The sequence below is a fragment of the Humulus lupulus genome, chromosome 3 (assembly GCF_963169125.1).
Source record: "Humulus lupulus chromosome 3, drHumLupu1.1, whole genome shotgun sequence".
NCBI lineage: Eukaryota > Viridiplantae > Streptophyta > Magnoliopsida > Rosales > Cannabaceae > Humulus > Humulus lupulus.
This window is the reverse complement of record NC_084795.1, coordinates 119,859,703-119,931,791: the sequence shown is the minus strand read 5'-3', so window position 1 is coordinate 119,931,791 and position 72,089 is coordinate 119,859,703. Positions and strand designations below refer to the sequence as shown.

The 72,089-nt window shown below is 37.3% G+C and overlaps 2 protein-coding genes and 1 non-coding gene across 3 annotated transcripts; 2 read left to right on the top strand and 1 right to left on the bottom strand.

Moving 5' to 3' along the window:
* The first annotated feature begins 17,056 nt into the window (after positions 1 to 17,056).
* LOC133824984 (uncharacterized) lies at positions 17,057 to 18,445 on the top strand. The gene is made up of 2 exons (XM_062257991.1): positions 17,057 to 17,638; positions 18,374 to 18,445. The coding sequence occupies exons 1-2, from the start codon at positions 17,057 to 17,059 to the stop codon at positions 18,443 to 18,445; spliced, it is 654 nt and encodes a 217-aa protein (XP_062113975.1).
* Positions 18,446 to 40,401: 21,956 nt separating this feature from the next.
* On the top strand, positions 40,402 to 43,409 carry LOC133824983 (uncharacterized). Its single transcript, XM_062257990.1, has 5 exons — positions 40,402 to 40,515; positions 40,663 to 40,755; positions 40,861 to 40,936; positions 41,085 to 41,232; positions 43,325 to 43,409. Exons 1-5 carry the CDS (start codon positions 40,402 to 40,404, stop codon positions 43,407 to 43,409), a joined length of 516 nt encoding a protein of 171 aa, XP_062113974.1.
* Positions 43,410 to 43,909: 500 nt separating this feature from the next.
* Positions 43,910 to 44,016, bottom strand: LOC133827672 (small nucleolar RNA R71). Its single transcript, XR_009890323.1, has one exon. It is a non-coding gene; the product is annotated as a small nucleolar RNA R71 (small nucleolar RNA).
* Positions 44,017 to 72,089: the final 28,073 nt, after the last annotated feature.

Sequence of the window (72,089 nt, the reverse complement as noted above, 5' to 3'; positions counted from 1 at the left end):
ACTAATTCGGTAAAATTAAGCATTTTAACACAAAACGCCCTAAAATTTCTATTTCCTCTTCCGTTTATTATTTTTGAGCAAATTTTAATTTTTATGAATGTATTTTATGCCCAAAATATATTTGTCATATTTTTTCATTTTATTTTATGAGATTTTTACGCAATTAGGGTTTTTGTGACGGTCCAAGACTGAAAGTCTTATCTTGACTTTTAATCACAAAATTCATAATTTGGCTAGCAATAACTCATGGAAATAAATTCCAAACAGATATAATATTATTTAAAATAATATTCTTAACTCGAGGAAAAATCCTGATTCGAGTAGTTTAAAGGTAGCCGAAACGCAGGGCGTTACAGGGCAATGGCTCATGGGTGCTCTATGGTGCAGGTAAGGGCAAGGGAAAGGTTGACCAACCACGAGTTGGAGAACTTTAGAGCGGCATATACACATTCGGCCTGCTCGACCGCCACAGTCGAGATATTTCGTGGGACTTAGAGTACAAGAGTCCTATTTTGTTGCCTAGGCTGACTATTTTGTAATTATATTTTAATAAACCTTTTTTGGATCCTTTGTAAATTTTTAAAGTTTATACCTTTTGGCTACCTAACCTTCATTTTTCTTTAATTAAACTTTTGAGTCCAAATGACTTGCTTAACAAGTTAAGCACTATTTTAAACACACAGTGTAACGATCCTGTATTAGTAGGGTATTACAGTGCCTAAACTATAAATAAAAGTTATTAGAGTTGAAAAGCTTGATCACAATTTTCAAATCTCTCTCTCTCTCTCTCTAACCTCTTTCTCTGTCTAACTCTCAAAGACCATAAGTTTTCTCCAAGAAACTCATCAAGCACTGCTAGACTTGCATGAGTTTCAAAGCTTATTAAATTCCAAATCTCATTCTTCTTTTGAGAAGCTTCAAGCAACAAAGGGAAGACTTGGAATAGAGATTTTGGACAACAATATACTTATTGTGTATAAGCCTTACATGTTCCCCAAGTTTGATGATTCAAGTTGCTCAAAATAAAAAGTATATCTATCTAACCATAATTTTGTATTTGTGTTACTCTATTGCATTTTCATTGTTATTATTGATGATTAAATGTTTCTAAGTTCATTTTATCATCATTTAATCACTTACTTCCTTATTATTAAGATTGGCATTCATACTATGAATATGTTTATTTAATTATCAAGATTTGCATTCATACTTCGAATAAGGTTCTTGATTAGCATCTAGGGTTTCTAATATTGAATTATTCCCAGTACTCATTATTGATTTAGAAAGTATAAAGACATAAATTTCAAACAATCAAAATCTCTAATTTCTAATTAGTTTCTTATTGAATTTTTTATAATCTACAAGGAGGAAAATGTGTTCATCTTCTACAACCACTACACCAAAATACCCCTTATGTGTCAGTCAAATGCGTCAATCAATATAGTTTACTGAAACCATTGACCGAGAATTAACATTTATGGAAGTTTAGCACTGCCATAAATGTAAGGGTATTTGCGTCAATTTCAATACTGCCACCTTCAAATCCTTGCTTCAAGATTTGGTTTGTGTTGAACACAAAATCAGGGGAGATCGAAGAAAACTCTATTGACCCAAGATTCGGCCAACTGACACGGAGTCAGAATATGCTTGAATTGAATGAATGTGTAGAGAAGAACGTAATGACAAAAAGTAATAACAACACGATATTTTTATAATGGTTCGGCCCCAGTATCTGGTAATAACCTACGTCCACTTAGATTGTTATTGATATGAGAACCAAAGGAGTGATCAAAGAACAAGGGTTCAATGAGTTTCACTAACCTCTCAAGAACAATACAATATCACTAGGAGAATTACTATCGTCTCAAATGATTCAAAAGCCAAAAGTCCCTTCCTTGAGCTATCTTTCGCTATTTATAGGCTCAAGGGGGATTACATAAGATCGTTACAGATATTCTTTCCTGAATAATCGGATACTCAGGAGATTGTGTGAGTTAAATTCGGGATTTACAAAGATCTTCTCATTAATGTTGCTTTGTATGCGGAACTATCGACCAGACTGGTCGCAGGTAAGACTAGGCTGCTTACTGCTTCTAATGCGTCTTCTGGTCGATACTCTAGCAGAACTTTTCCAGGTGTCAGCCACGTGTCCAGGAACCACTTGCCACGTCATCAATGCTAATTTTTTGGATAAAATTTGCCCCCCAAGTTTATTTATCACGAGCAATAAATAAACTTTTGGACGAACGACTCTTCGGTAACCCCGCCTTACATGTCAGAACCCTTCGTGTGTTCTTGGAAAAAGTAACCTACTTCCGTCTAATCACGTCTTTTCAGTTCCCCAGAAATAATTCAACGACCATTTCCCTTCCCCATACTTCAAAAAAGGGAAAATGATGATTACACCTTTTTAGTGACACAGACAAACTTATATAATACCTTCGAAATCTTCCTTTTCTTTTTACGCACGCCATTGTCTTCAAAAGAAACCCTAAAAGCCAGAGCTTTAATCGTCCCCAGAGACCATTTCTTCTGTACTTCCAAGGCTCAGACCGAGAGTTCCTTGATCTCTGAAGGCCCTTTTTCCATCTCCACGATCATTTTCTTGGTAAGCCTTCGAATCCTTATGCTTCAAATTTTCGTGGTGCATGCTTCTGTATGTTGACTGTATGAGTTTATCTGTTTCTGGTTCGAGATGCTTGTGAGTAGAATATTTTGTAGGCAAAAAAGGGTTACGAGTTAGTTTAATAGTCAGGATCATACTTTTAGGACGTAAGATTGAAGTAAAAATTCGACCTTTAGGCTAGTTGGAAAATAGGTATTTCCCGCCCTAAGGGGAGTTGAAAAAGCTTTTTTGAAAAACTTTTTACTTTCACCCTTTGATCCATCTTTCAAACTGTTCGTATAGAACACTTAGCTTTTTGTTAGAATGCTGTTGTATTAAAGCTTGGCTTTCATACTCGACCAGCGTTATTCTAAAAAGCTTTTAAAAATTCTTTATCCTCACCTCCCCATTCTTCTGTTTGCAGACATTGATGCCAGATTTGTGGGGAGGTGAACGGCCCATCGACGACGACCTTCTCACCCAGCTGCTCGAGGGTGAAGAACAACCGGCCGACCGAGTTCACGAGATTCCCTTCTCACGATCTTCTACTAGACCCCGTCCTTCTCCTCCTCAAATGGCCCGTTCCAAATCCGTAGGCAAGAAAAGACCTGAGTCTGAAAACAGTCCAAACCTTTCTCCCCAGCCTGATTCGCAGGCTAGGGCTCCCTCGACCAGTGGTCAAGAAAATCCTATTCCTGACCCTAATATCCAAACCAGGGCCCGCCCTCACCATCAGAATCTGCCTGATGTCGAGTGGTATACTTCTCCGACCAGCTCAGTGACCATGCGGATGGTTGCTAACTACTTCAGGAAATACCCTCTTACAGAGGTTTCCATTATAATTCCTACCGCAGACCAAAGGGCTAACCTCCCTGGGGGCATATACAGCGCCTGGTCTCGGTATCACTTAGAGGCGGGGGCTTTCCTCCCTTTACATCCTTTTTACGAGGGGGTGGCCAATTATTTCGGTGTCGCCCCCTTCCAAATTACTCCAAACGGATATAGAATGCTGGCCGCACTCTATATCCTGTACAAACTCAAGAAATGGCCAGAACCTACCCCTCACGAGGTCAACTATCTCTTTGACCTTAAATCCAACCCGCAACAATATGGAACGAGTTTCTTCCACTTCTGTCACCAGGAGACCAACCGGACGTTCCTGAGTGACACCACGCATATATCAAACGTGGGGCAGTACAGTAAGGAGTACTTCCTTACACCGGACATAACCAGCAACAACCTGGCCTTCGCTCGAGGAGGTAATTTCTTGTCTTTGACTGGTCGATACCTTTAATCAAAGAGTTTCCTTTCATTTTTCTCAAATTGCACTTTGTCTTTCAGGCCCATGGTTACGTCCGACCCCAACACTAGACATGGTGTTGAGGTCCAACAGACTGGCCAGGATGACAGACGCAGAAAAGAGCATCAAGTCCCTGGTCACCGATGAAAACTTGAGGCTGTCTGGCCTCCTGGCTCCTCGCCATGAAACAAGAGGGTCCGTGGTAGACGATGCCACTGCCGAGGGGGTTCCCGAGCAGCAACCTCCCGCGTCCCTTCCCTGAAGGAGGCCAACGGGGGTTACAATCAGGGAGCCCACGGGCAATCCTTCCGCAGAAAGGCCTTCTGCTTCCCAAGGCAAGGGGAAACAAAAGGCTAAAGAGCCAGTTGTGGACCTGGGGGAATCCTCTGATGAAAATGGTAAAGTTATTTTGCTTTTAAGTAGCTTGCCAATTCCCTATCATTTGTTTGACGGGGATGGCAACTTTGCATATACTCCAAATTTAGGGCCAGAGTTCTTCATGCCAGATAATGAGTGTTTGACTAATAGAGTCAATAGTATACCGACTAGTAGTTGTAGCTCGGGTACTAACTTTGTGACCTTCTTCTTCGTTTTGATCGATAGTCTTCATCTGCTTTTATCTTTACCCATTGCATGTTTTTTCTTGTGTGCAGATATGGCCACTCCCAATGTCTTCTATCTATACAATGCTAAGGAGGAAGAAGAAGTTCCTCAGCTCCGAAGGAAGTTGTCGCGGAGACAAACTGGCGAAACAAGCCAGAGACCGGCCAAGAAAGGTCGAACAGAGGACCCTCCCAGGGACGTGCCAGCTGGGCAAACTACTATTCATCCTCCGGCTCCTGCCGAGAAAGAGACTCCTCCTGCTCCAAAGATCCCTCCTCCAGCTCCAAAGAACCCTCCTCTGGCTGCACCCAGCAGGGAGCAAGATAGGCGGGAAGAGACCCTTGGGGCCAAACTCTCGAGCCGTGTCGTACAAGTAGCAAAAGACCGCATCGCGTACATCGGGAAAAATGACCGTGTCAAGGATGCAATGGTTGAGGCAGAAAACATGACGGTCGACCTGATCCTGAACAGGACCCTAAACGAGATAGCCAGCATAAGTACTTCTTTAATCCTTTTGGCCTTAGTCTTTGCCACGGGTTCTAACTCTTATCCTTTGTCTTTAGGCTTTGCTGTCCGCCACCACTGCTCGCACCCGCACCCAAGCCACCATCGAGCAGGCTAGGGCTAAGGCCATTGAGGGGTACCAAGTGAAGGCAACCGAGGAGCTTTCGGCTGCAGAGGCCAGGCACGCCAAGGAGTTGGAGGCGATGGTCCAACAGAGGGACGCTGCGGTGACAAAGTTGTCGGAGGCTGAAGCTGTAAAGGAAGCTGCGATAAAGTCGAGGCAGGATTATCAAGATGCCAGCCGCATTCACCTTTGCGAAATCAGAAGGTTGGAAGAGGTGCTCAAGCCTAAGGACGAGGCCATCGCCACTCTTGAGGGCAAAGTAAAGCAGCTAGAGCTCGACAACTCCAAAAATCTGGAAAGGTATAAGAGGACGACGCTCCGATGTTTCTACAACTTCTGGAAACATAATCAGGGAGTCGACTTCAGCTATCTTTCAGAGGATATCAGGGCTGCCGAGCTGGCTCGCTGTGCTGCCCAACTGGCCGAAGAGGAGGCAAGAGCGAGGATCCCTGCTTCCCCAAGCCTGGCTGGTGCTGAAGAAGAAGGGGCTGTTGAGGATGCTGTCAACCAGAATACTGCTAATGACCCTCCGGCCCCAAATGCCTCTTGAGCCTTTCCATTATTTTTTCTTTCTTTTTGATTACACGACCCACGGGTCGTGATGTAAAGACAATATTTTTATTTTAAACTTTGCTGCACGGGCAGTAAATCTTTTTCTTTTACTTGAAAAATTACATCCAAGCAGTGATGCTTGCGGTGTAAAAGGTTGCATGATGCTATAATATTTTCATTTATTATAACATTTGTCCGTATGACCGAACTTAGCATAGTACTTTGGCATGATTTAACAAAATATAAATTTTGAAAAATACTCTAAGTACCTTAGCATGCTTTCACTTATTTTGTTCATGTGTTTACATACCTCATGGTATGCTTTGCTATCGATGTGCCTTATATGCCCCCCAAGTGATCGAGGAGCTTTAGGTCCTTGGTCACTTGCCTTGACCATGACCTATTCGAACATTCCTGTTCGTGCCTAAAATAATACTTGTAATACAACAAAACAACACACGTAATGAACAAATACTTGTAAATATAAATTCACAAAGGTTGGCAAGAATGACTGGCTGCGCACAGTCCCTTATAATCTCGTATTAAAAATGGACTAAACATGTGTTTACGAGTGATTCTGAAATATAATCTTACATATACGAGCGATTAGCCATATAGCGTGGCTAACCCTCTTTGCTAAACTTGTAAAAAGAAAAATTAATACAAGCCAGTCCTTTAAAAAGGACTGTTCACTGATAATACTTGCGCAGGTGTTCTCCATTCCAATAGCGTGGAACGAGATCTCCGTTTAAGCGTGCAAGTTTGTAGGTTCCCGGATGAAGGACTTCTTCAATTTGGTAAGGCCCTTCCCAATTAGGTCCGAGCACTCTAGCAGCAGGGTCGCGGGTATTTAAGAAAACTCGTCGTAGCACCAGGTCTCCGATGTTGAATTTTCTTTCTTTAACTTTGGAGTTAAAGTACCGGGCGACTTTTTGTTGGTATGCAGCAACTCGGAGTTGGGCCTTCTCCCGTATTTTGTCAATCGAGTCTAGGGATTCCATCATCAGTTGGCTGTTCTGGTCCTGGTCCTGGTCGTATGTTAGACGTCGATGTGAGGGGGGATCTAATTCGACAGGCAACATCGCCTCATATCCGTAGGCCAAGGAAAATGGGGTATGTCCTGTCGCTGTTCGGTGAGACGTTCTATATGACCAGAGGACTTCAGGCAATTGTTCTGGCCACACTCCCTTAGCTTCTTCGAGCCTCTTCTTCAGGATGTCTTTAAGATTTTTATTCACGGCTTCGACCTGCCCATTCGCCTGGGGGTGTGCAACTGAAGAAAAGCTTTTAATGACTCCATGTCTTTCGCAGAAATCGGTGAATAAGTCGCTGTCGAATTGAGTCCCGTTGTCTGAAACTATCTTTCTAGGCAAACCATATCGACATACAATGTTTTTGATAACAAAGTCAAGGACTTTCTTGGTCGTGATGGTAGCGAGCGGTTCAGCTTCGGCCCATTTGGTGAAGTAATCGACTGTTACGACTGCATACTTTACTCCGCCTTTCCCTGTAGGTAGGGATCCAATCAAATCTATTCCCCATACTGCAAAAGGCCGCGGACTTTGCATCTGTTTTAATTCATTTGGAGCTGCTCGTGGAATCTTGGAGAATCTTTGACATTTATCGCATCTTCGTACAAACTCCATCGAATCCTCGTTCATAGTTGGCCAGAAGTAGCCTTGCCTTAGAATCTTCTTTTCCAAACTCTGCCCCCCAGCGTGATCCCCACAGAAGCTTTCATGCACCTCTTTCCTGAGTTCCTTAGTTTTTTCTGGTGTAACGCACCTAAGTAGTGGCATTGAATATCCTCTTCGGTACATAACACCTCCGACCAGTATGTACCTAGCGGCTCGCCTTTGTAGAGTTCTGGCTTTGTTTCTATCTATTGGTAGCGTACCATTTGTCAGATACTCCAAATAAGGTGCCATCCATGTATCTTCCATCCGTATCTCCATACTGGATTCGATTCTTTGAATGCTTGGCTCACTCAGTCTCTCTACTGGCACGATGTTCAAAGTGTCAGCATCCTTCGCGCTCGCGAGTTTGGCTAAGGCATCTGCGTTCGAATTCTGATCTCGCGGGATTTGTTGGAGGGTGTACTTCGTGAACTGGGCTAGCAGATCTTTTGATTTATTTAAGTAGGCCACCATTTTCAAGCCTCGCGCTTGATATTCTCCCAGGATCTGGTTCACCACCAGTTGTGAATCACTGTAGATATCAAGCGTCTTTATGCTCATATCCTTTGCCATTCTCAAACCAGCGAGGAGTGCTTCGTATTCCGCTTCATTATTTGACGCGGTAAAGTCGAACCTGATGGCGCAGTGAAATCGATGCCCTTCCGGTGTTATCAATATCACTCCCGCTCTAGCGTGGGATTCGTTGGATGAACCATCCGTGAATAGCTTCCACGAAGGAGCTTTGTCTTGAGGCTCGGGCGCTTCAGGCTGTTCGCACTGCTCGCTGTCTGGGAGTTTGGTGAACTTCGCAATAAGGTCGGCCAAGACTTGTCCCTTAATTGCTGCTCGCGGTGAATAAGTTATATCGAACTGCCCCAGTTCGACTGCCCATTTTAATAATCGTCCAGCCGCTTCTGGTTTTTGGAGGACTTGCCGAAGGGGCTGGTCAGTTAGAATTGTAATAGGATGGGCTTGAAAATAGGGGCGTAGCTTCCTAGAGGCCAGGATCAAGCAGTATGCTAACCTCTCAATTTGTGGATATCTTAATTCTGCCCCGATCAGTCTCTTGCTGACATAGTAGACTGCTTTTTGTACGCCTTCCTCCTCTTGCACAAGTACCGCGCTAGCAGCAACTTCAGTAATCGCCAGGTAAATAAACAAAGTTTCTCCTTCAATTGGCTTTGATAAGATGGGAGGCTGTGCCATGTGGGCTTTCAAGGCCTGGAATGCTTGCTCGCAGTCTCCTGTCCATTCAAACTTCTTATTTCCTCTAAGTAGATTGAAAAAAGGGACACACTTGTCTGTTGATTTTGAAATGAATCTACTTAGGGCTACGATTCTTCTGGTTAAACTTTGTACATCTTTGATCCTTTCTGGCAACTTCATGTCGATCAGGGCTTTTATCTTGTCGGAGTTGGCCTCGATTCCTCTTGAATTCACAATAAACCCCGAAAGCTTCCCTAATCCAACTCCGAAGGAACATTTGAGGGGATTTAACTTCATTTGGTACTTGTTCAACACACTAAAGCACTCTTGTAAATCCCTCACATGCCCTTCTTCTTTCTTAGACTTTACCAACATGTCATCCACATATACTTCCATGTTTACACCGATTTTCTCCTTAAACATGTGGTTGACTAGTCGTTGGTAAGTCGCACCTGCATTTTTCAGTCCAAAGGGCATTACTTTGTAACAGTACAAGCCCGTATCGGTCCAAAAGATGGTGTGATCCTCGCCAGGGGGATGCATGATAATCTGGTTGTAGCCTGAATATGCATCCATGAACGAGAGGATCTCGTGCCCTGCAGTTGTATCGACCAGCTGGTCGATTCTTGGGAGTGGGAAGCAGTCTTTTGGGCAGGCTTTATTGAGGTCCGTAAAATCCACGCAGGTCCGCCATTTGCCATTAGGCTTGGGAACCAACTCAACTCCAAACTTGTGAACATCAAGGGAAAGAGTTAAATAGGTAAGAACAAGTCATCGAGTGAACAGTTTGAACACTAACATAGTCGTGAGTTCTATCCATGAATGGTTAGTGTTGGTTGCTACTGAGTGAGGGTTAAGCCTAGGGATTTTAATGAAGTTCAGTTGTGCAACAAGCATCTCTAAATGTAGCAAAGATACTGTAAGAACTTCACCTATGTGAACTTAGAGGTGGTGCCGACTCTCATGGGAGTTGGAGTTTCTCCCTGGAAAGTTCATAGTGCTAAGCGCAAGGATATGAAAAGTGCTAAGCGTGCATAGTGGGAAAATAAATGGTCAAATGGAGGTGTGTGAGGTGTTACCAGTCTTATCACTAAGGAGTACTTGGTTCAATGTTTAAGATGCCAATGACTTCGATAAGGCTTTGTAATACTTTCACTAAGGTAAAGTTCAAATTGAAAGACACTTTATTTTATACGCCAATACTGTATGAGCTAAGACAAGATGATTATATTTAGCCAAGTGGGGGAATGTGGTGTTTACACGATAAGGTGCAAAACACTTAATGGTTTTCACTTAAGTTGAAGTGAAAATTTGAGATTGTGTAGTAAGCATCTAACAGTGACTTTTATGGGTCTAAAGTGATACAATAATGTATCCAAACATTCCCAAAAATTTTGGAGGCATTTGGAGACATTTCGGGGTCATGCTCGGGGCGTTAATACAGAGGCATCTGTGTGTGTCACCTGTGACAGGCGGTGCATCGCCTAAAAGAGCCTAGGAGGAAAAACACCACTTAGCAAGCAATGCATCGCCTGGGCAGTCGATACGAGACCGTATAGATTCGTGACTTAGCTCCTAATGGTGTGTTTAAAAGCTTTAATCCTATTGGTTAGACTTAATGACGGTGCCTACACTATAAATAAGAGTTATTAGAGTTGGAAAGCTTGATCACACTTGTCAAATCTCTCTCTAGCTCTTAAAGACCATAAGTTTTCTCCAAGAAACTCATCAAGCATTGCCTGACTTGCATGAGTTTCAAGGCTTGTTAAATCCTAAATCTCATCCTACTTTTGAGAAGCTTCAAGTAACAAAGGGAATGCTTGGAATAAAGATTTTAGACAACAATATACTTATTGTGTATAAACCTTAGATGTTCCTCAAGTTTGAAGATTCAAGTTGCTCAAAATAAAAGGTCGTATCTATCTAAACCATAACTTTGTATTTGTGTTACTCTATTGCGTTTTCATTGTTAATATTGATAATTAAATGTTTCTAAGTTCATCATATCATCATTTAATCACTTAGTTCCTTATTATCAAGATTGCCATTCATACCGTGAATATGTTTATTTGATTATCAATGTTTGCATTCATATTTTTAATAAGATTCTTGATTAGCATTTAGCGTTTCTAATATTTAATTATTCTCATTATTCATTGTTAATTTAGAAAGTATAACACCATAAATTCCCAACACCCTTAACCAGGGATGTCCCTTAATATTTTTGTTCAGTTGGGACAGACGTCCAACTTGAGTTGCAAAACAACCAACTGTGTACTCATATTTTGTTATTGTCTCAATTCAAATTATCATACAGTGAAGCGAATTGTGCTTCCATGAAATTAGTTTTACTGTATTATGCTCCCCTATTATTCATTTTATGTTGCCATTCCCAGAAATTACATTTCATCAAACAAGAAATACGTCAGCTATCTTTGAAATCGCACTAAAGTAGGGTGTTCAAGCTAATTGGACGACCCAAATAAGAAACAACTAGCTCGTTACATGAGATTCCACCACGGCACGCGACACGACCCATTAAGGGAGACTTGGTTGTGGAGAGTGAGGGCAGATGCAGAGGCAGTTCTGGGCACTAAATATGCCCCCTCCCCACTGCCTCGTCCCAAATCCAGTCATATGTCTAATTCAATATTATATTAACTCAAACTATAATCATACAGCCACACTAGAAAATATTAGTGATAGATGCAATTTCGGGATTCGCTTAAGTGACGACATTATTAGGAATTGAATCACGCCTTATGGTAATAAAGTGATGCTTTTGTATATGGTAATAAAGTGATGCTTTTGTATTATTATTATTATTGTTATTATTATTAAAGTGAGCATGAAATTGGATCCGTGAATAGAGATACACACCTGGTAGGGAATTGGCTGGTAGGGAATTGGCGGGGAGTGTTCCCCCAATTTCCGTCCCTATTTATAATTTTAATATCCGTCCCTGTCTCATCTTTGTTTATTCTCTGTCGGGGACGGGATGGGGAATCCCTTAGTGGGGCGGGAAATTCCTACGGGGAACCCATTTATTTAAAAATTAAATTTTAAAATAAAAATTGTAAATTATATGTAAATTAAAATATTGCACAATATTTATTATTTAAAATATTAAACACTATCCTAAATAGAATTTAAAAAATTAAAAAAGTTACTACTATACTATAAAAACATATAAAGAAATATATAAAATATTACAAAAATATATAAAATTTAAACGGGACCCCGTTGGGGCGGGGAGTACTATTCCCGTCCCCGCCCCATTTAACATTTGGGAATTAAAAATTATCCCTGTCCCCACCCCATTTCCCATTTAGACGAGAATTCCTCACCCCATTAGGGGCTGGTCTCCACAGGGCCGTACCCATGGGAATGTGCATCTCTACCAGTGAAGGATACTCTGATCCTTCTCTCACGAAGCTAAGGCACAACATCATTGTACCATTTACCGCACTGAGTATATAATTTCATTTAATAAATAAATAACATCTACTTATTTTTTTCCTTTTTATTTTTTTGTAAAGGGTTAATACATAATATTTAATCGATAATATGTTACTTTTATTCTTTAATTATGTTTATTTTTTTGATAAATTAAATCATTGTACATGTAAAAGTTCGAAATTTCAAACAAACAAAATGTAAAAATTTGATGATATTAACATTAGTTTCCCTACTTCTACCTTTGCCAAGTCAAGTTAAATATATTTAATAGTTGTTATATTATTTTATAATATAATATTCAAAATTAAATAAATGTTACAAAGAGTATCATATGTTGTAACACACAAATGAAGAGTTACAACATTTGGATAGTGCAAATGTGTAACATATTTGAGAGTTATAATTTCAGTAACAAATTTGTAATTCCCAAATATTGTCCATTATTGTGTAGATTTGTTGTTACACAATTTTGATTTGAATTTCTCAAAGCCATAAGAGATATGACTCTAGAGATGTAGTTTTAATTCCCATAATGTGAATAGAAGTTACAAAATTAAGTGGGAATGAAGTTGGAACGTCTTGGAAACGTTTGGAAAAATTGGTAGTTGAAAACATGTGGTGGCCGCTGCTAGTGCTTGTCCCAGGCTGCAGCCTATGGGACAGAAGCTAGTGGCCGCGGCCAGAGTGTCTGACAACATTTTTCAAATTTCGGTTTTATCCAATTTTGAACGTTTCCTACAACCAAGTAACTCCCAAATCTCTATTTTAATTCCATAAAACATCCAATTAAACATCGGTAATAACCATGGGGGTTGGTGGAATTTGAAATTCAAAGGGTGTCTCTAAACTCTATAAATAGGAGCCTATTGCTCACTTGTAAGACATAATTTTTCTATCCACTAGAGCACTTGGCTAGAAAACACCTAGAAGTTTGATAATTCCACAGAGCTATTTCCAAATTGTGAGAGTTCTCTTAATGCTTGATATATGGGGGAATAAACTTTTGGACAAATGTTTTAAATATTGTTCAAGTTGGTGATCTCCAATGCTCTTCACTTTGGTTGTGTGAGTGAAAGTTCTTTGTTCATTATTCTTGTTCCTTTTCTTTTATACTATTGCTTTCATCTTCTTCTCATATTCTCTATTTACTCTTTTACTTGTATATTTTGTTTTAGAGTTGTACTCTATTCTATATCTTTTTTTCTACCACTCCTAGTTTATTTGTATCATTTTGTCATAGAGTTGTATTTTCCATTACTATATTCTTCTGCCATTTTCTATATTTACATGTATCTTTTGTCATAGAGTTGTAACATTATTTAATCAATTTTTGTTTATTAGGTTTTTACTATGTCCATTGAGGTAATTTACTTTTTTATAACAATAGTATTATCAAAATATTATTATATACAATTTTGGAATATGAAAAATTTACTAAAAATGTTTTAATTATTTTTATTAATTGTGGTAACTTTTATTATACAATATCGTTCATTATTATTATGGACCTTGAAAATTTTGTATATGCTCCTCTTACATGAAATATTTATGACAGATTTTAATTTAATGTTAATTTATTTATGTATAAGTTATTTCAGTCTTAATGTTGGCTCAAAATACTTCATTATATAAATGATTGATAATTAATTTTATCATTATACCAGATATTTTTCATAGTAAAAAATAATATGGTGCCACTAGGAGGTTGTATATACTAACGTGGGTTGCCATGGAACCGGACACTTTTTGCCAAGGCACATATATGTGGCCAAATTGTATACGCGACTAGATCCCTCATTTACATGCATAAAGGGACTCATGGGAGCTGATTTTTGTGTTTAAAAAATAAGGTCCCATGAATAATAATATTTTATTCCAAGTAATTTTCACATTCTCAGCAACCCCAACTTCACCCATGTTGCCAAACTAACGAAAAAATTAAACCGAATACAAGATGAAATCTGTGCAAATGATAGGATAGTTTTATTATTATTATTTTTTATAATTTTAGTTCTTTTTATGTGTAGTTGTATTTTTTCAAGTTGCTATATGTTTTATGGATATTTGAGAAATATTTCAAAACTTATTTGAAATATTTTCTTCAATAAAGAGAAATATAATAGAAAATATTTATTTAAATTGATTAGAGAAAGTTAAGAACAATTTAAACTTAATTTGTTGGAAAAATCTGAGATATTTTGAATCTGATACAATTTCAGTATTTTGACTATATATCCCTAATAACATATTTGATTCATGTGTTTTTGGTGGCGTTAGAAAGCTTATTCAAATCCCTACAAATCATGTTTCACAATAAATGTCAAATTCAGACGTTTATTTGGTGATATTTGACCTACAAGATTACACATCCTAGAGATACAGGATTTGAAATTCAAATGAACATATTTTGGAGCATCATTAAGTGACAAGTGGAAACATCTAGAAAATTATTTTCACAATCTCAACACTATAAAAAGAATGCTTTTTATTATTTTAGGAACTTCTTGACTTCTTTTCTATTATATTCCATTCTCTTCCTGTTTATATGAGGTCTAATATGTTGTTTATAGTTTCATTTGTGATTATGAACTAAATATATTTTCTAGAGTATTGGTGGAACTATTTTAGATTATTGAATTAAACTTTTGATATTATTCCCATGAAGTTTCTTTAATTTGTTCATGCATTCTTTTGTTTAATGCTTGATCACCATTGAATTGAATTGAGATTTATGATTTTATTCTTAATAGAGGTAATCTTAAATTGGACCTAGACTTCCATGACATAAGAAAAGTGTGAGATTGAGAGATTCCATGATATCTATGAGTTTTATTAAAAGAACCATATTGCTTAATGAATTCTTGTTTAATTAATACTGAATAGAGATATCATGTTGATTAATTAAGAGTAAAATTACTTACACTAGAGAAAGGTAGATGATTTAAATTAGGGTTCTTGAAATTACAAATTATGAGAATAGATTGGGATAATTGATCAACTAAGATTCGTAATTTGAAATGGGAAAATCAATATTCTAGGTTTGTATTCTCTAATTTTCAATTTGTATATTTTTCTTATTTTATTCTTTTATTTATTTTGTTAAGTATTCTTATTTTTTGATTTCTCTAATTAAAATTAAGGACTTAAAAGTTTAGTAATTAGCAAAATTAATAAATCTATCCATGTGGGTTCGATATCGTTTTCAATTAAAACTATACTATAATAACGTCGTACGCTTGCGGTAATAAAATTTGTATCAAGTTTTTGGCGCCATTGCTAGGGATTGATTTTTTTTTTTAATTTTTGCTAATATTATTTATACAAGTCTTTGTTTTATATAAATTTAATTTTTATTTGTTCCTAACTTCATTGTTGCTCTTGAATTGTGCACACTTCATGCGAAAAGTTAGAAGCCTTACTCCAATTGAACCTTTTGATCCTGAAATTGAAGGTACACTAAGAAAGATAAGGGCAAGACGAAGGTTATTTGCCATGGAGAATAACAATCCGACAAAAATGCTGGTGGAGCTAACGTCCAAGTAAATCCACCACCACCACAACCACAACCACAACCACAAAGGGCAGTTCGTGATTTCTGTATGCTCGTTGTTAATGAGAACCTCACTGGAATTGTCAATCCCATCATTGTTGCAAATAATTTTGAGTTGAAGCTGACATTGGCAAATTTGGTGCAACAGAATCAATTTGGGGGTATGGCCTCTAAAGATCGTAATATTCACCAAGCAATTTTCTTGGAGGTTTGTGCTACTGTGAATATGAATTGTGTTTCTGATGATGTCATTAGACTGCGTCTCTTTACTTTCTCTCTAAGGGATAGAGCAAGGAGTTGGTTACAATCTCTACCACTAGACTCCATTACTACATGGGATGAAATGGCAAGAAATTTTTTAGTAAAGTTTTTCCCTCAATCAAAATCTGCTCAATGAAGAAGTAATATAGGTCAGTTGAGACAACTTGACTCTGAACCATTCTACGAGTCTTGGGAGAGGTTCAAGGATTTACTACGTTGCTGTCCCTAACATGGTTGTGAAAATTGGATGCAAGTTCAGATATTATACAATGGGTTAAATTGTCCAACCAGAACTATAATAGATGTTGCTGCTAAAGCTACACTATTGGGAAAGACTGCTGATGAAGCATTCAATTGGATGGAAGAGATGACTATTAATAGTTTTCAATGGCCCAATGAGCGTTCAATGCCTCAAAAGGTAGCTGGGTAGTATTAAGTAGATCCTATGACATCTATAACATCTCAGATTGCTGTCTTATCTGATCAAGTGGATGCCTTATCATAGTCTAGGGTTGGTTTGAATCAAGAGCAAGCACAATATGTGTCTAATGAAAATTACAACTATTGTGGTAACAATATGCCCAATTATTATCATCCGGGATTGAGGAATCATGAGAACTTCTCTTATGCCAACAATAAGAATGTCCTGCAACCATCTCCTAGTTTTAATGTCAGCCACATATTGGGTACTTTTATGATGGAGACCATCAAGAGATTTAATAAGAATGAAGCGAGGTTGGATAATATTAAAATTCATATGTCTAACATAGGGGCTACAATGAAGTCCATAGAGGTCTAAGTGGGACAACTATCAACTGTTATTGGTTCTCAGCATAAAGGAAACTTTCCTAGTGACACAGAAGTGAACCCCAAGGAGCAATGTAAAGTCATTTATCTGAGAAGTGGTAAGGAGATTGAAGGGGGTGTGACTGAGGAAGAAAAGATTCTTCCAATGGTGGATAATAAGAAAAAAAGTGAGCCACTAGTACGAGAAATTGAGAAAGAGGAGAAAGTAGCCAAGAAAATTATTAATGAGAAACCAACAACGAAGAAAGATAACCTTCCTATGTATCAACCTCCATTACCATATCCTCAAAGATTCCTAAAGAAGAAACTTGATGAGAAATTTGAAAAGTTTTTAGAGATATTCAAGAAGATGAACATCAATAGTCCATTTGTTGATGCTCTTGAGCAAATTCCTAATCATATTTAGTTTATGAAGGAAGTTTTTTCAAAGAAAAAAAAGTTTGAGGATTACGAGACTGTGAAGCTTACAAAGAAATGCAATGCCATACTTCAGAAAAAGTTGCCTCAAAAGCTAAAGGATCCAGGCAAATTTACTATTCTTTGCAAGATTGGGGGACTATCATTTGATAAAGCTCTGTGTGACCTTGGTGCTAGTATTAATTTGATGTCGTTATTAGTTTTTAAGAAGTTGGGTCTTGGGGAGGTAAAGCCTACAACCATTACTTTACAATTTGTTGATCGTTCTTTTACATATCCACGTGGAGTTATAGAAGTTGTCGTACTTAAAGTGGATAAGTTTGTATTTCTTGTTGATTTTGTGGTATTGGATATGGAGGAGGACCATGAGATTCCATTGATTCTTGGTCACTATTTCTTAGCAATTGGTGGAGCACTTATTGATGTACAAGCATGCCATTTAACCTTGCGAGTTAATGAAGAAAAGGTTCGATTTGATATTTACAAAGGTGCAAATTGGCTAGTAACTCTGAATACTTGCAAGATGATTGAATCATTATCTCCTTTAGTGTATGAAGATAAAAAAAAAGGAGATGTGTGTATATCCTTTACAACATGGTAGCGAGAAAATTTCCCCAGAAGAGCATTTACCAACTATTATGGCTCATTCCAATGTTTACAAAGAGAAGACTAAAAAAGTGTGTGATAATAAGATGTCATGGAAATAATTTGTACCAGGACAACAAGTCTTGCTTGTTCACTCAAGTTTTAAGTCTTTATCGAAAAATCTCAAATCAAGGTGGATGCCCATTTACCATTACAAAAGTTTTTCCTTGTGGTCTCGTTAATTTAAAAGGAGAGAAGGGGTCTATCTTTCAAGTTCATAAGCATAAACTCAAACATTATCATGAAGACGGTGAAGACCATTTGACATCAACTTTTCTTGGAAAACCAAGTTAAAGAAGAAAAACAATGTCGAGCTAATGATATTAAACAAATCACTTCTTAGCAGGCAACCCATGTTTCTCATCTAGTTTATATTTAGTTTAATTTTTTATTTTATTTATTATCAGTTTTAAGGTTGAAGTGCATGGACATAAAGTAAATTTATCACAATACTTGTCATCTTTTCTTCTGCCACATCTTATCAGGGAAGTCCTCTATACTTTATTTATTTTTCTTTTGCGTTACCTTGAGCACAATGTTCAGATTATGTTTGGGGGAAGAAATTTGATTTTTTATTGCTTTGTTCATTGTAGATATCTTAGTTTGTTTATTAACTTTTGTTTCAGTTTTGTTAAGTTTATGTTTATTTTTATATTTTGTTTAGGTTAATGTGAACCAAGATGATAATGATTTAGCCGATGAGAATAATCGAATGTTGTGTTGTATAATTCAATGAAAATAATGTTGTTGCTTTAGTCAGTGCGCATGGTTTAAATTTTTCTTTATTTTGCTTAGATTCACTACACATAATTGAGCACTTAATAATGATTTTTAAGTTTTTGTTGTTTGGAGAAAATTTATGCTTGTTGAAAATATTTTGAAAAAATAAAAAATTATCTTAGAAATTTTTTGATTACTACTTGAGATAAAATCCTAGACAATGCATGCGTAGGGAGATGATTTAGGCAATTTTTGGAACGATTGAGCCTTTCAAGTGTAGCACACCAATTTTTTTTTATTAATTTGTGTACTTTATTTTATTATTAATTGTTAAGTGTTAGGAATTTACTTTTAATTGTTTGGTAGAAATTATGTGAATTGGAGTTGTTAATTGTTTTATTTAATTATTTTAATTTGTGACCTTGGTTCAGGGCAACCTTTCTATCACCGAATATGCTTAGAAATTCGATAGGTTGGCGAGGTTTCCCCGAGATAGTACCAATCGAGGCCATGTAACTCCAAAGGTTTATGATAGGACTTAAGCCCATGATTGCTAGAGATGTCAAGATGACCAGTGCTGAAGTGGTTAATTACCCTGAGGTTTTGGATAAAGATCTCGATGCAGAATACTTGGAGGAACGCATATGGAAGGATAACACTGCAAGGAGGGAAAGCCAACAAAAACAAGGGTTTCCATGAGTGAAACAAGAGGAAGGCCCATGACGGTCAGATCAGTGGCAATGACAAGAGGTCTAGAACCCCGACCCCAAATGGAAATAACCATTACAACCATAACCACCACAACAACCATAATAGGCACAACAATGGTCATAACTGTGGAAACCACCTGAACCACAAAGTTGAGTACCCCAGCTGTCCTAAATGCTCACGTCGACATTTGGGGGAATGTCAGGTAGGCACAAACAAGTGTTACAAGTGCGGTTAGACAAGCCATCTGAAGAAAGATTGCCCACAATGGAGAGCAGGAGTCGGGCAAGGCAACAATGGCAATCTATTTCCAACAAGAGTCTTTGCTTTGACTCAAAAGGAAGCAGCCAATAGTACTACTGTCGTCACAGGTCAACTTCCTATTTCTGGTATGATTTGTAGAGTTTTCATTGATTCTAGAGCGACTCACTCTTATGTTGCTATGAATGTAATTGATAAACTAGGAATGCCTTATAAACTATTTGAGCATAGTTTTAGTACCATGTTACCATCAGGAGACATATTGTCATCAACTAGGTGGTTACAATCAACATCCATAGTAGTTGAGGGTAGAGAGTGCCCAAAAAACCTCAAAGAGTTAGACATACAAGATTATGATGTCATACTTGGCATGGATTGGTTAGCTATATATGGAGCAAAGATAGACTGTCAGAGAAAGACAATAGGGTTCAGACCTGAGGAAGGAGAACTCTTTTCTTTTAAGGAAGAAGTGACATAATTTCACACACCTATCATATCTGCATTAAAAGCTCGGAACATGATGCAACATGGGTGTTCAACATTTTTGGCAAATATTGTGGATAAGACTAGAGAGATCGAGCTAAAACCTATGAATGTTCACATTGTTTGCGAGTTCTGGAAGTGTTTCCCAAGGACTTACCAGGTTTACCCACAAACAGAGAAATCGAATTTGTGATCGAACTTGCAACAAAAACAACACCAATATCCATAGCACCCTACCGAAGGGCACTTGTAGAGTTGAAGGAACTCAAAACTTGGCTACATGAACTGTTGGATAAGGGATTCATACGACCTAGCCATTCACCATGGGGGGGCACCAGTTCTATTTGCGAAGAAGAAGGACAGAAGTATGAGAATGTACATCGATTACTGAGAACTCAATAAGGTCATGATTAAGAACAAATATCCCGTGCCTAGGATAGATGACCTCTTTGATCAACTGGAAGGGGCAGCAATGTTCTCAAAGATTGATCTACGATCCCGGTACCATCAACTAAAGGTGAAGGAAGGAGATATTCCTAAAACAACATCCAGAACCCGTTATAGGCACTATGAGTTCTTGGTGATGTCCTTTGATCTCACTAACGCCCCAGCAACATTTATGGACATGATGAATAGGGTGTTGAAAGACTACTTGGATAAATTTGTAGTGGTGTTTATAGACGATATCCTTATCTACTTAAAGACTAAAGAGGAGCACATGAGGTTGACACTCAATAGACTATGAAAGCACTAACTTTATGCTATATTCTATAAGTGTGAATTTTGGCTGGAACAATTGACTTTCCTAGAGCATATAGTGTCCAAGAATGGAATAACAGTGGATCCAGCAAAGATCAATGCCATTAGAGACTGGCCCCAACCCAAGAATGCCTCAGAGGATCGAAGCTTCTTAGGGTTAGCGGGTTACTACCAGAGTTTGTTGAGGGTTTCTCTAAGATTGCCACACACATTACCAAGTTGACTCGCAAACAGCAAAAGTTCACATGGAATGAGAAGTGTGAAGCAAGATTTCAGACTGTGAAGGGTAAGTTGATCTCTGCACCAATCCTTTGTGTTCCCACAGAGTGCGGAAAGTTAGTGGTGTATTGTGATGCATCTGAGAACAACTTAGGGTGTGTGTTAATGCAAAATGGGAAAGTGGTAGCATATGCCTCAAGACAGCTCAAGGGATAAGAGCAGAGTGTTGGAAAACCATTTAGAGCACGCAGAGAAAATTTTGCGTGGTGGGCCCATTGTTGTTTATGAACAACCGAACAACAATAATCAAAATTTTTCATTAATCATATAAACAATTTATATGATCAAGAAAACAATCCAGAAACATATTATACAATACTATTAATCATGCAACAAATATGTATATAAATATACAATATATAAACACAAAAATCAAGAACATAAACTTTTACCTCTTGAAGCCTATCAAGTGTCCTTGAGCCTTTTTGTATTATTAACGATCTTCCTATCCAAAGCTTTGAGCACTCAAACCATGATCTTCTGGAGTGTTCTCTACACCTCAAGATGTGTGTGGGCACATAGAGAACACAGGTTTGTATTTTAGGAATTACAAGTATTTCTCAACACATGAGAACTTGGATTATGGTCTAAGAATGGCTAGAATAAAGAAGAAGAAAGAGAGAGTTTTTGTCTAACAAAAAACTCTAAGAACGATTATGAATTGTCTTTGTATTTTTGTGTGTTTCTATTTATATTTGTGTATGTTTCTCTTCTTCTTCTATGTCATATATATAGAGATTTATATTACCTTATGTTGTACCCTGAAATCAACATGAGTTCAATTACTCAGCTCGGGTACATCTGGCAGATGAATATGTGGAAAAATAGCCAAGTAGAATATCTGGCTAACAGTGATGTGAATAGCTCGAGTTTGGGGGATGGACAACATGATACATAGGTTATTATCATATCGCCTCTCAGGATAACAATTGAGTTCGAGACTTATAATAACCAGATCAAACTTTGGGCGCTCTACGCTTACTACGAGCTAGGGTTCAAATAGTCGTTGAACACGAGCTCGAGGGAGATATTTAGCTCGTGGAAACTTGGACAGAATGCATACTGAAGGATCCCAAGAGATACAAAGGCCCCTTATACACTCATTAATGCCCATGTTGTATCACATATCTATCATTTATTATCCAAGACAGTAGGAGTATATTATATTTTGTTATCAAATCATATCCCAATGTAAATGGGAATAATCTGTATTAAATAGATACCTTATTTATTCACGGGGTTACCCAAACCTGTCTATGAAATTTCCCTATAAATACTAGGAATAATGGACAGAGAAGGGGACGACCAATTTTTGTATTACTAAAACTTTGCAGAAATTGAGAAAGAAAAGTAATAATATTGACTCGTGGACTAGGTGGATTTTAACCACTCCACCACGTAAAAGTTGTGTGTGTTCGAGAGAGCATTTATTATTTCATTATGATTTATAATTTAGCACTAATCTATCTATTTAATCGCGTCAACAGTTTGGTGCTTTCATTGAGAGGAAATTATTGCTTCACAAGTTTCATTCAATATTCATCATGGTGCTCACTCGATCGATGCATGATAATGAAATGGAACAACCTGGTGGGCAGGAGGCCCATCATACCGCTGTTACCAATGAAAGGGGCCTAGATGTTCAACAATGTCCTGGGAAATAATCGGTCGGTCAGGACGACGCTGGGAGTTTAGCATCACTCCCACCAAATCCTAATCCAGGATACTTGACTGCCGTTGAGATGGAAAACACCCAGTTAAGGAGCTATCTCGCTAGGGAAAACAGGCAGATCGAAGAGGTCTTGGCTTGGTTACCCCCTCTTGCAACCGACGTTAATGTCAGAAAGAGGCAATGTTGGTCTCATATGCCCCATAGGAATAACCAGTCTAAACTGACTTATTCTATCAGAACTACCATGTATTGACCCAAATTTCCTAATATGGCTTAGGACCTTGATTAGGAGGCTGGGAGGGCCATAATTGATTTATTATGCCATTAAATGATTATATGCATGATTATGTGAGTTATATCATAATATGACTAGATATGCATGTTTAGCTTTATTAAATATGCATGTGTGCCCATTTCTGTTTAATTGGGAAATTTTCGTATTTTGGCCATTTTGGGCATATTTGGCATAAATGTGATATGTGTGTGGTGCTTCATTATTATTTACTCATGCATGGGTTACTCAGCATGAGACGATCCTAGGAAGCAAGCTAGTGGGAAAGTCACAACGGGATTTATACATGACTCGGAGTGAGTCAAGGCGTATTTAGCACATTACCAGGATATTGGGTAATGGGAATAAATATTTGATGATAAATTGGGAGTTAGTGAGATCAGGAGGAAATTCTGGGAGTTTTGACTATTTAATCCTCAGGGGTGTTTTCGGGACCCCGAGCATTAGGATTTTCTTGAGGTTACTTAAGCTTGAGGCAACCTATTAAGAAATAAAAGAACGTTCAAAACGTTCTCTCTCCCTCAAAGTTCCATTTTCGACACCCGATCACATTTTCAAAGGAAACTTGAGATTTAGGACTCGGATTCAAGCGAGGATCGAGGCATAGCGATTCTAGGGAAGATTAGAAGCCTATTAGCTAGAGGATTTAGTTAGGAAACAACTCAATCAGAGGTAATTCAAGTTTTAAGTTCTAAGTTTTTAAAGTTTTTAAGATTGAATTGGATTTTGTGTTTTGATGAGTTTTTGAATGAGTTGAAGCTTGGGTTATATTGGTATTGGATAATTAGGATGTTTAGGAACTTTGATTTTGGGATTTGGATATGTTTGGATAGGTTTTTGGAAGGTTTTTAAATGGAGAAAATGAGGTTTTTGGTTGGGTTCGTGGTTGGGCCGCCACCTTGTTCTTGGGCGCCACGGCCCAGGCTTGAAGAATGAGGAGGCTGGCTGATTTGCAGGTAGGGCCACGACGTTGTATTGGAGCGTCGTGGCGCAAGGTGCAGTCAGAGAAGAGGTTGGCTTTTGTTTGGAGGTGGGCTGCGACATAGGGTATGGAGGGCCGTGACGCTTAAGGGAAATTTTTCCCAGATTTGGTTTTTAGTCATGGGAACTTAACTCTAGGGGCCTGGGATCAATCCTACTACTCAGTTGAGTGGGATTTGACGTCCCAGAGGCTTGCGTTGTGCTTGGAGGTATTTATTTACTCATTTTGATGAGGTTTTGTATTATGGTTGTGACTAGGTTATCGCCAGGGGCTTGGAAACGAGATCGTGCTTGTGGCTTGTTTATTGGTAACTTGTGCTTGAACCAAAGGTAAGAAAACTGCACCCAATATGTGATGCATGTGATGCATATGATACATATGATTAGGGCATGGCATGAATGTATAATATGAGATTGATTAGAGGTTGAGTCTCTGTAAATGTGCATGATCATCATTATGCTAGTGCTTGTTAAGTAAGCATGCTGAATGCCCTACATTTGGATATTTGACATACGATATATGCCTAGTTGCATTGCTTACTTGTGTATGGCACTGACCCATGAGTCAGAAATCGGCACGAGTCGTGTGGTATTGGCTTAAGAGTCAAGAACGGAATTGATGTGTTCAACACAAGCGGAAATGATTAGATCTAATCGACATAAGCATTGAATGAATCACATGAACATTAATGCTTGATAGACCTCAAGTTCGATGAAAATTAAAAGCGCTTGTCTAGTCTAAAGGCTAGTTACTTAGAGCCAGGGCCAAAAGGCTCAGGTGACTGCAACATCACATGGCTATGGGTGCTGAGCCCAAGTTCGTGACTCACTCATCAGTCATTTATTTGATTAGGGTGTGGAGCCTAATGTGTGACTCTTTAGTCACCTATCTGATTAGGGTGCGGAGTCCAAAGTGTGTCTCATTCATCTAATTTGGGCTATAAGCCCCAATATGATTAATAAAATCATAAAGTGATATTCACTCATTTGATTAGGGTACGAAGCCCCAGTGCGTGACTTAATTGTCACTTATTTGAGTCACTGATTTTCGATGGACACATTGGCCATCTATTTTCATTATGACTTGATAGTCATCCATACAAATGGCAGGGCCCATAAGTCATCCATACAAAGGGTAGGGCCCACAATAAATTATTTGGATTTATTTGCATGCATGAATATGGCTATTATTGCTACGCATGCCTATTATGATTTGGTAACATTTTATTACATGTTCATGAGCATATTGAGTTTTCTTGCTGAGCTTCGGCTCACAGGTGCTATGTGGTGCATGTAAAGGCAAAAGAAAGCTGGACCATCCTTGAGTTGGAGAGCTTAGGTGACGATGTGTACATATGCAATTGCTCGACTGCCACGACCGAGGGTTTAAAGAGGAACTAGGGTTAAACCCTATTTTTCCGCTTAGGTCGGCTGGTTGTAAATATTTTGTTGTAATTATCCTTTAAAATCTATTTTTGGGATCCCAATGTATACAATAAATGTTTTAGTGAAACATTGTATCTTAACCAAAATTTTTAACCTAAATTGTTAATCACACTTAATTACACAATTATGGCCAAATGACTCATCTAGTGAGTTTAGCACTGTTTTAAAATGGACATCGTAACTGTCCCAGGGTAGTAGGGCGTTACATGCTACTCCGAGTTCTGTGCCTACAGAGCGAAACCACCAGAGTGCTCAGCCCACTGGTCATTACAAGGGTCATCATCAGCATGTCAGTCGGTCGGTCAGGACTGTGACCCCCAACTCTGTTCCTTCTTCACAGATTCCCAGAAATGCCCACAACAACCTGTGGGGAGGGGCTGGGACAAGCTCATGAAGGCAAAGTGCTCCAAAAAAATCTTCCTGTGCCATGGTCAGAGCCCCAGGCACAAAGAACTAGGGACGTTGGAATGGAGCTGAGGCGAGCTAATTTAGTTCGTCCTGATGGAATGAGGATAGCCTTGCCAATAAGGAATCCTTCGTCACCGGTAAGACATCCAAAACCACCTCACCCACAACGAGATGCTTCAACTCGTGGGATCAGTAGGAGAAATCCTCCACCGTTTGTAAATACTTACGCCCCACGGACGTGTGCTGAGAACCCAGGTCCTCGATCTCAACTGGAAGCCGTAAGTTTTGCAAATGGAAGTTACTGGACGGAGATCCGGTGTGAAGGCAGGTCTGAGAGTAACCTAAAAAATCACTTGAGTTCAGCACAAAGTCCTCAATATGATTCACAACCCAACCTGCGTTATCATTTGAACTCATAAAGAAGGTATCCAGCTAGGAATGAGGATGTTAGCTATACTAGGCATGAGGGAGGTCTGTCCATTGTACGCGACAATGGGAATGTCCCGCCTAACCAAGCTCGAACTTGGAGGGACAACTACCCATAAACGTGTATAATAGGATGGGAGTTGTTGAACAACCCCCAAATAACCTAGGACCAAAGACCAAACCCTTAAAAAACTAGCTTAGATGGAAGAGCAAATGAAAAGACTCTTATCTGGAAAAGGAAAGGACGATTGCGACTCAGATGAGGAGCTCGAACCTTTTGCTCTAAATATCGCAGCGACTACATATCCTATTGGCTTTAGGATGCCTTACATGCCAACATTTGATGGAAACGCAGATCCGTCCGATCACCTCTGGATGTTTAACACAATGATGATGGCCCACAATGTCAGGCTCGATCTAAGATGTATCTTGTTCCCTGCAACTCTGGTCGGACCTGCCAGACAGTGGTTTAAACAATATAAGAAGCATTCGATAAGCTTGTGGATGAAATTTTCTTTCGAGTTTAAAATAGCATTCTGAGCTTCACATGAAGCTCGTTTGAAGTCGATCATTGGCCAATGTATAGCAGCAACTTGGTGAAACACTAAAAGCATACCTGAGCAGGTTTTCCAATGTTGATACGCGAGCTAGGATGTTGATGATAGCTTCAAGCTCATGGAAATGAGAATGGGAATCTTGGTGGGAAATGACCTATGGCAAGAACTCCAACGAAAAAGGAGTTAAAAGTGTACACAAATTTCTGGCCTAGGAGTGGATAAACCTGGAGAAGGCACAAGATTTTGTTGCAAGAACCAGCTAGGCCATTGTCCAACCCATTGGAGCAGTGACGGATGTTGCAGCTATGACTCAACCCGTTACTGAGAATAACCAAGGGGGAAATAACGAGAGGAAGAGGAATGGTGAGGACGACTAGAACAGGATAAAGAAGAACAAGTCTGCGGAGAAATTCAAGCCCATTTACACGAACTACACTGACATAATATACACTCGAGAGCATATCTTCCTGGCTAATTCTAATCGCCTCCCATGGAAGAAGCCAGAACCTTCAAGGCACCAGAGGGAAAAGAGATATCCTTCAAAGTTTTTCCCATTCCACAATGACATCGATCATAACATTGATGATTGCCAATAGCTGAAGGATGAAATTGAGACTCTCATTCGAGCTGGACCATTAGCCCAGTACGCCCAAAATTGGGTAGTTTGCATTCAACTTGCCAGGCAGAATTCTTAGCCAGTTCCAGCAGCTCCGATGGGTCAACCTAGTGCTCAGACGAATCAGGTTGACCCTCCCCTGATAGTTGGAAGAGATATAACCACTATTTTCAGATGACCTCATTTGGAGAGCACGAGCAGTGGGGCCCAAAAGAGGTATATCATTGAGTTGAAAACTCATAACGGTGTGGAGTTTGTCCCAGAGCAGCGGTTATCAAAACAACAGCGGTTGGAAAAACAACCAATCATTTTCATGGAAGAGGATGCAAGCTACGTCCAATTCCTACACAATGACCCGCTAGTGGTAACCATGCAGCTCGCTAACCAAAGGGTACAGAGAGTACTGGTGGATAAAGGAAGTTCAGTAAATTTACTTTTCAGGTCCACCCTAGAAAAGATGAGATTGTCCGTAATCGATTTGAAGGCGACCTCAATGACTCAGTACGGGTTTTCGGGTGAAGGAGCGACGACCATAGGGACAATAGGACTAGTGGTTACATTGGGAGAAGAGTCACGAACTGTCTCTAAAATACTAAAGTTTGTGGTAATCGATTGTCCGGATGCATATAACGCGATTTTGGGCTGACCTGTCATGATGGCATTTGAAGCCATCACTTCAATCCAACACCTGTCAATGAAATTCCCCTCAACCTCAGGGATATGCACAGTAAGAGGAGACCAGCTCACTGCTAGAGAATGCTATATAATTTCTATGAAGGGAAAATCACAACCCTGGGAGTGGGCAATGGTCATAAGTGAGGGAGGTGAGGACTCCTAGGGAATGGAAGTCACCCGTGGGACGGAAGAACCTCAAGAAGAAAATGGCGAGGTTGCTCAACATGATGACATTGATCCGCGAGTAGGCGAAGGACGGTCTGAGCTTAAAGCCATAGAAGAACTCGAGAAAATAAACATCGACCCGAAAGAACCCTCAAGTGTTGTAAAAATTGGGAAAAATCTTGAAGTTGAAAGGAAGGAGCTGGTCGAGTGTCAGCAGAAGAACCTGGATGTTTTTTCCTAGTCGCACGAGGATATGGTGGGAATTAATTCAAGTATAATAAAAACTTGGATAAGAGTGTGCCTACAAAGTCCAAAAAACGGAGGCTTTTGGGGACAGTATGAGCTGAAGCGTTAGAAGAAGAAGTAGATTGCCTACTAAAATGCGGGTTTATAAGGGAAGAAAAATACCCGATCTGGGTTGCTAACCCTGTGCTGGTCCTGAAGCCAAATAGGAAGTGGAGAACTTGTATTGATTTCTCCGACCTCAACAAGGCTTGTCCCAAGGTCTATTTACCTTTACCAAGAATTGATCAGTTGGTAGATTCCACGACTGGTCACGAGTTCATGTCTTTCATGGACGCGTATTCTGGATATAACCAGATCGCGATGAACCCTGTAGACCAAGAGCATACCAGTTTCTTGACCGAGCATAACGTATATTGCTACAAAGTTATGCCATTCAGGCTAAAAAATGCTGAGGCTACATACCAACGGTTGGTCAACAAGATGTTTGCTAACCAAATTGGGAGTAACATGGAGGTGTATGTTGATGATATGCTCATCAAATCAAAGATTGCCAATAACCATGTATCCAACCTGGAAGAATGTTTTGGCATATTGAGAAAGTACGACATGAAGCTGAATCCCCAGAAGTGCACTTTCGGAGTTGCATCAGGAAAGTTTCTGGGGTTTATAGTCAACACAAGGGGGATAGAAGCGAATCCAGAAAATAATTAATTTACTACTAGAAATGCCTTCGCCCAAGTCGCGTAAAGAAGTACAAATCCTGACTGGAAAGGTGGCAGCTCTAAACCACTTAATTTCAAAATCCACTGACAAGTGTCTACCATTCTACAACTTGCTTAGGGGAAACTCGAAATTTGAGTGGACCGGAGAATGTAAACAAGCACTTCATGATCTAAAAATGCATCTAGTTGAACCCCCCATACTATGAAAACCGACGTCTGGAGAGTATCTGTTTATTTACCTGGCCGTAACAGAGAATGTAGTCAGTGCCGTGTTAGTTAGAGAATAAAACTGGGCACAAAAACTCGTATATTACGTAAGCAAGAGGCTTCTCAGAGCTGAATCCCGGTACCCACTGATAGAGAAGCTTGCATTCTGTCTCATTTTGGCTTCAAGGAAGCTTAGGCCATACTTCCAGTCCCATTCTATTCACGTCTTAACCGACCAACCTTTAAGGCAGGTGTTGGAAAAGCCCGAAATGTCGGGACGTCTATTAAAATGGGCCATTGAACTTAGCCAGTTCGAGATATTATACATGCCAGGGATGGCAATCAAGAGTCAAGCCCTTGTTGACTTTGTGGCTGAGTGCACTGGTTTTCAAGATGAGCTGATAAGGGAGCCAGTGCAGGAATTATGGAAAATTTTTGTTAATGGATTGTAAAACGAGAACGGATCAGGAGCTGGGATAATCTTAATCTCACCTGAAGGACATTGGTTCCATACATCTCTCAGGTTCAGGTTTGAAGCATCCAACAATGAAGTGGAGTATGAGGCCTTATTGGCAGGGCAAAGGGTGGCGAAAGAGCTGAAGGCGAAAGCCATATAATGCTATAGTGATTCCCAGCTCGTGGTAAATTAGATATTGGGGGAATACCAAGATCGAGGCATCAAGATGGCGGCCTACCAGGCTAAGGTAAAAGGCGAGTTGTCTGAGTTCAAGTTTAGCTCCATTGATCAGATACCCCGCGAGTAGAATTCCAACACTGATGCTCTGGCTCGACTCGCTACCACCAAAGAGGCTAAAACATTGAATGTAGTTCTGGTGGAGTTCTTGGAAAGCCCGAGTGTAACGGGAGAAATGGTGCAGGTCGGAATGATTGACATAAGATCGACCTGGATGACTCCTATAATGGAATACTTCACGTCTAGAAAGCTACCTGATGACAGGAAAGACGCATGAAAATTGCTTTATAAAGCTCCATGATAAGTGTTGAGGGAATCCTATATCGACGAGGTCATTTGTTGCCCCTCCTGCGATGTCTTTTGCCCGAGGAAGCAAATACTATTTTACAAGAAATACACGAAGGCTTCTGCAGAGATCATGCTGGGGGGGGGGGGGGGGGGGGCAAAACCTAGCTCTGAAGGTACTGAGATATGGCTATTTTTGGCCCACTTTAACAAAGGACTCAATCTCGTATGGGCAAAAGCACGACAAATGCCAGCATTTCGCCATAGTTGCCCGAGCTGCTCTAGTCGAGCTAACCATGATTTCATCCCCTTGGCTATTTGCAGCATGGGGAATTGATTTGATAGTTTCTATGCCAATGGGAAAAGGAAGGGTCTAATATGTAGTAGTGGTGATCGATTATTTCATGAAGTAGGTAGAGGCTGAACCTTTGGAAACCATCACATCAAAGAGAGTCTTGAATTTCGTTGTGAAGAATATCATATGTCAATTTGGACTCCCTAAAAAGATCGTGTTAAACAATAGAACGAAGTTTGATAGTGATCTCTTTACAAACTTTTGTGAAAAATATGGCATAACCAAGAGTTTCTTGTCAGTGGCATACCCACAAGCCAATGCGAAGGTTGAGGCTGTAAATAAGACCCTGAAGGCAAGCCTGAAGAAAAGATTAGATGAAGCCAAGGGATTATGGCTCGAGCAGCTCACACAAGTACTCTAGGCCAGCCGGAGCTCGTATAGAACCTCCATGGGACATACCCCCTTTTCCCTAACCTTTGGAAGTGAGGCTATGCTTCCAATTGAGGCAATGGTGACTATTCAAAGATAAGGGACATTTGATCAAGATCATAACAAGGAGTTGCTTAGTGCATCCCTCGACCTGATCGAAGAAAAATGAAAGGCATCGCAGTTGCAGCTCGCCCATTATCAACAAAATATCACTCATTAAATCAATATAAAGGTCAAGGGATGTAGACTCGGATTAGGCGATCTGTGTAACGACCCAAAAATGCTAATAGGGTTTAGTGCCTTGATTAGCGTGCCAGAGGGCGTAATTGGATATATGTGTGTTTAATTTGTTAAATGCGTGACTATGTGGCATAAATGATTTATATGATTATGTGAATATATTATATGCATGTTTATGAGTATTACCTAGGCAGGTGGGCCCTTTACTATTTATAAGGGCATATTTGTATTTGGCCCCTTAAGAGCATAAATGTGATTATATGTGATAAATGGCTGAGAGCACATTATTATGTGGATATATTTGTAGTTTATGGCTCGAGATGATCCTAGTGAATGGATTAGCGAAATAGTCACAGCAGTGTTTAATACCCTGCTCGGGGGAGCCTAGGGGTATTTTGGGAATTTAGAGAATATTTTGGGATTTATTGAATAATGAATAAGTATTTGGTAATTATTTGGACACAACGAGATTAATTGGTAAATGGTAGGAAAACTTGAGGAATTAGTGGGAATCGAGAAAATGAACATTTTACCCTTAGAAATCATTAGAGGGCTGAGTAAGTTCAAGGGGCAAATTAGTATTTTTGGGTTAAGGGTAATACACCTAGCTGATTCTAGGAATGACGAAATTCACCAGAAATTTCCTAACTCTTAGAACACTCTCTTTCCCTCTCCTTTTCCCCCACACGTTTTCATTCTCACTCTCTCTAAAACCTAAGTAAATTTGGAGAATTGAAGGAGACCAAGCTTGGAATTGAGCTGAGTTTGGGCTAGAAAAAAAACGTAAGGAGTTAAGGCTAGAAATGGACAGAGTTTAGCTGGGGGATTCAAGCTATCAATTCAGGTAAAACTCTAACCTATGATTATTGAATTCTGTTGATATGATTATGAGCTTAGAGCCTACATGAGAATGATTTCTAAGGTTGATTTTTGGTGTTAAGGAGAGTAAGAATTGTTTATAAGATTGGATATGATGTTTAGGTTATAGGGATAAGAATTTTGGGTTCAATTATGATTTTGGCTGAAGGTTTGGGTTGAATTTTAAGGCTTGGACTCGAGGGAAACGCTGGAAAAAAAGGATGGAATATATGGATTTGGGGCCTCAGGTCGCGGCCCTGTTCTTCAAGTGCTGCGGCCCACGTGCTTGAGGAGGCTAGATGACTTTGGTTCGCCAGGCGTGCTGCGATCTAGGGGGGTGCAAGTTGCGACCTATGCCATCCAGTAGGGAGGGCTTGGCCTCTGTCTAAGGGGCTGGCTGCGGCCCTTATGGACAAGTTGCGACCCTAAATGGAAAATAAAGGGCAACCAAGGTTTTAGGCTCGGGGAGGCTCGGGGATTCAAACCTAAGCGCTTGGGATGAATTCCACTACCCGGTTTAGTAGAATTCGAGGCCCCGGAGGCTAGTTTTTGTTTCCTAAACATTTATTTGGATTCGAGATTTATATTTACCCATTGTTACTGTGACTAGGATTATTGTTAAGGCTTAGGACTAAAGATCGTGCTCGAGACTGCTCTTTATTTATTGCTCGGGATTCGAGGTAAGAAAACTTCACCCATGTGGTTATGAACGGGACTGAGTTTCCCTATAATTGAACGTATGTATTATGTGATTATATGGTTGTTATGAGTTATATGAAGTATGACCTAAGGGTGCCGAGGCTGATGTTAAGCATATTGGACGCAGCTCAGCCTAAGCAAGCCGGTATCAGCTAGATAAATAGAGGGCTCGACCTAAGGGCACCGACACCTGAACATTTGTATTACAGATTAAGATGTATGCTTGAGAATACATGTTTACCGTTGTTTAGCTTAATGCTTATACTCTGCTGAATAATTGAATTAATTGGATTAAAGTTGATTGAATGCTACTGCTGCTATATGTATTTGCTGTTTATGGTTTTCTTGCTGGGCCTTGGCTCACGGGTGCTACGTGGTGCAGGTAAAGGCAACGGGAAACTGTACCAACCATGAGTTGGAGAGCTCTGGGGGTGGAGTGTACATCGTCAGCTGCTCGACCGTCACAGCCGAGGGAAAGTTACAGGGATAGAGCTCTAAATTGTATTTTGCCATTAGACTACCTTTTGTTGTATAAGCTTTTGAGTTGTATTTACCACATAAACCCTATTATTGGAATCCCATGTATCAAACATTTGTTTTAATGAAAATTAACTGTTTATAAATAAAATATTTTAACACTAACCTGTTAGTTGATTTTAGAATCACATTTATGTTCAAACGACTTGATTAGCAAGTCTTGCACTATTTTAAAATACACAGTGTAACGGTCTTGGTTACCTAGGGAATTACAATCTGGTTCTTTGAAGGGTCTTTTTGGCAAATAAAGATCCCAAGGATGGTGTGTTAGGCACGAACTAGGAAGGACCATATCAGATCGTAGAAGTCCTGCGCGAAGGAACTTTCAACCTAGTCCGACTAAATGGGGAAACAGTCCCACGGACTTGGAATGCCCTCCATTTAAAAAAGTACTATCAATAATATTACCGTTTATGTAAGGCTTATTTATAAAAGCCATTTTAATTCAGTAACAGTTGGATTAGTAAATAACCACTTATTTGTTTTATTATTATGAGCTCACGTTGTAAAAGCAACCAAAAACGTTTATACGTTCTGGTTCCTTGGGGGGTACATAACCGAGGAGAGTTTTTGAGAAAGTTCAACTTACTCGGATAAGAATTAAAAACTTAGGAGTTTGGAGAAATTGATTATTCAACGGCTTTTTAATGCTTAAGTTTTCAATAAACCTAACGTGAACTAAGTTTGAGAAATCACTAAAACCCTGGATATAACCAGGTCCGAGGCCTGGGTTCTAACATGTATAATGCTATTAAGTTTATTAAAAACCCTGGATATAACTAGGTGCGAGACCTAATTTCTAACAGGTATAATGCTATTAAGTTTATTAAAAACAATGGACATAACCAGGTCTAAGGCCTGATTCTTAACAGGCATGACGCAAATAAGCAAGCAAAATCTTGGATACAACTAAGATATTGATAAAATCTATCTCGATCTGAAAGTCAATCCCTAAGATTTTGAATGTACAAGAGTCTAAGGGCTAATAAACATGAGAAAATAATAAATTGAGGGAAACACAAAATGATCACAAGTTAGGTGTATATTCAAAAGTATATTGTCATCTCGAGGAGGAAAAACCTCGACCTAAGCCTGAAGTCAATTGTTTTGGTCCCAAGGGACTGTTACAAAAGCTTTTTTTTTTTTTTTTTAAAAATAATAATAAAGGGTGAAAAATAAAATCACTGAGCTCCATCAGCTTACTTTAGCGAAGTCACCTCCTCACCATCCCCCTCCGCAGCTCTAGAAGCTTCGCCAGTTTCCGAGGGTTCCTGTGAGAACCGAATCTTGAACTGAGCAAGATACATATCCTATAGCTTGGGTTGCATGAAAGAGAAGTTCCTGTACTGGTTGAAGGCCCAACAATGGTAAGGCATCTTCTCCATTTGAGATGAGGACTCTGCAGCTTCCTCCTTGGCCTTAGCCTCGACCTCGATCAAATTCTTCTTGAGTTCTTCAGTTTTGGCCTACAGCTGATTTGCGCGACAGCTCGCTTCCACTACCTGAGCCTGGGAGGCGGACAGAGCGGCCTTTGCAGACTGCTCGCCCTCCTGAGAAGAAATCAGGGCAGCTTTGGCGGCTTGCTTTCTCTCTTGAGCAGCACCCAGGGCAGCTCGGAGATCCTCATCCCTGCTTTAACACGAGCTATGCCTTGAAATTGGGCTAGGATAGATTGCAGAAGAATGAAGCAAGTCAAGAATAGTTTTAAAAAGAAAAAAAAACTAAAGAAAAATAAAAGGTTAGGAGAGTGAAAGGGACTCACAGTAAGGTTCATCCCCATGGAAGATTCGAGAACGTCCTTAGGACTGCGCTCCTCAATAGCCCTTAAATATCTAATACTGGCTCTGTAAGCATGGCCGACCACGTGGCTTTCCATCTCGTACACAATACCCCGAAATGCCTCAGGGATCTTGTCCAGGTCATGTGGCTTGACCCGTATAGTGGTAGCTTCACCTTGGATCACTTGAGGATTTGATGGAGGTATGTGTCGAGGAGGAGGAGGAGGAGGAGGAGGAGCTTGTTGGACAGTAACCATGTTACTGGAGCTGGGGGAAATTCTCTTTGTGGCTGCTCTTGGGCAGTGCTGGCACCCTTCTCCTTAGACGGAGATTTGTTGGTACCTCCCATCTTCGGAGATGTTTTCTTGGTCACCCCAGGCCTCTTCACCACGGGACCAGCTACGGTCTTGCCGGCTTTAAAAGAAGCCCTGAAATCTGGGGCTCCTGGGAGTTCCATCTTTCACCTGAAAAAGATTGAGCAGAGGATTCAATTTACAGAAGTAATTATTCCAAAGTATTGTAAACACAAGAAGAAGAGCAAGAACCCTAACCTCCGGGCTAGGGGAGGAATCTATTACAATCAGCTTGGCGGTATTGACCGGGCTAGGCACAAACTCTAACTCTGGGATTAACAGAGGTAGGGGAGAATCTAAAGCTATGACCTCATGGATCTTAGGGGGTTCAGGTCCTTCCTCGAGGCTGGAATCATCTACATACTGCCTAAAACCAAGGGCATACGCAACCTTAAGCAGGGAAGGCAAGGACCTACAGTTTGTCCATACTCCTAAAAAATGGTGGATCTAAAATGAGAAGTGTTGTCATCTATGATGGTACCTTTGGGGTAGCTACGATCATAGTGTACCACCAAATGGTCCATCCACTGGGGGAGGGCTGTGTTTAGGTCCGGATCAGTAGGATGACGACTAATGAGCTGGTTAGGGTTGAATCAAATTAGCCTATAACTGGTAGCAACCCGATCTAACTTTCTGTAAGGGTATGGGTTACCTTGGCTGGAGGGGCCGACTGCTGCCCCAGATGCAGCTCGCTTAGGATCAGGCCCCTGAGTATCTACAGGAGCTTGCCTTTTACGCACCAGTGGTGCCACATTTTCTTCCTCCTCGGCATCATCATTGGCTGGCAAGTCCTCTTGAGAGGGGTGAGCTCGGGGATGATGGGAAGAGGAGCTCGGATCCTCAGAGCTAACATCTCGCCCTTGCTGATCAGATTGCAAGCCAACATGGTGGCGTCATTCACAATCTAACGGTAGTCTTTCTTCCTGGAAGGAAGACTAGACAGGGTCTCGTACTGACCCCCTAGGGAAGGACCTGAGAATATAGCTGCACAAAGAGCGAACTCAATCAGAATCTTTAAACAAAAAAAATGTATAGTGCACAAGTGATAAAAAGTTCATGTGTTGAATTCATAGACATAGAAGACTTATGAGGACGGTTGAAGTATCGATGGTCGCAGTTCTTGAACCCATTTGACATAATGAATAAATCATTATAGTCATTTGGGTGGCTGGGGACGTCGATGATAGAGGCGGAGTTTGGGAAACGAGTGAGGTAGTAAAAACCATAACCTCCCCCCTTCTGGTCAGAACTGGCCTTGAGGCAGAAGAGGTACAGGATGTCTGTCGGAGTGGGGACCTCCCACTCGTGCCTCAGAAACAAATATTTTAACCTCGCCAAAAGCCTGTATGAGTTTGGGGGGAGCTGGAATGGAGCTAATTTGATGTAGATCAGAAAGTCTATGAAATACTAGTCCAATGGGATGAAGGCACCGAACTTCGGTGCTCATCACTCCAAGCCCCGTACTCTAAACAAGTTCAATTTCATTCATTTAGCCTTAAATGAACTCTATTTCCTATTTACACTTAGACATAGCCTAAAGGATATTGAGTAATGAACATTTTTTGAAGTAAAATACTTACTGGAAAATAAAGAATTGAAAAAATTCAAACTAGGTGAAGAAATACTTATAGATTATATGTTCGTTCAAAGAGGACATTGATATGTCCACAGGAAGCTCCTTGAAAGCTTCTGAAAGATGATGAAGGTTTTGGGAAGTGCTTGAGACAAAAAAGGGAAACTTTGTTTTTGAAAGGAAAATTTTTAAATGTAAAGGTTGTAAGATTCAGGCCTGATCACCCTATTTATACGTAAACTACGAGAATTAATTCTGGCCATCCGATTGGGTTTGCTCAAGATGCAAAGGCCTAGATTAAATGAACCATACGGTGGCAAAAAGTTGACAGGACAGTTGTCACAGGCCTCAAAACTTGAACGGGCGCCAATTGCAGGCAGCCACGTGTCTAGTATTTGAGTAGTGGGTAGACACAATTTTACATGGTAGAAGCCTAAAAGCCCCTCCTATGCATGCCAGAAAGTGACGACATCAAGCATAAGCAAGAGCTTGGGGGGAAAATGTTTTATCCTAAAATTAGCACGAGTTCAATAACTCAGCTCGAGTACATCTAGCAGATGAATATGTGGAAAAATAGCCAGGTAAAATATCTAGCTAACAGTGATATGAACATCTTGAGATTGGGGGCTCGACAACACGATACACAGGTTAATTATAAGACTGCCTCTCAGGATAACAATTGACTTCGAGACTTATAATAACCAGATCCAACTTTGGGTTCTCTGAGCTTACAACGAGCTAGGGTTCAGAGTGTCGTTGAACACAAGCTCGGGTGAGATATTCAGCTCATGGAAACATAGACAGAATGCATACTGAAGGATCCTAAGAGATACAGAGGCTCCTTATACGGTCATTGATGCCCAGGCTATATCACTTATCTATCATTTATTATCTGAGACAGCAGGAGTATATTCTATTCTGTTATCATATCATATCCCAATGCAAATGGGAATAATCTGTATTAAATATATACCTTATTTATTTATGCGGTTACCCAAACCTGTCCATGAAATTCCCCTATAAATACTAGGAAGAATGGACAGAGAAGGGGAAGACCATTTTTTGTATTACTAAAACTTTGTTGAAATTGAGAGAGCAAATAAATAATATTGACTCGTGGACTAGGTGGATTTTAACCACTGAACCACGTAAAAGTTGTGTGTGTTCGAGAGAGTGTTTATTATTTCATTACGGTTTATAATTTAGCACTAATCTACCAGTTTAATTTTTTAATACACTGTTGGCGAAAAATCTCGTCAACACCTTATTACTCCTAATAATAATAGTAATATAAATATATTATAATAATGATGATAAGATTAGATTTTAGGTAAATATCTAACTTACTAAATTTGAAAAACTGTTTTCAAATTATTAAATAATTAAATAAATAAAATAAAAAACTACACAGATACAATATCTGTATTGTGGTATACACATGGCACAGTCCTTGGACTGTGTCAAGCATGTACTGCTATTCCCTTTTCAAGGATTTTGCATTTTTCTTTTATTTAATTGTTTAACTAAATCAATCTTCCCCAAAATAAGTTATTTATCTTTTTAAGGAAAAGACGATCACCATATTTCAAAAGTTAAATTGTAAATTAAAAATTCAAATTGATGATCATCATTATAATCATCTTTTAAAATTAAATAAATCAAAAAACTATTTTTGACTTACCAATTTTATTTTCTCCCACTCAAATAAAATAATTAATTTATTTCTTTATATATATATATGAAATTCAAAAATTTATATATTTAAATTAATAAATATATTTTTGAAATTAATAATTAATTCTAAATTAATTATTCAACCTCGATTATCATATAATTCTATATTTGACCTGAAGAATAAAATCCTTCTCAAATTCCCAAATTATAGTTATACCCTTGTATCAACTCTTACCTTGGTATGATGCTGATAGAGCTACCTTGGGGATCTATGGACCTATACTATCAAGCTCCAAAAAATATTAGAATATTAATCAAAGTTCTTTGATTAAATAATCATATTTATTCATCTCATGATTACTCCACTAAAAATATGAGATTGAACTCTTGATAATTATAGACATATATTTACTAAGTACTTTTTTAAGAATAAGGTGTCCATTGATATAATCAATACATACATCGTTAATCCTCTGTTAATGGTTCATAATTAAAAGGGAATAAAATTACTGTTTTGCCTTTTTAGTTATATCTTCTTCCTAGAGTACTATAGACTTTACTAGTGAAGGTTGTGTCGCAACAAGTTTTCGACATGAGCGCTCATAACCTTTTCAGTTCTAAAATTCAACCCAATAGGGAACCATTATTCAATCTATTAGAAGGTATAAATTCCATATCGGTTAAACTACGTCCCCAGCCATTACATCATTGAGTACCCAAAAATATTGCTCTTAGCCTGATCATTCTGACAAACCTTAATGCATGAAATAAGGATCAGATGATATATATTGGAGTTGATAGTAACCTAAGGAATAAGATCATCGTGTATATGATCATCGTTTGATGTGTTTTATTAATACTATGAAACAATGTATAAACAAATTTTAACTAATCACATCTGATCCAGTTCTACATACTGTCTGCATGCAAAGTACCTGCACTAAGTGTCCTACACTAGTAACCCGGATCTAGGCCACATGTATTCATAATACTAGTGGTCCATACTAGCAGTAATTAATCTTAAGATTTCGTAACTTTATTTTATTACGAACTATTTTAGTTTATTATCTTAATCTCGATCCTCCCATACAAATAAGAGATTAAGACCACATAGATAAACTTTGGAATTTTCTTATATTCTGTTAATATTTTCATAAAATATCGGACATAGTCTATATATATAATAATTCAATTCAATTATTTATTTCATTTAAAATATATTTCAACTACAATTGCTTTAAGGGCACTATTCCCAACACAGAGATACCTTACCCATGTCTTGAATTAGCAGTAGTAGTATTCGCACTGAAAAATATGGAGGCACCACCTTTATGGAGATAAGTGTGAGATATACACTGATCATAAAAGTCTGAAGTACTTCTTCACCCAGATAGAGCTGAATATGAGACAACAGATGTGGTTAGAATTAGTAAAGGGCTACGATTGCGAAATTCTATACCACTCAGGCAAGGTCAATGCATTGTGTAGGTGAGGATATAGAAGTGTCTCAGCCCTGAGAGCATTAGAGACACCTCTATAGAAAGAAATTATTAGGGATGGTTTTGAGTTAGTAATAGATGGCCAAGCAAGCCTCAGTTTACAATCCTTCCTATTGGAACAGACCAGAGAAGGGCAGAAGGTATATGAAGCCGTAATGAAGCAAGATTCTTTGGTAAAAGGGAGTGGTAGCATTAATTTCGCTATGTCTAACAGTGGATTGTTGCGATATAAGGATAGGATCTGTGTGCCTAACAATGATGAGATTAAGGCAAGTATTATGAAAGAGGCGCATATAACACCCTATTCCTTATGTCGAGGGTCGACTAAGATGTGTCAAGACCTTAAAGTATTGTATTGGTGGCCTTGAATGAAGAAAGATGTTGCTGAATTTGTTGTTAGATTTTTGACATGCCAGCAAGTGAAAGTAGAACGCCAAAGGCCTGCAGAGCAACTTCAACCACTTTACGTTCCAGAATTGAAGTGGGAAGACACAACAATGGACTTTGTGGTAGGATTACCAAGGACCACAAAACAACATGATTCTCTTGGGTAATAGTAGATAGGCTCATTAAGTTTGCCCATTTCCTGCAAGTTAAGACCACCTACTCTGCAGATTAGTACACAGAATTGTATGTTACCGAGAGAGTTAAACTTCACGGGGTTCCAAAGTGGATTATCTTTGACAGAGGGTCAGTGTTCACATCAAACTTTTGGAATGGATTGCAGAAAGCTTGGTTACAAAGTTGAAATTTAGTATCGCTTTTCATCCCCAAATCGATGGGTAGTCTGAGAGGACTATTCAGATTCTATATGATATGTTGAGATGTTGTGCTTTAGATTTTTCAGAGTCTTGGAGCCAATACCAACCGCTTACTGAGTTCTCATATAACAGTTGTTATCAGTCCACTATTGGCATGGCTCCCTATGATATGCTTTATGGCCGCATGTGTAGATCTCCCTTGCACTGGGATGAGGTTGGAGAAAAGTAAATTTTAGGCCTCGAGGCTGTTAGGGAAGCCAATGAGGCGATTGAGAAAATTCGCCAAAGTATGCTTACTACTCAAAGTAGGTAGAAGAGCTACGCAGACCTTAAGAGAAATGACATTGAGTTTTCAGTTGGCGAGTTTGTGTTCTTAAGAGTCTCGCCAACGAAGGGTATTATGTGTTTTTCGAAGAATGGGACATTGAGCCTGAGATTTATAGGTCCATTTGAGATTTTGGAAAGAGTTGGGCAAGTTGCGTACTGTTTATCACTGCCTCAGCACTAGCCAAAACTCATAGCATTTTTAATATCTCGATGTTGGGTAAGTACGTGTCAGATCTCTCTCATGTTCTGTGTTATGAGTCGTTACAGCTGATGTAGGACTTGAGTTACAATGAACAAATAAAGCATATCATCGAAAAAGGAATCAAGAAACTGAAATCCAAAAGGATTCCATAGTTAAGGTCATGTGGAGTGATAACTCTACAACATAGAGTTATCTTTGTCACTTTTAGGCTTATAATTCAATGAGATTAGATCGATATTTGTTCTTTTTGTTTATTTTGTGTTTAATTTCACTTTATTTGTGTTTGTGTTAGTTTTGATAAGTTTAGTGTTTGATATTTATGAAAGGATTAGAAATGGCTCATTAATAGGTGAAAAATTATCTCGTGAATAGAAGACTTGAAAAGGCTTACTTTGGTTTTTAGTTTCTTTTGTTGAGCTAGAAAACTCAGAAATGCGACCGCATTTATTTTAACCGCATTTCCTGGAGCTATGCGTGGATGACGTGGCTGCTCACTTAAGTGACTGTTGAAGTGGCATTTTTGAGGAGGACAGCTGGAATTCATTAATCTACATCACCTTTGGGTCCCATAACAAGGGGTGCACGTGAGGAGCAAGGATTTTTCTGAATTGGGCGAAGGAAACCCTAAAGAGGAAAAAGGGGACATTACCCATGGATTTTTCTCTCTTTCCCCTTTTCATCAGCCACTACCATTGAAAGAAAAGAAAAACCAGCTGCCCCCCACCACTGGAGAGACCAGATTTTGAGCTTCAAGAAGGAGGAAAGAAAGTACAAGGAAGAAGGAGAAGAAGAGACAAATTCATCTAGCTCTTAGTATTTGGATTTTATTTTCTCTACTCTTAATCTTTGTATTTGAATTCCTTTAATTTACTCTCATGACACCCATGGCTGAAATTATTACAATTGTTCTCTTGAATTTTAGTATGAACTAAACTTTTGTAGTTAGAGATGCTAATGAACTCTAATATGTAGTTTTGGGTGTGTGGGTAATTTTAACGTTAAAGTTGTTTTGAGGTTTTGTTCAATCAATGGGTATTATTGTTTATACTTACTCTATGTTTGGCCAACTTGAGTTGGTAATTAAATTGGTATTGATGCTGGAAAGATTAATATTAATGGATACAAAGATTGATTGATGCATGTTCTTAACTTTTATGTTTTGGAAATTGTGTTTATATAGGAATATATAATCACCTTGCGTGACTATATAGGTTTGTGCTCAAATTGATATTCTTAACATTGATTGGGCATAGGAAAATTTTAATTAATGCAAGAATTGAACCTTAATTTCTTAGGAAAAAGAATTAAGACAAGTAGAAACCTAGTCAACATTACCCAGAATTGCGCCCGCATTGTTACCCGCATCTGTGCCCAAAATTGCATATTAGAGGGAATTAGTAGCTCTAACTTCCCATGATCGCTTGACTAATCATTTGCTTACTGTTTTAGTTTCATTGTCGGTAGTTCACTCTCTCATATATATTTCATTTTTGTTATTTTAGTTCAATCAACCTTATTGCTTATTTTTATTCCAAATTGTTGGGTTTCGATCTTTACAATATCTTGCTTAAACAATCCCTGAGGAGAAGATATTAAAATACTTACTATTATATTACTTGCATGTGATTGTGTACACTTGCACATTAAATATCATAAGAAAATATCGCAACAAGTTTTTGGCGTTGTTGCAGGGGATTGTTTAAAGTCAATTATTGTGAAATTCACTTATCTTGCAATTTGGTTTAATTTTCTTTTGTGCTTACGTGGGTCATTCTTGTGCATTGACAGATATTATAATTTAATGAATGAGGATCAAGATCCTGATACTCTTGAATACTTCCTCTCAACCCTGAAAATGAGCGAACATTCATAGAAAGAAGAAGAGCACAACAGAGAACTCGAGAGGAAGCAGTGAGGATGGAAAACCAAGGAGATGAGCGACAAGCTCAAGCGGGAGCAGTTGCTAATAATGCGCCAAACGCGGTTATTGTTGCTGATGATAGAGATCGCGCCATCAGGCAATATGCTATTCCCCTATTCAATGAGCTCAACCTGGGCATTGTGAGACCAGAGATTCAGGCACCACAGTTTGAATTCAAGCCAGTTATGTTCCAGATGCTTCAAACTGTGGGACATTTTAGTGGGATGCCTACTGAAGATCCTCACCTTCATCTTCGTCTATTTATGGAGGTGAGTGACTCTTTCAAGTTGCTCGGGGTTACAGAGGATGCTTTGAGATTAAAGTTGTTTCCATACTCTTTAAGAGATCGAGCAAGAGCTTGGTTGAATTCGTTACCATCTGATTCGGTGACTACTTGGGAAGAATTAGTTGAGCGTTTCTTAATGAAATACTTTCCTCCTACCAAGAATGCCAAGCTCCACCATGAAATCACTTCATTTGATCAACTCGACGATGAATCTTTATATGAGGCATGGGAGCGGTTCAAGGAGTTACTAAGAAAATGCCCTCATCATGGCATTCCTCATTGCATTCAAATGGAGACATTTTACAATGGTCTGAATGCTCATACAAGAATGGTAGTTGATGCGTCAGCAAATGGGGCACTCTTGGCCAAGTCATACAATGAAGCTTTTGAGATTATAAAGAGGATCTCCAACAACAACTACCAATGGCCTACTACTAGAGCACCGAAAAGTAGAAAAGTGGCTGGTGTTATTCAGGCCCGATCATCCTATTTATACGTAAACTACGAGAATTAATTCAGGCAATCCAATTGGTTTAGCTCAAGATCCAAAGCCCTAGATTATATGAACCATACGGTGGCAAAAAGTTGACAGGATAGTTGTCATAGGCCTCAAAACCTGAACGGGCGCCAATTGCAGGCAGCCACGTGTCTAGTATTTGAGTAGTGGGCAGACACAACTTTACATGGTAGAAGCCTAAAAGCCCCTACTGTGCATGCCAGAAAGTGACGACATCAAGCATGAGCAGGAGCTTGGGGGGAAATGTTTTATCCTTAAATTAGCACGAGTTCAATCACTCAGCTCGAGTACATCTAGCAGATGAATATGTGGAAAAATAGCCAAGTAGAATATCTGGCTACAGTGATATGAACATCTTGAGTTTGGGGGCTCGACAACAAGATACACAGGTTATTATACGACTGCCTCTCAGGATAACAATTGAGTTCGAGACTTATAATAACCAGATCCAACTTTGGGTTATCTTAGCTTACAACGATCTAGGGTTCAGAAAGTCATTGAACACGAGCTCAGGTGAGATATTCAGCTCGTGGAAACTTAGCAGGAGTATATTCTATTCTGTTATCATATCATATCCCAATGTAAATGAGAATAATCTGTATTAAATAGATACCTTATTTATTCATGCGGTTACCTAAACCTGTCCATGAAATTCCCCTATAAATAATAGGAATAATGGACAGAGAAGGGGAACACCATTTTTTGTATTACTGAAACTCTGTAGAAATTGAGAGTAATATTGACTCGTGGACTAGGTGGAATTTAACCATTGAACCACGTAAAAGTTGTGTGTGTTCGAGAGAGTGTTTATTATTTCATTACGGTTTATAATTTAGCACTAATCTACCAGTTTAATTTTTTAATACACTGTTGGAGAAAAACCGCGTCAACACCATATTACTCATAATAATAATAGTAATATAAATATATTATAATAATGATGATAAGATTAGATTTTAGGTAAATATCTAACTTATCAAATTTGAAAAACTATTTTCAAATTATTAAATAATTAAATAAATAAAATAAAAAACTACACAGATACAATATCTGTATAGTGGTACACGCATGGCACAGTCCTTGGACTGTGTCAAGCATGTACTGCTATTCCCCTTTCAAGGATTTTGCATTTTTCTTTTATTTAATTGTTTAACTAAATCAATCTTCCCCAAAATAAGCTATTTATCTTTTTAAGGAAAAGATGACAACCATATTTCAAAATTTAAATTCTAAATTCAAAATTCAAATTGATGATCGTCATTATAATCATCTTTTAAAATTAAATAAATAAAAAAAACTATTTTTGACTTACTAATTTTATTTTCTCCTACTCAAATAAAATAATTAATTTCAAAAATTAATTTATTTCTTTATATATATATATGAAATTCGAAAATTTATATATATTTAAATTAATAAATATATTTTTGAAATTAATAATTAATTCTAAATTAATTATTCAACCTCGATTATCATATAATTCTATATTTGACCTAAAGAATAAAGTTCTTCTCAAATTCCCAAATTATAGTTATACCCTTGTATCAACTCTTACCTTGATATGACATTGATAGAGCCACCTTGGGGACCTATGGACCTATAATATCAAGCTCCAATAAATATTAGAATATTAATCAAAGTTCTTTGAATAAATAATCATATTTATTAATCTCATGATTACTCCACTAAAAATATGAGATTGAACTCTTGATAATCATAGACATATATTTACTAAGTACTTTATTAAGAATAAAGTATCTGTTGATATAATCATTACATACAGTGTTAATCCTCTATTAATGGTTCATAATTAAAAGGGAATAAAATTACCATTTTACCCTTTTCGCTATAACTTGTTCCTAGAGTACCATTGACTTTACTAGTGAAGGTTGTGTCGCAACAAGTTTTCGACATGAGCGCTCATAACCTTTTCAGTTCTAAAATTCAACCCAATAGGGAACCATTATTCAATCTATAAGAAGGTATAAATTCCATATCGGTTAAACTACGTCCCCAACCATTACATCATTGAGTCCCCAAAAGAATTGCTCTTAGCTTGATCATTTTGACAAACCTTAATGCACGAGTCAAAGGATCAGATGATATATATTGGAGTTGATAGTAACCTAAGGAATAAGATCATCGTGTATATGATCATCGTTTGATGTGTTTGATTAATACTATGAAACAATGTTTATACAAATATTAACTAATCACATCTGGTCCAGTTCTACATACTGTCTGCATGCAAAGTACCTGCACTAAGTGTCCTACACTAGTAACCCGGATCTAGGCCACATGTATTCATAATACTAGTGGTCCATACTAGCAGTAATTAATCTTAAGATTTCGTAACTTTATTTTACTACGAACTATTTTAGTTTATTATCTTAATCTCAATCCTCCCATACAAATAAGAGATTAGGACCACATAGATAAACTTTGGAATTTTCTTATATTCTATTAATATTTTCATATAATATCGGACATAGTCTATATATATAATAATTCAATTCAATTATTTATTACATTTAAAATATATTTCAACTACAATTGCTTTAAGGGCACTATTCCCAACACAGAGATACCTTCCCATGATCTTGAATTAGCAGTAGTAGTGTTCGCACTGAAAAATAAGGAGGCACCACCTTTATGGAGATAAGTGTGAGATATATACACTGATCATAAAAAGTCTGAAGTACTTCTTCACCCAAATAGAGCTGAATATGAGACAGTGGAGGTGGTTAGAATTAGTAAAGGGCCACGATTGCGAAATTCTATTCCACTCAGGCAAGGTCAATGCATTGAGTAGGTGAGGATATAGAAATGTCTCAGCCCTGAGCGCATTAGAGACACCTCTATAGAAATAAATTATTAGCGATGTTTGTGAGTTAGTAATAGATGACCTAGCAAGACTCACTTTACAATCGTCCCTATTGGAACAGACCAGAGAAGGTAATAAGGTATATAAAGCCCTAATGAAGCAAGAGTCTTTGGTAAAAGGGAGTGGTAGCATTAATTTCGCTATGTCTAACAGTGGATTGTTGCGATATAAGGATAGGATCTGTGTGCCTAACAATGATGAGATTAAGGCAAGTATTATGAAAGAGGCGCATATAACAACCTATTCCTTATGTCCAGGGTCGACTAAGATGTGTCAAGACCTTAAAGTGTTGTATTGGTGGCCTTGAATGAAGAAAGATGTTGCTAAATTTGTTGTTAGAATTTTGACATGCCAGCAAGTGAGAGTAGAACGCCAAAGGCCTGCAGAGCAACTTCAACCACTTTACGTTCCAGAATTGAAGTGGGAAGACACAACAATGGACTTTGTGGTAGGATTACCAAGGACCACAAAACAACATGATTCTCTTGGGTAATAGTAGATAGGCTCATTAAGTTTGCCCATTTCCTGCAAGTTAAGACCACCTACTCTGCAGACCAGTACACAAAATTGTATGTTACCGAGATAGTGAAACTTCACGGGGTTCCAAAGTGGATTATCTTTGACAGAGGGTCAGTGTTCACATTAAACTTTTGGAATGGATTGCAGAAAGCTATGGGTAGAAAGTTGAAATTTAGTACCGCTTTTCATCCCCAAATCGATGGGTAGTCTGAGAGGACTATTCAGATTCTATATGATATGTTGAGATGTTGTGCTTTAGATTTTTCAGAGTCTTGGAGCCAATACCAACTCCTTATAGAGTTCTCATATAACAATAGTTATCAGTCCAATATTGGCATGGCTCCCTATGATATGCTTTATGGCCGCAAGTGTAGATCTCCCTTGCACTGGGACGAGGTTGGAGAAAAGTAAATTTTAGGCCTCGAGGCTGTTAGGGAAGCCAATGAGGCGATTGAGAAAATTCTCCAAAGGATGGTTACTGCTCAAAGTAGGTAGAAGAGCTACGCAGACCTTAAGAGAATTGACATTGAGTTTTCAGTTGGCGAGTTTGTGTTCTTAAGAGGCTCGCCAACGAAGGGTATTATGTGTTTTTGGAAGAATGGGACATTGAGACCGAGATTTATAGGTCCATTTGAGATTTTGGAAAGAGTTGGGCAAGTTGCGTACTGTTTTGCATTGCCCCAGCACTAGCCAAAATGCATAGCATTTTTAATATCTCGATGTTGGGTAAGTACGTGTTGGATCTCTCTCATGTTCTGAGTTATGAGCCGTTACAACTGATGCAGGACTTGAGTTACGATGAACAAATAAAGCATATCATCGAAAAGGGAATCAAGAAACTAAGATCCGAAAGGATTCCATAGTTATGGTCATGTGGAGGAATAGCGCGGAAAGAGAAGTAACATGGGAGCTGGAAGAAGACATGAGAGAAAGATATCATGAGTTATTTGGTAAGTCAAATTTCAGGAAGAAATTTATTATAAGGACAATATATTGTAGCGCACCAAATTTTTATTTTATTAATTTGTGTGCTTTATTTTATTATTAATTGCTAAGTGTTAGGAATTTACTTTTAATTGTTTGAATTCTTTGCTAGAAAGTACGTGAATTGAAGTTGTTAATTTTTGTATTTGGTTATTTTAATTTGTTAGTTCTTGATATTTGGTTGTGTACCCCAAGGTGCATGGTTAGTAGAAATGCACACCCTAGCACTTGTGTGTGTGTGCTTGTGCATGGTTGCATAGTGAACATGCAATAGTTTTTACCATGCATTATTTTTAAATTTTTTTTAGGGTTTCTTTTATTTTATTTAATTAATTAAGAAGAAAAGAAAAGGAAAGAGATAGAGATGAGTGGCATGAGATAGAGGGAAAGGAAGAAGAGAAGTTACCTTTCTAATCCTAGATTAATTTCTATTATTTTAAACGTTAAGAAAATTAGATAATGGTAGGAAAATGTGGAATTTGATTGTCTTGGGTCATTTTGAGTAAGTGGGATTTGGAGTATTAAATAAGGTGTGTGTGTGTGTGGTCGAGTGATGAGGAGAGAGAAGGAGGCTAGGGTGTCAGTCAACTATGGTGAGTTTGGTCTTAGTTCCCTTTTTAGTTGGTTGACATATCTTTTTAATTTGTCACCATTATTCCCATTTAACCCAATAGACAAAAATTAAGGAAATTGAATTTTGGAACCTTCCCTTTCCCATTAGCTTAGGGTTTGGCCACTTGGGCCTTTATAAAAACAAAGAGAACTCGAGGGTTCTCCTTTTGTTGGTTGTCAAGCATAGAGAGAGAGAGAGAGAGACAGAGAGAGAGAGGGACAAGGAGAGAGCACGAGAAAGGGAGAAAGAAAGAGAGAAAGAAAGAAGGAGAAGGAGAACATGATTTAAAAAATCCCTAGGTAAGAACCTTGCTTTGTGCTTTGAATCCTCTAAGTTCATCATCCCATCTTCTTCATTCTAAGAATATTTTTTTTCTTTTATGTCATGTGTTTCAAAAATCCCTAGGTGTCCAAGGGGATTGATTATAGTTTTGAGTCTTTGATTTCTCTCAAAGGAGGCTCGTTGTGAAGTACCCCGAACCTTATTTTGCTTGGACTTGAGGTAAGGAAGTTAGCTAGAATTTTTTCTATGAATTATGTTATGAAAGGTATGAACTATTTTGTTGCAAAAGTTATAGTGTTATGGAATGTATAAGTTATGGTAAACTAAAGTGTTACGAAATGTATGGATTATTATATTATTATGTTGTGTATTGCTGTTTGTCTACTTGTATGATGTATGAAAAAGTAGTAGGTTGTTAGCGTGAAGAACGCGACACAAAACATGAGTTACTAAGGATATGACGTAACTCACAGGGCGAATTTGTAGAGGCTATTCAAGGATCAGAGTTCCTGTTTACCTCATAGCTGAGGTCTTACCTGTTTATGCTTTTGCTGGTTACCTCACGACGTGATATGGACAATAGGGATGCCATGCTCACATGCAGTTTGAAGTATGATTATGATTATGAATATGATACGATATGATTATGAAATTTATATGGTATGGTTATGATATGAGTATTACGATACGTATGTAGGTTTCCCTTGTTATTTCTTGAAATTGTTGCATTTGTTTGTACTTCCTTACTGGGCTTTTAGCTCACCCCCTTACTTTTCCCCTTTTAGGTAGGCAATAGAGTTTCTCCTTGGCAACATAGTGATGTGGGAAGTTCCGATGTCTCGACATGTATGACACGGGGTGTCTATGAGTGATTAACGATCAAGATAAGCACCAATAATGATTATGAAATTATATGTTATGGTTTATGTTTTATTTACGCCAGTGGGGCTTATTATTGTTATTTTTGTTCAAAGATTTCATAAAAGACACTACATTTTTATTTTAAAACCATTGGGCCCAAATTGCATGTTTTATCAAGGCTCCACTGAACCTTTTCTCTAAAATGATATTTTTATAATAAATATGAGTTGAGCGAAATTTTTATAAAGTAATAGATTAGGGCGTTCTTACATCAGCCTACCTTGATAAGTATATCCCTAGTTACCCCTTTTGAGCGTAATATGATTATTTTATTTGTTTGACACCCATGTAATTGAGCTTATTTGAGACTTCATCATCTTTTCTTCCCTTGATTTTTGCCATGAGTATATAAATAATTGAGTGAGGATGAATTGTAATGATGTTTATGTTGGAAGTGTTTGTATCAACAATGAAAACTAATAAGAGAGAGATGAAAGAAATTTTTTTTGTTGTATTCTACTACACTCCTTAAGTATTACAAATAAAATATGTTTGAGGGATTGTAGTTGTGAAAAGAAAAAAAAAGTTTATGAAAAAGAATACATATATATATTGTGTGAACTCTCTCTTATGATGGAAAATGAATGATTAAGGTGTTGACTGCGTTTTTAGCCAACGACGTGAGAACGTCAAATATGACGAACCTTCAAGAGAATGTAAACGACAACAGACGGTATAAACAAGAAAAGATGATAACACAGAATTTTTATAGTGGTTCAGCCCCGATTGTCGGTAATAGCCTAATCCACTTAGAGTTGTGATTTATAAATCTATACTCAAGATCAGATGGACTATGCCAACTGAGTTTCTTCAGTATAAATTGTGAAAATACAAGAATTCTCTCTAATTTCAGCACTTTCTCTCTCTAGAATAGACAGACCCAATTTTATCTCTCTAGAAAGAATAAGCAGAAGGGGTCCCTCTCTCATCTCATAAGCTCTCTATTTATAGAGATGGGATCCTCAACTGATATCCCCTTATAATAGGGATATTTTATTATATTTATTACATTTATATTACAAATAAACATTCAAAATTCAAAATGTAACAAATTCCCCATTTGTGGGAAGAATGAGAGATTCCCGCGCATGTTGTTGAAGTTGTGTCTGACTTAGTCTCCTCTAGCTAGTTGGTCCACCTCCTACTCACTACCCATGCAAGTGCTGGTTAAACATGCATGGTGGTAGGACATGCTTTGGGTGGGTTGAACGTGCATGGTTCTCCTCGAACATGTACTCTCCTCTAGCATGCCATGTTCCTCCTTGAACCAATCTCCTTGGCTTCTCCTCGGACCAAGGTGGTTCGAGGCAACTTCCTTGGCACCTCACCTTGAACGACATTGAGGCAACCTCACCTTGGACAACATTGAGGGAACCTCACCTTGGACAACATTGAGGGAACCTCACCTTGGACAACATTGAGGGAACCTCACCTTGGACAACATTGAGGGAACCCCACCTTGGACAACATTGAGGGAACCCCACCTTGGACAACATTGAGGCAACCCCCTTTAGCATCTCCCAAACATGTCCGATCGAACAGTGTATAGACTTTCCTTATGAAAGTCTAAGTCTCCATTCTCTTGCATGAGACTCCTCCTCCTTAGCTATTTACCTTGGGCACGTTCGAGCCAACACTTAGAAAACCTTGGGAGGCTTACCTCCTACACACCCTTGGGGTCTCCTAGGACCACACCCTCCTTGGGGTCTCCTAGGACCACCCTCTTAGCCCTCCTAGGAGGCACTCTCCTAGATGCATTCTCCTTAGCCTCCTAGGATGCATTCTCCAATTTTTGGGTATAACATAAGGGTTTGTGGAAAGTTTAATATTATGTATCAAGTTGGTTTGTTGGTTAACATGCTTATGGTATGATTAAGCTTAAAATGTCTTTCTTATCCACCTTTACCTAATTCATTCAATATAACTTGTACAAAGTCATTTTGATTCTTAAGCATGTTATCATTTACATTAATGGAGGGTGGTGAGTAGAGCAAGCTTATATGATGATTGATTATGATGAATTTGTTTAATTCAACAAGTATAAATTGATTCGAATGATATTTACTTGTTGATCATGATTATGCACATACATGCACTATGTAGACCTAAGTAAAGTATTGAAGCATTTGGACTGAAATTATAGACTTCATAATGGTTGGTTTTTTTTTTACTAAAATTTATATGTAAGTGGCATTCATAATTTTTAGGCTTTATTGTTGTTGTTGTTGTTGGCTTGATTCATGTTATTGTTTTAGAATGTTTTGAGTTCTTTGCTCAAGGGCGAGCAAATGTTTAGTTTGAAAAATTTTATATGATAGATTTATGTTACTTTTCAGTGTTAGTTTTTTTTTAAGTTTTATTATTGTTTTTTTATACTTTTAGTTCTTTTTATATGTAGTTGTTGTATTTTTTCAGGCTGCTATATGTTTCATGGTTATTTGAGAAATGTTTCAAAATTTATTTGAAATATTATCTTCAATAAAGAGAAAAACAACAAAAGATATTTATTTGAATTGATTGGGGAAAATTAGGGAGAATTTAAACTTAATTTGTTGGAAAAAATTGAGATATTTTGAATCTAAGATATTTTTGGTATTTTGACCATATCTCCCTACTCACATATCTGATTTACGTGTTCTAGGTAGCCATGAAAAGCTTATTCAAATCCCTACAAAAGCTTGTTTCACAATAATGGTCAAATTTAGACGTTTACTTGGTGATATTTGACCTACATGATTATGCATCTTAGAGATATGAGATATGATTTTCAATTCGTATATCGTTCTTATTTTATTCGTTTATTTATTTTGTTAAACATTATGATTTTCGATTTCTATAGTTAAAATTAAAGGCTTTAAAGTTTAGTAATTAGCAGAATTAATAAATCAATCCCTATGAGTTCGACATCCTTTTTATTTAAAACTATACTATCATAGTGTCATACACTTCCAGTAATAAAATCTGTATCAACAAGTCAAACTAAGTACGTGGTATTTCCTTTACTTTGACATGTTTCCAATTTAGCCCATGACCTGAACATAGCAAAAGTGATGTGTCCATGTTTTTCTCCATTTTCTAAATTTTTGGAGGGGCTCATTTTTTAAACATTCATGACGTATAAGACCTAATTTTTTCAAAAGGTCCTCCACTCATTTCATGTATTTTAAGCTAATTATTAATAGAATATTATAATTAGGAATTGATTTGGCAATGGTAATTGTTACAACCTGGCCCAACCCAAAGTAATCCCAATAGCTACTTAAACAAACTTGAGGCCTCACTAATGACTGACCCTTTCTATTATCTTCACCCATGCTATTCTTCCTAATTAATATTATAAAATCCATCCCACTATATAAATTTTGACATCTATTTTTTAACCTCAACTTCCTTATGTAATTAACTAATGTTGAATCTGGACATTTGATAGATGTCCATGTGAAATGTTTCAACCAAGGGGTTTACTACAAGAGTAGAGTATAAATTAGTAGCTTCATCGATAGTATGGTGTGAGTTAATTTGTCATTATCTGCAAATGATTTTGATTAAATTAAAAATTTTATTTCCCAAATATTTACTAGAATCAAACTGAACAGTGAGTAAATCCCAAGAAATCTCTCAACCCCATTATGAACTCTATACCTAGTCTTGTAGACATACACGAAACATCTAAAATAGGCTTAATTGGATATATTGCCTACCGTGGTACTATCAAAGATTTTTTTTACTTTTTTCTTTTGTTGTATCACTATGAAAGATTTTAATTGGTCCTTCTCGCATGTAGTTAACCCCCATGATCTGCACAATATTTTTCCCACCCATCCCACTGATAACCACATCTTTCCTAAAAAAAAATGGTACAAATCCTTCGAGTGGGAGGCAAATAGGGTTAATGCCTTTCCACCATTCCTATCGATTTTGACAATCCAATAGCAAAACAATTAGGGTAAGGGCATGAGAAAGATAATTATTGTCGCTATTATAATTATGAATTTACAATAAAACTCAGAAATCACGCCTACCTATAAAAATAAGTTCACTCTCATTTCTTAACCAATCTACTTTATAATTTTTTTAAGACGACCTAACATGGAGAATGCTCATCCTCTACCACTGGGTAAGCATCAATCGCCCACAATATTATTAACTTTCTCATCTAAATATTGTTAGTACCTAATCATTGACTAGATCTTCAATTGCTCCGCTGCTTCCCAAAGGCATTTATAATCTATCTTCCACTCTTCGTATGAGTTCCAAGCATCCTGTGTCAATTCCTCTATTTTCTTTGTCTTTTGTAGAAGCTCCGCCTCTAACTGCACAATCTTCTCCTTCATTGACTTGTTCATTTTGTTCAACGTACGCTTATCCATGTTAATAGAGAAAATCTCATAGTCCTTATCCTCCAATGTCTTCTTCATTTTGTTAATGTGGTCGATAGGTTTTTTTTGTGGGGCGGGGGAAGGCTTGTTATTTTATAGTCAATGAATCCATCCCACTCTAGCGGGTCTAATTTTTTTTCGAAAGCTCATGGAGGAACTCAATATTCTAGGAATTTAGAGAGGACTCAGAATCCATAATAATCGACTGTAACTAAAATTTAATATCATTAGTATGTAAGAGGAAAGAAAAACTTATAACCATTGAGAAAGTTACAATGTGGTGTATATTCCAACCACCACCCTTATATCTTAGTATCTGTTTATGATAATATTGACCTAAAAATAGTGGAGGTAATATCACGTGGGTCATGTTAGAAAAATATCAACTAATTTCAACATCACACGCAACCTTCAGGTCAAATGCCCTTATTTAAAATAAGATAGCAATTTGACTCAATGGGAGTCAATAATTTTCCTTCTTCGATGATGATTAAAGGTGTTCTCGGCCAAATGTATGAGTATATGGTATTACATGTAATTAAGGTCATAATCAAACCCACTTGAATGTACAAAATGTGGTCCCACAAAGTAATATATTATTCACCTATTAATTTTTATCTAATCATTGGGTACAAATCTTATAATCGAAGCATGTTAACAACCATCTTCATATATATTGTATACATTAATACAAAAATTGAGTTTAAGTGAAATCTTGAGTAAATCCCCACTGACTTTAGTATCACTTGAGACATGTTTCTCACGAAAAAAAAGTTCCACATAATTTCTTTGACAGTAGCACATTGCGATTGTGATTAACAAAGATTATCTCTACTTGTGGCATGTTACTAATCATTGATTGATATTATTATCATACTATCTAATTAACAATATTTTTAATGATGTGGATCTAATTTATTGATAAAAGAAATTGCATGGAGAACTTCACCATGTTTAGAACCAACCCCGCCCTCTACTAACTCCATCCTCTCTTCCATTACTTGTGCTCTTCTATAAATACCAATATGCATGTTTTTGAATTCATTCCATAACCTTCATCACTGGACCTATTCACTCATATCTTCTCATCCTCCTCTTACTGCAATGGATCCTAAACCTTCCCAAAAACCTAATGTTTTTCGATGTCCAAACTTCGATAATCTAAGTATTGAACAAATGTACCACATTTACCACATTGTGCAAGAGAACGTGAGCATTTCCGCACAACAGAGTGATCTTCAGAACAAGTAATGCTCAAAGCTCATTCATAACACCACCCTCAAGCCAGAGTTGTAGTTCATGAAAGTCTTGTTAGAAGAAATGAAGCAGAAGTTTGGGGTATTGGAAGTGGCATGGAGAAACGACCTTGAAGCTATGGTAGTCACCATCGAGGAGCTCCGCACCGACTAAATGAGCATGTTCATAAGGGTTGTAGTTTATTATTTACACATAGTATATATGTTTATAAGGGTTTATTTATAAGTGTTACCGTGTAATGATTAAGAGGTGGTGTTGTTGACCACCAATCTTTACCATGATTATGTTCTTTTTAAGGTGGCAACTCCTTTTGTTGAAGGTCTTCTTTAACATGTTTCAACCACTATTATCCTATGTGTATCCCGTCTATGTATGTATATATATATGTATGTGTGTATCATGTCATATGAAGTTGTTTCCACTCGTGTACGCCGCCATGTTTTTTTATGAATATATAAAGAAGTTTAGTAGTTTGACTTTAACTGTGGAATTTTTTTATGTTTGTTGGAAAACCCTACTACAACTTCTCTTTGTCGGGTATCATCTTAGAAAAATTTAACGTTAATTTGTTACCTTTCTTATTTATAACCATCTAAATGGCAGTGCAAACATCAAATTGACATCATTTGTGCCTCTTATTCACTCATTCTATCTAAAAAGTTGCAATGCCCTTGATATAAGACAACTACGCAATAGTGCGTTACACTACTTATATGAATATTTGTCACCATATATGTAATAAAATATTATTGAAGTTGCATTTGAGAAAGAATTAAAGGATATGTAAGAAATACCTTAACCTAGTTAACAAGGTTCAAATTTGTTAATGTTATCTTTGTCCAAGTTGGATAAATAGGGAAGTGATTCACAAACTACAATTAATGCTATCAATTCTGGCCACAACAAACCTGTACTACACAATAAATGAGGCAGAGATCAGTAGTATATATATATATCTGTAATTCACAGGCATAACTTTCAAAAAATAAAAGTTGAGCTTATGAGATTCCGTTCAAAATGTTTGAATGGGTACTTAGCAGACCCATTATTCTAATCAAGTACAATTAGAAATAGAAGTGTTTTAAGTGAAGGAAACATGTAAATACATCCCTTTGATGACTATAAACCCATAATTGTTATTGTATATCATTTATTTGTTTTTATATTTTCATTTATTCTTCCCAACTACGAAATTCCTTAGTAATGTAATTTGGAGTTATGCCACTGCAGTGTTCATTAAGTGAATATTAAAATATCTCAAAGTGTGCCATGGAAAACACTAATCAATATTACAACCAAACAATCCCAAAAATTAGTTGACTAATATCCATCTGCCTTGTTTTAGGACATTCACATCGGAGATGCTGTGGTGATCATGAGTATTTATTGTTTGGGAAGGCACCCATGCTTACGAGTAGGTGAATCGGTTTTCAATTTCACATGTGTCGAGGAGCATGGGCTTCATGTTAATTTGAGTTAAGGAAAACGCTACACCTAGCTTTCTTCCACCACTGACTATGACCCACACATTAGAGAAAATAGCTAGGTATATTATACTCATGCAAAACTTAACTAAATCCATAAACAAAGTTCTACTCATGTCGGGTCTTAGCTACCTTTTCTTTCATTAAATAAAATGTTAGGCTCTTCCTTGAGATAATGTCATCATCACTAGATAATATGATTAATATATCTCATAATGATGAATATGCTTTTACTTGTCATGTCATCATTTTTGGCAGGAATTTCATCACAATAGTTGTGTACATACCTATTTATTCATATATATATATATTAAGCTCTGTTACAAATACCAGCATCTCCAACACCGATCACCCCACACCCCTCCCTCACAAAACCCTTGTGTACTCAATCATACCATTAACCAACCATGTCATCTTTCAAGTTATGCATCAATCTATTCCCTCAGGAGTTCCTAGTGAAAATTGAGAATGATTCGCCAACCAAATAGCTTCCAATTCCCTTCCTTTTCGACTCCGCCCCCGCTCCACCACAACCAACTAACAACACTGAAAAAAATCCATCACCACTCCATCCTTAGTAACTAGTTCAGACGCCTCTCCCAGTGATAATGTGAATAAAACTCCCGAAACTAAGCCCGCATTTCATGGTAAGTGCAAAAATTGTATGAAGAAAGATCTCAAGATTGAGAAGCTTCTTTCTTTCAACCACGTTGTTGTTAAGAAAGTTGGAACATCAAGGATGAATTCAATTGATATTAAGTCTTTCCTTTCCGAGCAGTGCCATATCTTAGATCATGTAGGGACTATGGTCAAACGGTAGGAGACTATTAGCGGTGAGTTGTGTGTCGAAGCAATCCAGCTTGCTACCTAGCCCATAACTATGAAGGAGATCATATTTCTTGAATGATATCTCTCTAGGAATCCCTTTCCATGCACTTCCAATTCAGTTGTTTCTTTAAACTTCTAGTTCCTTTATGTATGCCTATAAGTGGTTATGTAGTTTTGATTAAGGTCTAAGGACCAGTAGGTACTAAAGTTACCTTAAACAATAGTTATGGGTAATCGATGTACCTTGTATGGTGTTTGGAAAATATGGTTCGTAGTTGGACATATATCTCCTTCTTCCTTTAAGTATCTTATATATGTATTGCTGTCCTGTTTTGGCTAATCTAGTCTCCTTTTTTTTTTTATCATTTCCTCACTATTATGTACCTAAACTTGCCAATTCACGGACAACTTTCTCTAATACAATGCCTGAAACATATAATTATAGAGTTGTTAGAAAGTACTACCTCCACTCCTTAATACATAATCTCTGAAAAAGAGAGTCTAAAACTTAAGGGATGTTAGGGACTTTTGTTGGGAATTGAGACCTAAAAGCAAATGCAGTAGACAATGATTTTAATGAAATAAATAAATAAATTGAATTATTATATATATGTAGCTTATGTACTATATTATTGCTAATAATATTAAGTAAATATCAGAAAATTCCCAAGTTCATCTATGTGGTCTCAATCTCATATTCGTATGCGAGGATCGGGATTGAGATAATGAACTTAAATAGTTTGCAGTAAAATAAAGTTATGGAATCTTTAGATTAATTAATGCTAGTACGGTCCACTAGTATTAGGAATACATGTGACCTAGATCTGGGTTACTAGTGTAGGAGGACACTTTAGTGGAGGTACTTTGCATGCTGAGAGTATGTAGAACTGGAACAGAAGTGATTTAATAATACTTGTTTAAATACTGTTTCATAGTATTATAAAACATGTCAACTAATGATCATATACAAACTAATCTTAATCCTGAAGTTACTATGAACTCCTATATATGTTACTTGATCCTTTGATTCATGCATTACAGTTTGTCAGAATGATTATGCTAAGAACAATTGTTTTGGGGACTCAATGATGTATATGGCTGGGGACATAGTTTAACAGATTTAGAATCTATACCTTCTTATAGATTGAATGATGATTCCCTTTAGGGTTGGCTTTTGGAACTAAAAAGGTTATTGGCGTCAAATTCATAATCAGATTATGAATTAACCTTCACTAGTAAAGTCAATGGAACACTAGCAATCATGATATAATTAAAAGGGTAAAATAGTAATTTTATTCCCATTTAATTATGAATCATCAATAGAGGATTAATTTGTATGTAATGATTATACAATGAACACTTTGTGGTTGCAATAAAGTACTCAATAAATATGTCTTTCATTCTTAAGAGTTCAGTCTCATATATATAGTGCAATAATCATGAGATTAATAAATATGATTATTGAATCAAAGAGTTTTAGTTAATAATATTTTATTTATTGGAGCTTGGAATTATTGGTCCATAGGTCTCCGGGACGACTCTATCAACACTAATCAAGGTAAGAGTTGATACAAGGGTTAAACTACGAATGAACTATTTAAGAGAATATTTATTATTCAGGATAATTGTACAATTATGTGATAATTGAAGTTGCACAATTTTTTATTGCAATTGTGAAATTTTGAAATTGTGTAGAAATAAAAGAAATTCATTTTAATCAATTATTTTATTTACGTATGAATAAATAAATATAGATAGTCAAAACTTGTTTTTATTTTTATATTCATTTAATTAATAATAAGATGATGTTGAAAGTTCAAATTTTGAAATTTGAAATTTAAGTTGTTATGTTTTTCCTTAAAAAATGATACCTTATTTGAATATCTAATTATTAATTAATTAAATGTAAAAACACATGAAAAATTAAAATCTCATTTTTCAGGGATAGGCCACACGCATAAGGCTTGGGCTGCTCTATGCGTGATGCACATCTGATGTTATCAGATATTGGTTTTTCATTTTTATTTTTTAATTAATTAATGAAAGGTGATTAACTTTTCTTCATTATTACTATTATGGTAATAATGTCTATATATTCTATTTGATAGAAAATCGAAACAACAAGTTTTGTACAGAGAAGAAAAACTATCATCTTTTCATAAAAAGAAAAACTATTCTCTCTAGCCTATAATGAAAAGTCTCATGTGTTGAGAATACTTTTGATTCACAAAATTGATCATTGTTCTCTATGTGCTCACCCATATCTTGAGGTGTAGAGAACGTCTTGGAAGTTCTAGGTGTGAGTACTCTAACAATGATAGGAAGATCGAAATACATATGAAAATATTCAAGGATTCTTGATAGGCCACAAAGGGTAAATAGTTTCGTATTATTTTTCATATCCATATTATATATTGATTAACATATTGCAAATTCAAGGATCCTCATATAAAGATTGTTTATATGATTTTTTTTTATTGTATACCATTACTGCAATTTCCGTTGCGCACTAGGAACCGTTCCTGACAATTGGTACCAGAGCCATCTATAACCCCTACATACGTTAATTACTGTGTGTATCATATGCATTTTTATATTATTTGTAATATATGAATGGATGGATGTTTGTGTATGAATAGTTTGTGTACTTAAGGGTTGGTTTTCATGGTGTTTTTGGGTTAGGAAATGTTCTTAATTATTCTAGATATACAAAAATTGTAAGCCATTTTGGGGCATAGGAATTTTGTAATTATTTTTTTAAAATTCTGAAAAAAATTCTGTAATGGTCCGAGCCTCGAACACAAACACCGAGGGTTGAGCCACTGCCCATGCAGCCGTGTGCACCCTATGCGCTGCCCATGCGCGCACTCAGCTCCCCAGCACCTAGTGCGCGCCCAGCGTCCTTACGCCTCTGTCAAGTGCCTAGCCACCTGCGCGCCCAACACGCATTGCGTGCCTAGTAGCCGCACACCTGGCTGCCGCAACCCAACTATTGACACACCAATTTGGGTTTGTGTCATTCAAACCCTAATGGATGTGTAATTATCCTTTTGAGCTATTTTAAGCCCAATATAATTAAAAGTGTTTTAATTATAAATTTTGAGTTAATTGTGGTTAGTCTGAATTCCAATTGGGCCTCAATAACTTGTTGGGTATTAAAACCCAAAGTTTGATTATTTTAAATTGTTTAAAATAATTAAAAGGTTTTTTAACTCGCAATGGTTAATAAAAATTGTAATGGATTTAAGACAAAAAGGGAAGGTCCAAGATCAAAGGAGTTGTTCTTTATTAGACCTTAGTTAGTTTAATTATTTTTGTGTATTATTTTGCAAGTGTTATAATTTTATGGAAATACCCAAAATACCCAACCTGCTTTTATTTATTTATTTGTTTCAACATGATTAAATTGTTTAGTACTTTATAATGCATAATAATATGTCATACATATTACCCACATAGTACATATGAAGCATGCATATTTTTAGAAACATGCTTAGGATTGATTATATATTTTTATTTGATAACTCATATAATTAATTTAGTCTTAATTAGTGAAGATGGTAAAAAGAATTTAAACTTGTTTATTTTCTTATTTAGTAGAATTATTTTATTAAATAAAATGGTATTCTATTTAAAAGGGAAAAATAAAATCTAGGGCACAATTATTTATTTTGCATAATTGGATTAGTATTTAATTAGAATATCATTTGGTAAAATTAATTTAATTAGTTTTACAACCTAATTAAAAAATATTGATTTTGAGAAAAATACAATATTTAAATAGTGAGTGGGGGAGGGAATTATGACAATAAGTCCCATGGTCTCCATGATTGGTTGAATACTGAGAGGCATAGGAAGGGCCTCGTGTCGCCTCCGTTTGTGGCCTTCCTAAGGAAAAACTTACGAATATGTTTATTTTATCTCAAGGTTGACTTCTCTTATGAGAATATGATTAGTGATGTATTTCAAGTTTGACTGAGCCTAAGGCACACTCTTGATTTAAGTCATTGATTGAAAAATAATGGGTTACACTTCGAAGATGTATCTAGGATTTTGAGCGCGACTAGTACATCTTGACCAAACTAGTGGTAATTCATAAGTCAAAAGAGAAAAATGAGTTTTTAAGTTTTCAGTTATGGAGTCGAGTTCTTGTCTCAAGGTTAATTTGGGATTAGTCTGACTTACCCTAAGGCGGTCCATTAAATTTCAAATTAATCTATTGTGGACTAGTAATAATTTTTTTATGTGTTGTATTCATGCATTATATTTACTATTCCAAAAATAAACTGATATTTATTATATACATTAATTCATTATATTTTATTTATTTAATTTTCAGCAATATGTCCAATCCAAACCCTGTAATTTCTTTACTTGCTAATGAGAAATTGACTGGTGATAACTACATGAAATGTCTATCAAACATGAACATTGTTTTGATCTGTGTAGACCAGATGTTTTTTCTTAATGAGGAATGTCCCGAGGTTCCTGCTCTCACTGCTGCCAAAACTACAAGAGAGAAATATGACAATTGGATCTTATCTAACAATAAGGCCAAATGTTATATGCTTGTTAGTATGAGCGATGTGCTCAGAAAGAAGTTTGAAACTATTGAAACAACCTATGAGATTTGGGAATTTCTACAAGGCATGTTTGGCCAGCAATCTGATAAGTGCAGACATGATGCTACTAGAAGCTTCATGAATATGAAAATGAAGAAAAATGTTTCTGTTAGAGTACATGTCCTAGACATGATCAACATATTGCACGATGCAGAAATCCATGGCGCGACCATTGATGAGAGAACTCAAGTAAGTGTAATACTTGAATCTCTCACACCAGCTTTTGTGGCATTCACTACCAACTATGTTATGAACAAGTTGGAGTACAATATGACCCAACTGCGGAATGAGTTGCAAACTTTTGAATCTTTATTCAAAAGTTCCACTAAGGTTAAGGAGGCAAATGTTGCCAAAACCAATCCCTCCACTTCAAATGGAAATTCAAAGAAGAGGGAGGGTGGCCAAGGAAGGGACATGAAAAAGGACAAACAACCAGAGAAGACCAAAAAGTCTTCCAAGAAGAATAATTCTGCAAAGAACTCCAAAAAAAAGTACCAAAATGAGCATGCTTTCATTGTGGAGTTGATGGTTGTTAGAAAATGAATTGTCCTAAGTACCTGGCTAAACTGAAAGACAAAAATAAGGGTAAATTTTAGAATCTTGCTCAGTGGAAAGTGATTTATCATCCTGGATAGTTGATTCCGGAGCCACTAACCATGTTTGTTTTTCTTTGTAGATTGTTAGTACTTCAAAGAAGTTGGCTCATGGAGATGTGACCATGAGAGTTGGAAGTGGTCAGGAGATATCGGCAGCTGAAGTTGGAAGAGCTCACCTAGATTTTGATAATAATAAATTTATTGTGTTGGACAATGTTCATTTTATTCCTGGATTTACTAGAAATTTAATTTCCTTATCAAAATTTCATGAACAAAGTTTTAATGTTTCTTTTAATAATAATTCGATTGTTATTTCGAAATATGGTTTTGACATTTGTTTTGCAACGTTTGAAGGCGGTCTTTACAAGTTAGAGTCCAATGTTGAGCATGTTTATAATTTTGAATTATTTAAAACTACAAATTCCAGATCTATTAAAAGACAAAAGACCGATTCCGATAGTGAAACATATCTGAGGAATTTGAGATTGGGACATATTAGTGTATATAGAATTAATAGAAAACACAATGAATGATCCTTTAAGAGAACTATCTATTGGTTCTCTCACAGTCTGTGAATCCCGCCTAGAAGGGAAAATGACCAAAAGACCTTTCTCTGCTAAAGGTTCAAGAGCCACAGAACCACTTCAACTTGTACATACAAAAGTTTGTGGTCCACTAAATGTCCAAACTAGAGGAGGTTATGAATATTTCATCACTTTCATTGACGAGTATTCAAAATATGGTTACCTATACTTAATGCAACGGAAATCTGAAACCTATGATAAGTTTAGGGAATTCTAAGCAGAAGCTGAAAAGCAATTAGCTAAATCACTAAAAGTATTTCGATCAGATCGAGGTGGAGAGTGCTTTATAAATTTAAAGACCATTTGCATAAGCATGGAATTCAATCCCAACTTATTGCACCTAAAATGCCACAACAAAATGGTGTTTCAGAAAGACAGAATAGAACCTTATTAGATATGGTTAGATTGATGATGAGTTACTCATCATTGCCTTTGAAATTCTGGGGTTATGAAATAAAATGTGCTATATACATACTCAATGTAGTTCAATCTAAGTCTATTAAGAAAACACCATTGGAATTATGGAGTGGTACTAAACCTAGTTTACACCAATTCTGTATATGGGGTTGTCCTGCACACGTGCTTAAAGGAAAGACTGAGAAATTGGAATCACACACTGAAGTGTGCATGTTTATGGGTGATTCTAAAGAAACAAAAGGTGATATATTTTATAGTCCTATAGATAACAAAACTTTTGTATCAACAAATGCTACTTTTATGGAGCATGACTATATAAATAACCACAAACCTCAAAGTAAAGTCGTATCTGAGGAAATGGTCTCAAGTAAAAAAGACCAATCACTAGCAATGACAAGAGATAAGTGGCCAGAGGATATCGCCAGTTCTAGTCAGAAAAATAGAGAGCTTTGTCGTAGTGGAAGGGTTGGAGTAACACCTTGGATAACTAAGGCCGTTACGCAGTGTGATTGTAAATGTGCAAGACTTGCTAATCAAGTCATGTAATTGAAATCGTGATTCTAAAGTCATAATTAGGTTAAGGTCAAAATATTTTGGTCATAAATAAATAAATTTAATTTAAATAAACTTTTGATACATGGGATCCCAAAAACAGGGTTTAAAGGATAGTTTACAAAATTAGAAAGGTTATGTAAAACCACAAGCCACTCGAATGGCAAAATAGGCATTTTAGGTTCTCCTGTCCCTGTACCATCCCTCGGCCGTGGCAGCTGAGCAGCTGACTATGTACATTCTGCCCCTAGAGCTCTCCAACTCAAGATTGGTCCACCTTGCACTTGCCATTACCTGCACCATGAAGCACCCGTGAGCTAAGGCCTAGCAAGAAAACCATAATGCAGAGCATAAATAATATAGACAATCAAATAATCCATATAATTGTTACCCAAGTATTTAGCATGGTTTAACAATCATCTAATGATAGAGGTCAACCAATTATTCATAAGACATTCATCTCGGTATTATACAAGCTATACACATAAGACCACAATGATAACATAACAATATTCATCATACAATACTTAGGGTCAATGACCTTAGGCCGCACCCTCTTTTTAACCCACTGTCTACGACTCGCTTAGGCCGAGCTCGGTGATTATTTAGCTAGCCTTAGCTACCAATGGCCGAGTCGCGTCCTGTGCGCAAATATCAATTCCGAAACTCTTAGGGCATTTAATTCATGCTCACATGGCATATCACAATCACACAACATATGCATTTAGAGACAGGGATTCTTTGTCCCACACAATCACACAAGGGTGCAATTTTCTATCCTTTAATTCTGAGTGCTTTGGTTAATAAAGATGACCCTTGAGCACGATCCCATTCTGAGCCCTAGCGTACACCTACTCACCATCCATAAAATGGTACTTCGATGAGTTTGAATTCCAATGGTCAATCCTGGGAGCAAACTCGCGCTCTCGGGACCTCTAATTCCACCAAGTGAAGTGGGGAAACCATCCCCCGTGCCCCCAAGTAAAAATCCTAAAAAGTTCCCAAAAACCAAGTTCAGAAGGCTGAGTTGTGCTACAGCGCTACCTGGTGGGTGCAACAGTGCTAGAGTCAGAGACTGAAGACTCCTGGAAACACAGCGTAGCGATGTAGCGCTCCCAACCTAGCGCTACAGCGCTAGCACCAGAAATGCAAATTTTTGGGTTTCTCTCCTCGAACTTTCCCGAGCCAAAGCTCCAAAAATCCACTACAATCATCAATCAAACACAAAATTGAGTCCATGAATCACTATATCTCATCCAACACCACCTAATAGCACCCAAATATAGCTAAGAACCTCACCAAACACAGAAATCGAAACTGACCTTGAAGCTCAAGAACACCAACTGAAAATCAGAAAACCCAGAACAATCAAGGGCAGAAATTGTTACATTAGCTGGATGAATCTGACCCTAGGTTGTGTTCAGTGTCCTTCCAAGATTTAATTCTTCCAATTCCCAAGCTTCAATCCTTAAACTTCCATCCAAAATCTAAACTCAGAAATCAACCTCAACTAACCTCAGCAAACTCAAAAACCTTAAACCTTACCTTAACTTGTGAGCCAAATTCCAGCTGAACTCCTTCAATTACTCCAAGGATCACAACCCCAAAGCCTAGCCTAGACTGCTCGAGAATTCCTAGCGTCAAAGTCCCCAAAGGAGAGTGAGAGAATGAAAAACGTGAGGAGGAGAGATTGAGTGAGCTGACACCTTTTTCCCTTCTTTCTTTCCTTAGATTATTCTATAATCTTCTCTGTTTTTTCCTAATAAAACTGAGCATATCCTTAGTTTGAGGAAAGGAACACTTTGCCCCTCCAAATAAAACTAACCCTTAACTTAATCTAGGGGTATAATAGTCATTTGGTCCCAATTCCCACTAATTCTTTGAGTGCTCATACTGAGAATTTCATCCTCGAAATTTACCTGAGTAACTCGAGATACTGATCCCACATTGCTAACTCAAGCTCCCAGGTCGCTTCCTCGACCTTGCTATTTCTCCATAATACCTTAACTAGAGGAATCGTCTTTTTCCGTAGAATCTTATCTTTCCTGTCTAAAATCTGAACCGGTCACTCCTCATAAGACAAATCTGTCTGCAATTCCAAGTCTTCAAACTTCAACACATGCGTTGTATCTGAGATGTACTTCCAAAGCATAGAGACATGGAATACGTCATGAACTCCCAACAATGACAGTGGCAAGGCTAACCTGTAAGCCACATGTCCGATCCTTTCATGGATCTCAAAAGGTCCAATGAATCTAGGGTTCAACTTTCCCTTCTTCCCAAACCTTCTCACCCCTCGCAGTGGTGAAACTCGCAGAAACACGTGGTCCCCAACCTGGAACTCCACGTCCCTATGCTTAGGATCAGCGTAGCTTTTATTTCTGCTCTGTGAAGCAAGCATTCTAGCTCAGATCTTCTCTATAGCCTTATTAGTCTTCTGAACCATATCCGGTCCAAAAAACTTCCTCTCACCCATCTCATCCCAATGAATGGGCGATCTACATCTCCTACCATATAACATCTCATATGGAGTCACGCCAATCATTGATTGATAACTGTTGTTATATGAAAACTCAATCAACGGGAGATATTTACTCCGAGATCCTTCAAAGTTAATCACACATGCCCTAAGCATATCTTCCAACACCTGAATCATCCTCTGAGATTGTCCATCAGTGTGAGGATGAAAGGCCATGCTGAACTTCAACTAAGTCCCATAGCCTTTTGCAAACTACCCCAAAACTTGGAGGTAAAGATAGGATCCAGGTCTGACACTATAGACTTAGGAACCCTGTGAAGACGTATGATCTCCCTCACATACAACTTTGCATACTGATCCACTGTATAAGTTGTCCTTACTGGTAGAAAGCCAGCTGACTTGGTGTATCCATCCACTATCACCCACACCGAGTCAAGCAGCCCCACTGTCTTGGGTAAACCTCCCACAAAGTCCATTGTAATATCCTCCCATTTCCACTCGGGAATACCCAAAGGCTGTAGTAACCCTGCTGGTCATTGATGCTCAGCATTCACCTGTTGACAGGTCAAACACCTGGCCACGTACTCCACCACATCCTTCACTACACCAAATACCCCTTTTTATAACACATGAATATAATATTAATGAAAAAGTATTATGCAAAATATTATTTATGTGGAAAAGTTAATGAAAAATGCGATAATTGTTTTGGGAGCCCTCCACTTATACATTTTTTCACTCTTTCTTCCTTCACTCCATACCGTGTGCCACTCTCTCTCTCTCTCTCCCTCTTTTTCCTCTCGGCCTAATCTTTTACAGTCGTCGCTCTGGTCATCATCAACATCATCATCGTCTTCTTCTTTCAAGCTCTCATCTAACACACTCGCACTTTTCTTCTTCAAGTCTCATCCCACCCTCTCGCGACCTCTGTCTATCACGATCCCTCATGCGCCAATCTGATCGTTGACCCGCAAACGGACCCAGCTACTTGCCACCGTTGCCACCAGTTCGCCACTAGTTCGCAACCAGTTCGCCACCGTCGGCTATACGGGCATCGGTATCAATTCTCACGAACCCATCTATTTGCTTATTTATTTTTGTTATCCCCAAGTTTGTGCCTTAGTGGTTTTGTGAAATATTTTTATGATTTTGTGCTGCTGCTTTGTTTATGGTGTTGTGTTTATGAGTTTGTGGATTGTGCTGCTATCATTTTTCTATGAAATATTATGTTCAAATTTGTGTATTGGTATGGTTGACTTTGTTCAAACATGGGGAATTAGGGTTTGCAATTTACATAAATCAGGTTCAGAAGGTTGATCTTAATACATACCATCTTCTTTCTCCTTTCGACAAAAGAAAAGAAAAGGAAAAAAAATCAATCCTAGAGATTTTAGATGGATACCCTTACCCTCTATTGCAATTAATTTTAGTTGAAGGATGCGGTTTTGTTTTGTCTCCTGGTTTTGGGTTTTCTTTGTGATTTGATAGTTTGGTTTGTGGCCTTCTATCTTACTCTGGATCTCCCATTCTCTTTATTTAACTTTTTGTTGTTTTAATAAAAATGCAATGTTTACAGCACAATTTACTGTGATTTTGGTTGACCTTTATTCTTTTGATTTTATGTTTTATTTTTATTGGCTTTAGTTTTTTACTGAATCACCAAGTATGGTTAACCCAACAGGTGAAAATAAATACTATATCACTGCAAAGGGTTCGTTCAAAGTGGGTCGCGAAGGTACAATACACCATCTATTTTGTTTTATTTCTTTTTCATGAGAATGACAACTGCAGTGTATAATGATTGCGCATCCCTTAAAGGAGAATGTTGCAATATGAAGTCATGAAAGTAACAACCACAGTGTATAATGATTGTCCTAAAAATCATGTAAATGACAAACTATAGAGTGATGAAAACAATATATGAAAATACTCTGCATCCCCTAAATGAGAATGTTGCAATACGAAGTGTATTTTTTCTTATTCTTATTCTTATTTTTTTAAATGAAAACTTTATGTATGGCCTTTTATGTCATTATAGGGTGTGGTATAATTATCACCAAGGACAAAGGTGTTTCTCGGGTACATGCCGAAATATTTTTTGAGGAGATAACTTCTGCTAATCCCCTGAAGACTTCTAGTTTGTCCAACAAAGTTCGAATTAAAGATTGCTCAAAGTACGGAACATTTATTGACAAGAGCGTTGGGTCAGTGGAGAAAGTCCATGACTTCCCACGAAAAGAAACAAGTTTAACAGATGGGAACCTGATTTCATTTGGAACTGGTAATGCAACGTACAGGTATTCTTTCTTTATCTCCCTTGTTTTTTGCTCTTCTAAGTGTCGCTATTGTCAAAAGCAACAAGTAGGAAAGTGTTTTTGGATGGATTAAGTTGGAAATTTTTTTGAGGAACTTGTGAGTTTATCAAAATTATTGTCTCTTTGAATCCTAGCTGCCGCTGGATAGTCTAGATTTAATAATATTTATTGTTGTATTTTTAGCAGAATCAACAAGAATTTTTTTTTAATTACATGTGCATATTTCTTGTGTACAAATTGGCAGGTTTTCTTTTGTTCCACTCATTATTTGGGTATACTCTTTGGAGCCCAACCAAGCTAATCAACCCCTTAAAGATAAACTTTCATCAATAGGTTAGTGAATAAATACTGCTAGCAACTTTTTTATACTAGGTACATTAGTTACTAAAAGTTTCATATTTGATTTTTTTTTTCCTATAATAAATTTTGTTTCCCTTTGAAAGAAAATGTCCATATATTGCTGCTAATAAATTTATCAGTTGCTGGATATCAATGATCTCTAAAGTATTACTGCCACCATAGATTATATTTTTAAACTAATAAGAGAAACCTAATGCTTAGTGCTTACAAAGAGCAATTAACAAATTCAACTAAAGATTGATAAAGTAGAAAGCCTCCAATACCATAAATAAAAACTTCATTATATGATCTTTCTTTAAATTAATAAAATAGTATGCACCTTAGTACCTCACCTCAACTCCTTTATTAATTTATGGTATTGGAGGCTTTCTACTTTATCAATCTTTAGTTGAATTTGTTAATAATCTCCTTTTCTTTGCTGAAATTTATTCCATATAAACTATTCTTTCACTGGGAAAAATGTGTCTTTCCGTAACATATCCCTGCATGTACTGGTTAATAGAAACAATTATGGTATTGGATTTATAATTATGTTTTTCTATATTTCTTTTATTATTGTTTATTTATTTGATCACATGTTCTCCATCTGCAACCCTTTTGTCTAATTACTTTCTATTTATGCTGCTGGGTGCTCCTTTTGCATAGTTCTTTATTCTGGCAATTAGATAGCCTCCATTATAGTTGCGTTTTAGATTTTTCTTTTTCTCTTATTGGTTGGATGTAGTGTATGTTGGGCAATTTTTTTTTTACCCTTGTGGTTTTTCTGCTATTCTTTTCTTTTTTATTTCCTTCTTTCTTGCTTTACTTATTTGTTAAATCAGAGATGCTAGGCATAATTGTAACTTTATTTTTCTGATATGAGAAAGAAAAAAAAAATCAATTCCATAGTTTGCTAACTAAATAAACAGTCATTTGGCTCTGTTTCTTTGCTGTTGGGAGATGTTCTTTTAGTTTTGTTCAAGTTTCTATTGTAAGTTTATTAGGTATAGAGTTTCTTTTCCTGTTGGAAGGCTAGGTAAGGGTAGACTAGACTCGTTTTCCCATACAACTGCTTGAAGAAGACTTGAGATTCAGTTAGGTCAATCACTTTGGGGACTTTCTAGCCCAACTTCTTTGTTTGAATTCCATGGAAGAAAAGCTGCATGTAGAAATGCAACTTTTCATTTCTTGAGAAGAAAAATCATGACCCACCTTTGATATTTGGTGTCTTGCTTGGTCCCACCTTATGGTGCTTCAAGCAAGGCCTTTGTTTTGCTGTGAGTATGTTATGTTATGATGGATAATTTTGATTAATAAAATTTGAGTGTTGTATTGCGTGATTTTACTTCTCATTATATAGTTTCTCTAGAATAAAATTTGAGGGTAATTTTTGTGCTTTCTCTAAAATATAAAAAGCTTTAGCGACGTTTCTTCTTATTTATTGCAAAAAATTTGAAACCATAAGGACTGCTGGACTAGTACCCACTACCCACAACATCTTTTACAAGTAATAGTTGATTTGATTGATATTGGTGATAGTTTGTTTCTTCATGCTCTTCATATCTAATAGCTATGTATAAATTTATCATCAATCCAACTTGCATTGTAATGACCGGGGATTGAGAATTTCCATTAGAAATCTTGTTTGTTTTTATTGTTGGGTTTCTTTGTTATTTTGTGTTTTTTGCTGTATCCTATCCCCTGTTTGCTATTGTTTTATACTTGCAATGAATTAGGCTGGACCTTTCTTATGTTCATAAAATATTATAGTCCC

What these genes read in the sequence shown, in the direction of transcription:
- LOC133824984 (XM_062257991.1), top strand. Translation starts at nt 17,057, where the DNA reads ATGAAGGAAGTTTTTTCAAAGAAAAAAAAGTTTGAGGATTACGAGACT. An exon ending in AAGATAAAAAAAAAGGAGAT is followed by an intron (nt 17,639 to 18,373) that starts GTGTGTATATCC and finishes TATTTTGTTTAG; the next exon opens with GTTAATGTGAACCAAGATGA.
- LOC133824983 (XM_062257990.1), top strand. Translation starts at nt 40,402, where the DNA reads ATGAAGCAAGATTCTTTGGTAAAAGGGAGTGGTAGCATTAATTTCGCT. An exon ending in CTAACAATGATGAGATTAAG is followed by an intron (nt 40,516 to 40,662) that starts GCAAGTATTATG and finishes TTGACATGCCAG; the next exon opens with CAAGTGAAAGTAGAACGCCA. An exon ending in ACACAACAATGGACTTTGTG is followed by an intron (nt 40,756 to 40,860) that starts GTAGGATTACCA and finishes CCTACTCTGCAG; the next exon opens with ATTAGTACACAGAATTGTAT.